Source organism: Girardinichthys multiradiatus, chromosome 10 (assembly GCF_021462225.1).
Source record: "Girardinichthys multiradiatus isolate DD_20200921_A chromosome 10, DD_fGirMul_XY1, whole genome shotgun sequence".
NCBI lineage: Eukaryota > Metazoa > Chordata > Actinopteri > Cyprinodontiformes > Goodeidae > Girardinichthys > Girardinichthys multiradiatus.
Genome location: NC_061803.1, coordinates 4571364 through 4642840, shown reverse-complemented (window position 1 = coordinate 4642840; position 71477 = coordinate 4571364). Strand labels below are relative to the sequence as shown.

The 71477-nt window shown below is 39.8% G+C and overlaps 3 protein-coding genes across 3 annotated transcripts in view; all 3 read left to right on the top strand.

Annotated features, from left to right (window-relative positions):
* The window catches only part of LOC124874805 (integrin alpha-M-like), a 17735-nt gene extending 12501 nt beyond the window's left edge, over window positions 1-5234 (top strand). The window contains exons 20-30 of the mRNA XM_047376345.1: window positions 1195-1336; window positions 1419-1517; window positions 1607-1686; window positions 1767-1853; window positions 1945-2014; window positions 2120-2218; window positions 2299-2379; window positions 3821-3931; window positions 4025-4138; window positions 4222-4332; window positions 4537-5234. Of these exons, the coding sequence (XP_047232301.1) occupies window positions 1195-1336; window positions 1419-1517; window positions 1607-1686; window positions 1767-1853; window positions 1945-2014; window positions 2120-2218; window positions 2299-2379; window positions 3821-3931; window positions 4025-4138; window positions 4222-4332; window positions 4537-4623 (1081 nt within the window). The 3' untranslated portion in view covers window positions 4624-5234. The remainder of the gene's footprint in view (window positions 1-1194; window positions 1337-1418; window positions 1518-1606; window positions 1687-1766; window positions 1854-1944; window positions 2015-2119; window positions 2219-2298; window positions 2380-3820; window positions 3932-4024; window positions 4139-4221; window positions 4333-4536) is intronic.
* An 11765-nt stretch (window positions 5235-16999) lies between these two features.
* LOC124874803 (integrin alpha-M-like) lies at window positions 17000-31825 on the top strand. The gene is made up of 30 exons (XM_047376343.1): window positions 17000-18076; window positions 19761-19863; window positions 20005-20102; window positions 20527-20597; window positions 20699-20813; window positions 20933-21060; window positions 21329-21474; window positions 21985-22135; window positions 22804-22954; window positions 23097-23170; window positions 23270-23393; window positions 23587-23723; window positions 23931-24071; window positions 24188-24409; window positions 24486-24619; window positions 24725-24867; window positions 24942-25096; window positions 25189-25314; window positions 25534-25607; window positions 27865-28006; window positions 28089-28187; window positions 28277-28356; window positions 28437-28523; window positions 28615-28684; window positions 28799-28897; window positions 28978-29058; window positions 30509-30619; window positions 30713-30826; window positions 30910-31020; window positions 31225-31825. The coding sequence occupies exons 1-30, from the start codon at window positions 18040-18042 to the stop codon at window positions 31309-31311; spliced, it is 3411 nt and encodes a 1136-aa protein (XP_047232299.1). The 5' UTR covers window positions 17000-18039; the 3' UTR covers window positions 31312-31825.
* Window positions 31826-37470: 5645 nt separating this feature from the next.
* Window positions 37471-63087, top strand: LOC124874804 (integrin alpha-M-like). The gene is made up of 30 exons (XM_047376344.1): window positions 37471-37600; window positions 47137-47239; window positions 47364-47461; window positions 47891-47961; window positions 48063-48177; window positions 48297-48424; window positions 48693-48838; window positions 49285-49435; window positions 49762-49912; window positions 50053-50126; window positions 50226-50349; window positions 50543-50679; window positions 50887-51027; window positions 51141-51362; window positions 51439-51572; window positions 51678-51820; window positions 51895-52049; window positions 52142-52267; window positions 52487-52560; window positions 55141-55282; window positions 55365-55463; window positions 55553-55632; window positions 55713-55799; window positions 55891-55960; window positions 56075-56173; window positions 56254-56334; window positions 61768-61878; window positions 61972-62085; window positions 62169-62279; window positions 62484-63087. Exons 1-30 carry the CDS (start codon window positions 37564-37566, stop codon window positions 62568-62570), a joined length of 3411 nt encoding a protein of 1136 aa, XP_047232300.1. The 5' UTR covers window positions 37471-37563; the 3' UTR covers window positions 62571-63087.
* The last annotated feature ends 8390 nt before the right edge of the window (window positions 63088-71477 follow it).

Sequence of the window (71477 nt, the reverse complement as noted above, 5' to 3'; positions counted from 1 at the left end):
CTTGATTTCCGAATGACATGCAGAATTTGCTTTCATCCGAAAAAAGTACTTTGGACCACTGAGCAACAGTCCAGTGCTGCTTCTCTGTAGCCCAGGTCAGGCGCTTCTGCCGCTGTTTCTGGTTAAAAAGTGGCTTGACCTGGGGAATGCGGCACCTGTAGCCCATTTCCTGCACACGCCTGTGCACGGTGGCTCTGGATGTTTCTACTCCAGACTCAGTCCACTGCTTCCGCAGGTCCCCCAAGGTCTGGAATCGGCCCTTCTCCACAATCTTCCTCAGGGTCCGGTCACCTCTTCTCGTTGTGCAGCGTTTTCTGCCACACTTTTTCCTTCCCACAGACTTCCCACTGAGGTGCCTTGATACAGCACTCTGGGAACAGCCTATTCGTTCAGAAATTTCTTTCTGTGTCTTACCCTCTTGCTTGAGGGTGTCAATAGCGGCCTTCTGGACAGCAGTCAGGTCGGCAGTCTTACCCATGATTGGGGTTTTGAGTGATGAACCAGGCTGGGAGTTTTAAAGGCCTCAGGAATCTTTTGCAGGTGTTTAGAGTTAACTCGTTGATTCAGATGATTAGGTTCATAGCTCGTTTAGAGACCCTTTTAATGATATGCTAATTTTGTGAGATAGGAATTTTGGGTTTTCATGAGCTGTATGCCAAAATCATCCGTATTAAGACAATAAAAGACCTGAAATATTTCAGTTAGTGTGCAATGAATCTAAAATATATGAATGTTAAATTTTCATCATGACATTATGGAAAATAATGAACTTTATCACAATATGCTAATATTTTGAGAAGGACCTGTATATCAGGGCAGACACAGGTGCTTGGCATTCCACAGATTGCACTACACTGCAGCAGCCACCAGGTGCATCTAATCTGCTGATTGCAGCCAGGGAGACAGGGTAGAGCAGACGTGCCAGAATCATAACAGAAACCTTCAGGCATCTGGACATTGTGGACCTCCACAAGACTGGGTGAACCAGGCTTGTGGAGGTCCACAACTCTTTTCCCATGATGCCACACAAGGAAGCAGTGCGTCTGAGTTGCTGCCTTTAAATACATCCACAGGTGTGCTTCGCTTTATTTCAAATGTTGAGAGTGAGTACGGCGTTACTGGTCTTCTTGCAGAACTGTAGTCTCTCCACTTGGCTTCATCTATATGTTCTTGTCATTCATCATAATCTTTCAGATCCACAGAGGTCAAAGTTGGCATAGACGAACTGTTGAATGTGACTGTCTTTGTGGAGAACAGAGGAGAAAACTCGTACAACAGTCGCATCATCCTCACATACCCTGTTGGCCTCTCCTACAGGAAGCTTGCATCTCTGGAAGTAAGGCACTAGGGTCGAGTTTAAAACGAGTTTATCTTTGAGCAGCTGCTGCACCAAGCTGATGTTCTGTCTGTTATTACAGGGAAGAATTGAGTGCAACTCTTTGGACAGTGAGGACGGTGTAACAAGAGGAAAGACAGATTGTAGCGTTGACAAACCTATATTTAAAAGCACCTCTACGGTTAGTTTGTTGTGCCGCTTCTCACTGTTGAACACATTGTGGAGCCAGAGGAGGGCGTCATCTGATCCCTCTTTTTCATTTCCTCTTAGGCAGTCTTCATTGTCTCCTATGGTCTCAACACCAACAGTGAACTTGATAGGAGGATCTTTGTGACTGCAAACGCCACCAGGTACAACTAATCGGCAGAAAGTGCAACTCTTCAAAGCAGATTTTCTACTTAAAATGTTTTATTTTTTATTTCTCTCTTAGTGGCAATAATCAACACTCCTCGTCCAATGAACTCTACAAGAAGAAAGAGATTGATGTGAAGTACAGCATTTTCATTACAATTGATAGGTTGGTTAATTCAAACAAATAATGTATCATTAAAATATCCATAACATTTTAAAGTTTTCTTATTAAATATATGCATGAATTGTATTCTCAGCTCCCTCAGCTACAACAATTTCACATTTGGAGAAAATGATCTGCAGAAATCTCTCGAGCAAAAAATAAAGGTAAAAGACGACTTCTTTAAGTCGTTTCATTATTATCTTCTACATTGTTGCCTTGAGTTCAGTCATTAATATAATTTGTTTTCTATTTCTTCCCATGTTTCTTAGGTTGCAAACATTATCAGAGCTCTAAATTTCACTGTGGTGATCAGGGTTCCTGTAAAGCTCGGTGACAAAGACATCTGGGCAGACACGAGCAGTTTTCAGGTGGAAGGAATACTACAAACTATAACTAATTAATTAAAGTTAAAGAAGACTAAAACTGACGTGAGGAAGCTCTGTTTTAGATTGCAGACTGTCAGAGAGGCGCAGACGAACCACCTGTTGCCACGGATTTTGCTGCAAAGATAAAAGAAAAGAAAATATTGGTAAGACTTTATAGAGTCCTTCCTAAAAAAACTCATTTGATTTCAGAACTTTTTCCACATAATGTGGCATGTATCCTGTACAATTCAACTGTCAAGAAAACACATTTATAAGAGGAATATATTACAGATTTTGTGATGTGCTCACCACTGAACCAATACTTTGTTAAAGCACCCTTTAATTCAGTTTTTGCCTTCAGTCTTCTTGAATTCACACCTACCGTCAGCTATAGTGAATCTGTCCTGGTGGGATTTCCCTGCTAATGTCCCTAGCTAAAGCCACAGAGGTCACAAAAAATACCTTCTACAAAGGTATCAGTCAGGCGAGGGCGAAGTCAGGGTTTGGACAACTTGTTGCAGCAAAACATAGTGATGGCAACATCAAGCTCTGGGGTTACTTTTCTTTAGATGAAGCTTGACCTTTTGTCGAGGTGGATTCAATCATGCATCGTTCTAAATACCAGTTAGTTTTAGCCCAAAACCATTAGGTGACAGAAAGCTAAAGATGAGGAGGAATTTCATTTTTCACCATTACAGCAAATGATGGTCAAATATGCTTTCAAATCAACAAAATAATGATTTCATCAGAGGAAAATGAATGTTTTGGAATAGATTAGCTAGGATCCAGAATTAAATCTGATAGAAAATCTGTGTGGACACCTGAAGAGGGCAGTGGACCAAGTTGTGCCCTGTTATGATCCTTAGGTTTTGGTTTTTCTGTGGTTGATTATGTTCTATATTCTTGCCATATCATTCAGTCCTTGGTGCTTATTTTGTTCTTGTTGTACTTTTAGTATTTATTCTGTTACATCTCTATTTATCTTTTCCATTGACTGATAATTTATTTGTGTCCCAGCTGGGTTTTATTTGTGTTGATTAGTCTCCCTTTCTCAGTATCCCTGTGGTCCTGCTGACCCAGCTGCTTCACATATTCCTCTGATTGACTCATCGGTTCTCATTGTCCCCGCTGGATCCTCTCGTTATCCCTCTTTCCCATGCTTGTTATCCTCTCCGTGGTCCTGCCTGTGTTTCTGCCCGTGTTTCATGTGGTCACAATGTTCATCCCTCGTTCCTGTCTGCACCAGGGTCCGACTCCACAACCACACTCCATGAAACGTCCTCGCTATCTAGTAGATCTGGTAGAAGTCAGGATGTGGGATGCTGCTACACTCTTACCAAAGCAGAACACATGCTGAACAAAGTATTAGTTACAGGTGTACTTACCTATATGCAACCAAGTTATTACACTTAAAAAAAGCTATTCTAACAGTTTATTTTTTAGTTCAGCTGTTAAGGATAAATGCCACATTAAAGGTGTAAAACGTTTTGAAATTACTTATCATGGTGTAATTTTTTTACATCACAGAAAACTGCCATTTCAACAGGGGTGTGATCACTTTTATAAATACACATTACACTTCACTTTTGATTTTGTTACCTGCAGGATTGCTCGGTAGCGACATGCAGAGTGTTCAGGTGCTCTGCATTCATGGAACAGAACTGGGACAAAACGTATACCATCACTGCAAACATCAGCTCCAGATGGATAGAACAGGTATGTGAAGTTGATGTAGATAAACTGACGACAACTTCATTTAAAAATATAGAATAAAACATTACCATTCCTTGTGATTTTTCTTTCTCTCAGATCGGACTTTCATCTGCCAAATTCCTCTTGACCAGTACAGTCAGTCTAGAGTACGACAAGAACCAGTACATCTTCTTCTCTACAACCTCTAACAATGAGCCTCCTGTTCGCATGGTGATGGCATGTCATGATCAATATCTTAGTACCAAAAAGAGCTTTTAAAGCAGATTTTTTTATTTCTGATCTTGTCTTTTCAGATTGAGGCTGAGGTAGAAGTGTTTCCTAAACCAGATTTCACTAAAGAGATTGTAGGAGGATCTCTGGGAGGGTTGGCCCTTCTGGCTTTAGTTACCGCTGGTCTGTATAAGGTGAGACATCAGAGGTTTTCTATAAAGCTCAAAGATTTCCAGTAGGAAATAATTAACAAAACATGACCAATAATTACTGGCAAGCAGTTCATTTCTTTAAAAAACCTCTAAAACCTTTATTCTGTCATTTGGTTTCATTCCTTAAGCATTAATATCACCGCACTCATGATTTTCATTTCACACTATTTGCTGTTTTTCTGTTAGGCTGGATTTTTTAAGAGCAAATACAAGGAAATGATTAATGCAGAAGAAGCAGCAGGGGCTGAAGGAGACGCACCCACAGAGGGATGAAATTCCCACTTCTCTTCTACCTGACATCACATGTTATGTCCATCCAGTACGTTTAAAATGTTCATTGTTTTTATTAAATGTATCTGATGGACTTTTAATTAGACTGTATCAAACACGATGTGTATTTTTTAAATCATTCCTTGAGTTGTTTCCTACATTGAGCCGTGAACAACTAACTATGTAAGAATTAATGGTAAAAAATTAAGTTTCTCTTTATATTAGTGAACTCCTGACGATACACTGGTTTTATTGAAACTGTGATTGCAGACAATAAATAAACCTTTGCAGGTGATTATAAGGGTAATACAATGATGTACATGTGGAGGCATCTCAAATGCAAAGTGAAGTATCCATAGATGCAAAGTACTGTTATATGTTTGTGTTGCACTTTGAAAGGGGAAATGTTTCTGTTACTTAATGTTTTATCTTGACCAGCTGATTTCATGGTGGAGAAAATAAAACATCATATCGCTGGTCATTGATTTTCCCTTCATATTATTAACATTTTGAAAAAAAGCATGCTTAAAGCTGCTTTTATGCTATAAAGTGTCTGTGCTTGACAAAAGAATGTAAAGTGCTTTGTTTAGAAATAAAATATAATATATATACAACTGAACTGTGTTTCTTGGACAGAGCTAGTTAAATGAACTAGATGTTTTATTAAAAAGTAATGATCAGAACAGGGATTTATTGTCCTCCATCCATCCATTGTCTGTACCAGCGTATCCTTGTAGCATTGCAGGGGGGCTGCTGCCATCACCAGCAGTCATTGGGAGAGAGGCGGGGGACACCTGGACAGGTCACCAGTCCATCACAGGACATGTTTTATATTTATTTGTGATGTGGAGTTTTGATGAACATTCAATCTGGAAGACTCACTTCCTCCTCTTCTTCGTCCAATGACTCCACCATGCGTCCCCGCTCCAACCAATCAGCATCGGGTCCGCATTTCCTCTTCAGCCAATCACCGCCCAAGGCTCCGCTTTAAAGACCTTCACTCACGGACTTCCTCGCTCTTCAAGCTGAGCTTCGACCCTCCTCCTCCCCATCTCCACCATCTGGCTTCCAGCTCCTCCCGATTCTCCTCAGACCTCCACTCCACCACCAGTCAGATCCCAAGAGGGAAAGACATCTCCAATTGTAATCCTAAAATGTTCATTCAAGCTCATGTCATTCTCAGCGTTCGTGTCTTCCTCGTGCCAGAGGAAACAGCCGGAGGGGACACGGACGCCTGGCCAGCCTGGAGACGTTGTCTTCAGTCCACCTCCATTTTACGGATGGGAGTCCTGGTGCCCACCTGCGGCTTCTGGCCGATTGGATCCGAACTGTTTGTCTACAAATATATCTGGGTGAGAAGTTGCTCTGTATGATATAATGTATATTATTATTATTTTGTTTTTTTATTACACATTAACCATCATCTCCTAAAAAATTAAAGGAAAAGGTGGGGATGATTGTGTTAAATGTGCTTTAATTTGGGAAGATAAGTTTGGTTTTTCACAGAGTGGAAGTTTGAGTGTAAATAAGTTAAATAGTTTAAATAGTTTCAAGTAAAACAGTTGATGGATGGAGATGAGAAAAATAAAAAACATAAGAAAAAGATTAAAAGGCACAGAGTGCCTCAATTAAGGTTTGTCTTAAATATTGCGATCAGTCGGAAAAGAAAGGAGTATAGTGCATGTTATGGTGGACAACTGATTGACTGACTGATAATATTTCTGTGTGCAAAATCTGAACTTATACTAAACTTTTCATCTGCCTCTCTCACACACAAATACACACATACATGGGATTTGAGTTCAACATCTGCGTTTTTGAGTCTAGATTTAGAAACCTGCCCTTCCCATGGCTACTCCACCAGAGACGCTTCTTCATCACGGCCTGAAAGAGAGAGAGCCTGTCTGCCTGCTTGCTGCAAATCACAGTGTGAGTTTCCACCAGAACGAAACTCAGAAGAAGTCTGGCCGCAAACCCTCTGAGATGGACAACGATCCATGCTGTTTGCCAGAGCCAGAAGAGCAATACACTGGATTTATATTGAAAGCACATCTTATGCGGGCAGAAGAGAAACAGGCCAGAGCAAAGTTCTTTCTCCCTCCTGGAGAAGTTAAAGTGGACAAAGAAGGAATGATTGAATGTCTCACCAACAGACGTGGAAAGGGCCTGGGTTGTTTTTTGGACTAACAGAGAACTCTGTGCCATGACAGTCTGAATCTGGAGCGATTTAGAAACTGATGGGGGTAACGTACAAACACACACACATTTGCATAAATCTTTTCCTATTTTCTGCAACGAAGAACGCTTATTAACCGCTGCTCATGTGATGCTTGCTTGACGTGGACAGATATAGCGGGTTAAAATATTATTTTAGGGTTAGAAAAGTATCTTCAAAAGGGTGATAACTTAACTCATTTGATACTTTCCAGTTAATTCTTTTAGAGAAACAAGTTCTCTTTTGTCGTGGAATATTCAGGGTCAATTATTCTAGTTATTAAAAGTTATTAAAAGCAGAGGAAGTTACAACATCTCCAAAACTCAGCAGTAACCATGTGTTTCTATGTTATTCTCAGGACAGATCTCATGAAGGAGCATTTTTAAAACCCAATGCATGCGTAAAACCTGATGGGTCTCTTTCAGGTATTATTTTCTGTTGTCAGAGTTTGTATCCCATAAATCTAATGGGTAGAGACCTCATTAAAACAGGCTTAGTTCTACTGCAGATGGTCTTCATACAGTCTCTGACACAGTACTTACAGCGGGGTGCAGTTTTTATCCGCAAGTGCTAACTGACGCTTATGGAAAGTACAAATTCATTGTTTTTCACAGCAGCTGCTGGGATGAGGTTATATTAGGTTTTTTCTTCCTTCTTCTGATTCATGCAGCGTGTTGATTTACACTGTACCTTATATCAAGTCCTGACAAAAACTATGAAAGATTTGGTTCTGCAGTTTCTTTTTTCTCCCTTTGGGGAAGGAAAGAGAAACCTGATCAGTTCTGTGCTGCACAGAAATATTGAAACACTTGTTGTTTTCTAAGATATCAGCAGCTAAAAACTTTTAAAACTTTTGAGAGTAATTGGTTTTGTTAAACACATTTTCCTTGGTAAAACAAACCTTTAAAATGAGAATGAAAAAAACAAATTGGGTTATTTTTGAAGGTAAGAAAGATTCCGATTGGACAGTGGTACCACACAAAATTAAACTAATCTCATGTTCCCTAAAATACTTTTTCTTTATTTTAAAACAGATCTGTGTTTTTGTTTTGTTCTTGGCTTTTTAGCATAATGTTTGTCTGAAGCTTCTTATGAACTGGGTTAGGAGCAAATATGATCTGAGGTAAATTAGGAGCTGTGGACTAGTGATTTTTAAATCTGATTATTGTCCAAGCAGAAATAATACACTAACAGATCTGGGGATATTTAGCCAATCCTTCAAGAAAGTTAACATCATTGTTCAATGCAGTAGTATTCATCCTGTGGTTCCTGGACTCCTGAAGCCCGTAAGACATAGATTTTGGGTCCATAAAATTATAATAATTAAAGGTAGACCGATTACCTATTAAAATAGATCTAAGCCAATGATGCGTTCCAGTCATTTAGAGGCTTTGAAATGCAATAATATTCAAAATTTCAACTCTGGGGAACACAGATTGGGGTTGAAGAGTTTTGTTTTGGAACTAAGGTTAGGATTTTTATAACGGAATAAAGATAAGTAAAATCCTTCATTTTAGGAAAAGAAAAGAAATAAAGGCTCTCAACACTAAAGAGGATGGTCGGCTCAAACTCCAGTCTCCTTGTTTGATTTCTTAGGGTTTAAAGATTAAAAGAATACATAGGAGTAGAAAGGTACACAAGGTAATTTCAGATTATTAAATCAGAAAATATTGGAACATTTATCAGCATTTGGATTACTAAAGAGGGGTTCTAGTAATAATTTTCTCCCCAACTCTCAAAATTTAAATAGTTTGTGATCTCTTTGGACTATGTGCACAGTCATCTTAAAAAGGATCCCGAAGATTGTCATAACAAAATTGATCAATTATAGCATTAAAAGATTTGGCTGAGAAAACATATTCTGACAAGAGATTGTTAAAAATTTCTTTGAATTCTTGAAGCTTCAAATTTGGCCATTTGTTTGTCTTTGATGTTTTGTTGGAATGAATGTTTGTTTATATGTTGCATGAAACAATAATCCATGTTTAGAATAATGTTTCTAAATCCTAGATTGATTAAAACTTTGAGTTTTCAGGAGAGTTAAGAAGCAGCTTGTTTCTGAGGTAGGTGCATGTTAACAGTTTTGTAGTTTAAGGTTCACTAAGATGGGTTGGAATGAAGAAACTGTGGATCCGCTCATAGGCTGCCAATCATAGGTTAGTTCTGCCTGACTTCGCCCACCTACCAGGTTGGTTCATGCCTTTGTTGTCATGGTAACGCTCAGCACCTCCCTTCCTGAGTTTTAACACTGTTTAAGAGACAATAGAATCATAATGCTTGTAGTGATTGTTGCCTTAAAAACATGTTTTTTGTATAATAATTAAGGATGTAGGATGACTTTTAGATTTATGTGTTTTACTATTAAAAGGTTAATGAAATAGTTTAAACTAGTTTGAAGAATTAGTTTTGCATACAGAATCATTGGTGATTTATTAGATTGAAAGTTTTCCCTGGTACCATTAAGCTAGCTGACAGTTCAAGATATGTCAAAAGTAAGGAATATATTTTTGATAAAGAATCAGAGTTATGATTTCATACTTGACAGGAATTATTTATTAAATTAAATTTGTAGAGTGTATGCATCAGAATTACATTAGATTTCCATTAATCTAATACTTATTTTCATACAAGAACAAGGCTTGTTTTAATTCTTTTACTTTTAATATATTTTGTGTTCTTTGATTTATTATATTATTATTGTACTATACCATGGTTGATAGTCGCCTTGGGCGGAGGGGCGTGTGAGTATTTTTCCCACAATATAATCTGTTTACCGTCCGTGGGTTTTTCGCTCACAGTGTTTTCTTTTACATGTATCAAATCATGACTTTATTCGTGATAAAAAAGGAGGGACTGTTAGGGTTTGAAAACTGTTGTATTGTTTATCACTCGTGTCTGCTCTAAGTGCCTTTCCCTCCTACATGCCACAGGAAGGGAGATGGGCGACAGGATTGAGTTATGCTTTTATCAGCAACATCCAAGGGCTGCTCAACCAAGTCCCATTTTCCCTCTCTGTTTAAAATCAAGACACATGAACCCTGACCTTTCTGATGTGAAGAGGAGAATTTTAAATTGAATTCTGGATTTAACAGGGAGCCAATGAAGGGAAGCTAAAATAGGAGAAATATAATCTCTTTTTTAAATTTTCATCAGAACTCTTGCTGCAGCATTTTGAATCAGCTGAAGGCTTTTAACTGCATTTTGTGGACATCCTGATAGTAAAGAATTACAATAGTCCAGCCTTGAAGTAACAAATGCATTGGCTAGTTTTTCAGCGTCACTCCTGGATAGGATATTTCTAATTTTTGTAATGTTCAGAAAATTTAAAGTCATCCAAGTTTTTATGTCTTCAAGACAAGCTTGTAGTCTATCTAACTGGTTTGGCTCATCAGGATTTATAGATAAGTAAAGCTGAGTATCATCAGTGTAACATTTAAAATTTTTTCCATGCTGCCTGATAATTTTACCTATTGGAAGCATATATATAGTAAAGAGAATTGGGCCAAGTACTGAACCCTGTGGTACTCCACAATTAACCCTGGAATTTAAAGATGATTTATCATTTACATGAACAAACTGGAATCTGTCAGACAAATAAGATTTAAACCAGCCTAGCGCTGTTCCCCTGATCCCTACAGCATATTCCAGCCTTTCTAAGAGAACATTGTGATCGATTGTATCAAATGCAGCACTGAGATCTAACAGAACTAGAACAGACACAAGTCCATTATCTGAGGCCATAAGAATATCATTAGTGACTTTCAGCAGATCTGTTTCAGTGCTATGATGAGCTCTGAAACCTGACTGAAACTCTTCAAACAGGTCATTGCTGTGAAAATGCTCACACATTTGATTAGCAACTATTTTCTCAAGAATTTTAGATAAGAACAGAAGATTAAATATATGTCTGTAATTTATTAAATCATCAGTCCTACTGGATGTACATCACACAAGGCCGAAAACTAAGGGTGATAGCTTTTGCAACAGCAGCTCCCCGACTCTGGAACTCTATCCCCTTGTGTATAAGGACTGCGGATTCGGTGGTGTCTTTTAAAAAATAGCTAAAAACTCATCTTTTTAGGCTTGCGTTTGGTTATTTTATTTTTGATTTTATCTTATCTTCTTTTATTTTACATATATAAATATATTATTCCAATTGTAATTTGTTTTAGTGTTGTGAAGAACTTTGTGATCTGTGTCTTGAGAGGTGCTATATAAATAAAATGTTACTTACTTACTTGATTAAGGGAAGGTTTCTTAAGTAAAGGTTTAATTACAGCTACCTTAAAAGCCTGTGGTACATATCTATTTACTAAGGATAGATTCATCATATCTAAAATGGGACTGGTAATCAGAGTGAACACTTCCTTAAATAATTTGGTTGGGATTGGGTCTAACATACAAGTTGAAGGTTTAGATGAAGCTAATATTTCTGATAACTCAGGAAGCTCCACAGGACCAAAACGGTCCAAACACAGATCAGGTTCTACAGTTATTTCCAATGTTGTCTTACTTGCTGAGGATGAAGTAATCATCTTTGGGTGTATGTCAATGAATTTATTTTTAATAGAATCAATTTTATTTAAAAAGAATCCCATAAAGTCATGACTGCTGAGAGCTAAGGGAATGGATGGCTCAACAGAGCTATGACTCTGTGTAAGTTTAGCAACTGTACTAAAGAGAAACCTAGGATTATTCTTGTTCTCTTCTATTAATGATGAGAAATAATCTGTTCTAACTTGGCGAAGTGTGTTTTTATACAACAGTAGGCTATTTTTCCAGATTAAGGTATTGTAAATATGAATCTGAGAATATTATTTAATATTTAATATTAATATTTTAATATTAATATTTTAATATTTTACCAAATAATATTCCGGTCTGTTAAGGATTGTCCTGTGAATACCAGCCACATTAAGGCGATGGTATTTATACCTTGTTTGATAGATTTACAGGGTTGATTCTGGACTGCAACGGCTTGCCAGGTCTTTTAGGAACGCTGTTACCTCAGTTATAACACACCTGCAGATCATCTCAAACTCCTCCTTTGTGATGACATCTTTGGAGTGGCTCCACTCTTTACCACCAACCTTACAGTTCGATGTTGCACAGTAAAAAGGTGTTTGTCTTTTAACTGGTGGCTTGTCTCTTGGCTGACGTCAGTTACCACCTCCCTGGTTCTGTTGCATCACTTGGGGACTTGCTTTGCGCCTCTTCTTAGGCCTGTTCTGAGTTTGAATGTTTAACACTCTAACTTTGCCTTTTCCTGCTCTGTCTGAACGGACACGTGTTTCCCACACAAGCTGAGCATATCTACGAGTCTCCTGCATGGAGAGATTCTCTGTTATGCAATGCATGGTCACGTCATACTGCATGCTAACGTGGAGATTGTGAAGAAACAACGACTTAAACGTGTGGTCTTCTTCAAGACCTGGAGCATAACATCCCTGAAAATAAGCTGTCTTCAAACGGTGGAAATATTCTCTGGGAGGTTCGAACTGTTTTTGCAAAACTGTCAAAGCATTAATAGTGGCAGCGGCTTCATCTCTGTAAACATAGCACTCTTCTCTAAGAGCCCGGCAGAGAGCTGGATAGCTGTCACTAATTTCTGGAGGAAGAGTCTTTATGAACATATGAACCCTCTTAGCTGTTGTTTTCCAAATAAGTCTCAGCTTCTCACGATCAGAAGGAAAACACAAGTCCAGAAGACAATGTTCAACCTCAAACAGGTAAGCATCAATATTTGACTCCTGGCTACCTGGATCAAAAACTTCTATGTCTTTAGCAAGGGATTCAAGCTGTTTGAAACGGACACAATGCTCCCAAGGTGGACCACGTCCATCTGAGAACTCACGTTGGTTAAGTTCATGAAATGGTGGAAGATCATGATAAAACCTCTGGGGAAGGAAACAAGTTTTCTCATGATTTAAATGAGAGCTTTGTAATGAATGGACTCGTGCAAGTGGTGGGGGGTCAGGTTGGATTGAGTCACCTGAGAACCATGTGCTTCTCTCCTGGTCCCTAGGGGTTGACACGGAGTCAGAAAGGAGAGGGGTGCCGATCAGGCTGGAAGGGTGCTCCTCCCACTGAATCGGGCCACTTGTGCACGCTGAGTCCGGCACTTCGTCATCTTGGTGGTTGTTCACTGCAATGGAATTTGGCAGGAAACCACTGGAGACCATCTGACTTCCAACAATTCTGTTAAGGTCTGTGGAAGTAAGTTGGACACTTTGGCTAAATTTAGGAGGGGAAGACTCTGACCTAGGTGCTGGATGCCTGCTGTCTGAGTCTGCCCCCTGCTGTGACTGCTGCAGCTGCTGTGAGTGAAAATGCAAATTGGGTACCTGAGAGGTGGGGGTCTGTCCCCCCTTTTGGGATGAAGCTTCCTTGAGCTCATCTGCCTTCAGGTCCACTAACTTTGCTTCAGCTTTCTTGATCCTCTCCTCGGCTTTTGAGAGTTCAAACTTCACAGCATTCTCTCTTTGAAGGGCCATCTCAAGGTCAGTTTGTAACCGAGAATATCTTTTAGCTTCCAGTTGTGATTTCTGCTGATACAACAAGGTAAGCCTACCAACAACATCTGAAATCAGAGCCTCTCTAGTTGAATTTTCAATTAGGTCAAGTAATTCTTGAATCTTTTTATCACATGCAGCAAGGTCAAACTGATTTAAAACATCCCGCTCATCTGGAGACAAACGGATAAGATCAGCAACCACCACCTTCTGCATCTCCACGTCTGCTGGATTCATAATGGAGTGTGATTCCATCATTCTGGCAGACACTACAAAACAACAACAAAGTTATGAGAATGTTGCTAAAAGCAACAACATCTACCAAATGTATGTCCAGCTATATATGTATATCTGACTATACATATATTGGAAACATTTGATTGTAAAATGGGTGCACCAGTTGATCATTCAACCTGTGACTTATGACACTATGCTCCAAGTGTTATAATGCTACTCCTTTCTCTAAGGATATTTGTGATTTTAGAGTTAATTTTTCACCTTTCTTTGGGAGAACTAGTGATTAGACACTACTCTTAACCTTTAAGGGAATTTTGTTTAAAATGCAAAGGGAAAAGAAAATTGCTACACCTCCTAAGTGTAATAATTGCAATTTGACTTTTGATTCACCCCCCTTTATAGCATGGTGATTAGTTTAAATTTGGGATTTAATCTGGCAAAAGTCCTGTTCTTTCAAACCATAAAACAAACTATAAAGTTTGTGAATGGATACATGCATCAAATTAGGTCAGATACTAAACTAACTGCAAAGTTAATTTAGTTTCAAATTGTGGTCTTACACAAAACACAGCCTCTGGATACAGATGTGCAGCAACTGTCTGGACATTGAGGTTAACTGAAGTTAAACCAAGTCTCAAGTTATTGCTTACACAGAAGAAACCAGACTGAGTCAGAAAATTTAAAATTTTGCTTATGTAGCAGAGTTGATTGTTACTAGCACAGAGACATTGGAGTTATTAATTTTGACGAAAGTCTAAATTTGTGAACTCCTGGAGTGTCATGAGTTATAATGTTCTCTTAAATATAATCAGTGACATCTGATGTTAGAACTCTGATGTTTTGAGTCCTATTGTGACCAGTGACAGCTGGTTTTAAGCTAATCACTTGGTACCTCAATAATGTGCAGTTGTGGTTTTATTCATTCACATTTATGTACAGTGCAAGCTGTTTATGATCATGCCCACCCAGGGACGCCACTATATTGTAAATATGAATCTGAGAATATTATTTAATATTTAATATTAATATTTTAATATTAATATTTTAATATTTTACCAAATAATATTCCGGTCTGTTAAGGATTGTCCTGTGAATACCAGCCCCATTAAGGCGATGGTATTAGGACAGAATAGAAAGGTGTGAGACGAGCTCTGGCATTATTGAGCAGCATAAACTCTGCACACATATGGAATGAATTCACACAATTTCTTAAAATACAAGAATTTATTAACAAAAATAAGTCAACTCAAAGTCAAACATACTTCAATCAACAAACTCTTTACTATGCTAGAACAATCCAACTAAACTACCAAGCAGAATTAAAGAATAATGAAGACTAATGGGCTATGTACAATATAAACAAGTTGATTAAAGATGATTAGAAATCATGACCAAAAAGAGTGATGCAACATTACCATGCAATGTTTATGTTTGAGAACCAAGGATTATCTTGAAGAATCTGGAAGTGAAGTCAAGTTAGTTTTGGAACTAACTTAGAAAATAATCAGCAACATTTAGACAACCCTTCACAATGCAAGATCAGATTAAATATTATTTTAATAAAATAATGTTTTAAATAATGATCTGCTGAATAAAACCAACCTCCTGGATGACTAATTCTCAATGGTGTCTAATTAACTGCCTTTATTTATTAAAATAATATTTGAAGAAATATTATTGAGTATTGGAAAAGAGCCAAATCTTTCTGGAGAAATGGGGCTTAATGGTGTTTACTTAGTTATCAACTCTAGCAAATGATGTTCAGGGACTATTATTCACTAGCTTGAAAACTAACAACCTTTCTGTTGACTAGCCTTAATACCGGCTGGCCGTTGGGCTAACAAAGAAGCTAGCTAAAGTGCTAAGCTAGAAGATAGCTTAGCACCAGAATCAACACATACCTTTAAAATACCAGGGGTAAAATGCTTAAGCACGGACGGCGCGTTATGAGCAATGTTCTGGTTAAAACCACCCTTTAAATAAAGTTTATCTTAGCTTTAAAACATACAAAGAACACGGAACCGGAGCGTGCCGTAGCTAGCCTACTAGCGCTAAAGATCGCCAGGTTCCACAAAACAAACTTCATAGAATGAAAACGTTCAGATTATTTAATCCTAACTGTTAATCTGCCCAAACCCAACCTCTGACCATGGTGAGTAAACATTGTCCAGGGGCGATGAAGTTCGAATAAACGTCCACAGTCAACAAGCGGTTGGTTTTCAGCTAACCTCTGCGTTCGCTCTGCAATAGCGTTAGCTCCGGAGGGCTGGGCGGCTGTGAATGATAGGGTTAGCTTCCCGCTAACTTCCTCAGTTCCTTCCGATCAGAAGGTGCGTTCGTTCTGTGAACAAAGGTTAGCTTCCCGCTAACCTCCAGCTGTGGATGAAGAACAAACGTTGTCCGCTGCGGTCTCTGCCGTCTTCGGGGCTTCTCTCGAACAGTTTTGCTTCTGTGGGGCCTCGAAGAGAAAATGTAAGCAACTCTTACACCTTAATTTCCCCGTTCATGAATGTAAATACCGGATACACAGACAGTATTTCATTCTACTTAACTTTACATATGATCGGTGATCGTATGGCTTCCTTGGATCCAGTTGAATTTATGTCTTTTTGCCAGCAAAAGACATTCGCGCGCTGGGACTCTCCTGAACCGTCCTCCTCGGAGGCCGTGTGGAAAGAGGGCGACTTGTGGAAAGGTGGGGGCTTTTATGCGGGCAGTCCTCTGCTACCCCCCTTTCCCCTTCGGAATTGTGCTTTTATTTGGGTAATGGTGCCACAGGAAGTCCGCAGTTATCCCCTTTTCTGGCTGTGCCGGAAGAAGGTTAATGCACTTTATTTTGAAAAGTTCCAGAAAAGTATGTACCGGAGTTTTGGTGTCAAAATCCATGGCTGTATGTTCCCAGCAAAGGTAAGGTAAGGTAAATTTATTTATATAGCACTTTTCAGTAACGCGACACTCAAAGCGCTGTACATACAGTTACAATACAATCACAAAGAAAATTAACACAGATGCAGATACAGAAAAACTAATCAAATGATTCTACAATCCTTCTAAGAAATCTAAAAATCTCTGGCCAACATTACAATGATACAGATAACATTAATAATCCTTTGGGTTTTACTGATAAGAGCTGGTTCTAAACCCATCTTTCTAAAGAGGTAATTATATCATTAAGTCCTCTATGTAGGGGAAAGCATCTTGTGCTAAGAGAGAATGATCTTTGGGTTCGCTGGTATAATGGAGATGTAGTCCCATAATAATAGTCATTTGCATCCATTGAAATTTAACTAACCAATCATTGAGTTCTGACTAAGGAAGCTGAGTCACTGGTGTAAAAACAGCTTTTGTTCAAATTTTTAAGAAACTAGTATTATTTTCCTTTCACTGGTAAATCTAAAAATCTATGAAAAGGAGAAGAAATTAAGAAATGGAATCCACATTTAGGTAAAAAATAAGGAGCATGGGAAAGCAACACACATAAGCAAAGATTTTGCAGGGGTATGGTGGACTCTTGAGCGTCCCAATATTTAAGTATGATCATGCGTGCAAAGAATTAGACTGTCAACATGACGAAGGTGCCATTGTCTCATATGTTATGAGGAAATGCTATATGTTAGAAATTAGATCAATCGAGAGAGCCTTCACACACCAAACAATCCACCGAGTGCAACAGTGAAAACAGGAAGTGACGATTACCCCTTACCATGCCCCCGTACATTATTTAGTATTTTTTCTCTCTTTGTATTACCCACTTAAAGAGAGGATATTGCATAGGGAAAGTTTCTGCACAAACCCTTCCCTTTTCCCCACACTCTTGCAGACAAACCCATAGTGTCAGAAAGATGCATGCAAACAGCAACATGCTGTTTTACGATCTGTGTATTTCACATTAAAGGGGCACGAAAAAAGTTGTTTCACAAGTAAACAGAGGCTATTACAGATGTTTTGATGTAAATTACCCTGTGTTTCAGTTATTCAGCAAAGTACATTACAAAAGCTTTGCTTAAATAGCTTCAGAACTGTCTGGGTAGGCAGCATCAACACCCACAGAGAGTTTATAGATTAAAGATCGATTCCTTTTAAGGACATGAAATAAATATTTTTAGGTAAAATGTTAAACAACCCAAACACACACACACAAGAGAGTAAGTTTGTCCATGACTAATTAATTAAAGCTGTTAAACTTTATGTTATAATTTTAACAACAGAAAAAAAAAACTACAAAAGAAAATACTTTTATCTGCATAGAAAGTGCCTCTATTGTAACTCCTCCTACGGCAGTGTTCCTCTATTTGTTTTGAGAAGTCCTCTTAAATTTCCTCAGTTTGCCATAAACTTCTTTCCCTGAGATGCTCTCAGGAGTGAAAAAGTAACATTTTCCTTCAGTTTCCAGGTAAATTTTGTTGACCAGAGAGGATATAACACTTTTAGTTTGGTTTCCATGAGAGAAACACAATGGACTGGATAATTGCAGCAACTCTTTTCTGTTCAGGTAAGTTGTGTCTCTTGATTTCATGAAGATGTTTAATGTAGATGTGACAGTTGTTTTAAGTAAGATGATTTGGTGAAAGCTGCAGACTGCTAAGACAGGGTCCTGTTTTACTGGATTATTAATAATTGAATGCCACAAAAAGCCGAAAATTTCTTGAGAGCTAAATACTTGATACAAGACCTAAGAACCTTTAAAATTGAGCATTTCTATCATCTATATGTACAAAAACTAAAATAAATAATGTTTTTTTTATGTCATAATGTGAAATTTAGTAGGTGGAGGAGTCTTTTCAGCTGCTCCCATATTCAGGGGAGCAGACTCCAAGTCATTACAGCTTGCAGACAGACTTGGCAAAGTTTTTACAACAGACATATTTCCTGATGCAATCGGGTCTCAAACCTGGGTCCCCCTTGTCAAAGACGCGGACTTACCCTGGAACACTATTAGGGAACTTATTATGTGACATATATTCTCTAGAGACATTGAACTTCTCTATGTCGCTTTTTTTGGTCACAACAGAGATGTTTTCTACTTGTGATGGTCTTTCCTTGCCTTATCTCTAATGACTGAACATTCAGTACACATGAAAGGGTTTGTCGTTACATTTCATGGTGGACAACTTCTTACAAAATGTTACAATTGCCTAACTGAGCTGGTAGATGAATGACTTTAAATGCAGGTTTCCTTTTAAAAATATTTCAAAACAAAATTAAATCGAATCTTACTTTGAAACAAAGAACAAACCAAGTTGTTCATTTGCAGCCTGCAAAGGCTCCCAGCTAAAGAAAGTGCACCCCAGAGGGTTTCAATTAAAGGGTGGAGAGTGGTGATTCTTTAATTTAAGCTGACGACTTTAATTTCAGCTAAATCTGCACAAAAATCTTTAGCTTCATTTGCCTTCTGCACTCTATAGCACAATATCCGTACGCGAAAACACTGTGAACAACACACTCTATCTCCTCTATTCTCTACTGAACTAACATGCAAAATAAGCCAAATTTGCTTGATACAAATGACGGATGTTTTTATTCTAATTTTTTTTACTGTGTTCCTGTTTGTTGCCCCCAAGGCCACATCAGTCTGGGTGTTGAGCCATATTACCTGTGTCAAAATCTACCACTTTGGATGAGGTTCTGCGAGGTTCTAAAATGATTTAAATCCTACTCCAAGTGTAAAAACACACCACAGATTCAACCATGTAATTATTAATTTGAAGAACATGCATCTTAAAGGGTTTGTAGAAGAATCCATTCCCAAAACTCAAGATTCTTAAAAAATACATAAAATCACGAAAGGCAGAGAAAATATTTGGCTTCTCAGAGAGAAAAATCTATTTAGGTTTTGAGTGTAACAAAAACAAAAAGCCAATTACACGATAGTATCCATTTATCAAAGCTCTACAGAAGGACAAAAACCTAGTTCCGATATTTGAGTTAGTAACTTTACTGACCTTATTGTTGCTTCCTGCTTCTGTTCTTGTGACATTTAAAAGGGTTGGTTATTTAGTGCCTGGCAGTGATAAAAACAGACACTGCGGAAGATGTCAATTCTCCTGCTATATTTACCAATACATAAACGTGCACAAAAATGAAAAAAGAAACAGTGAAAAAACAAACTAACGATAAAAAGCATCAAGTCTTTGAATCAATTGAATTGTGTTGATTTTTTCCTCTTTATTCCTCAGTGTTAAAAGCTGCACTCGGCTTTAATATTGACTCAAGGCCTTGGAAGTCCCTGAGTAATTCTGCTGCAGGATTTGGTTACCAGGTGGTGCAAAGAAGATCAGAGTGAGTCAGATCACACATTATTGTTTTGAATTATTGTCTTGATTTTGGTTTTTTTTTTACATTTTTTTCTTTTGTAAAATGTTTGATAAATGGTTTCTGACCCACCTGCCACTCATAAATGTTTGTCTGTGTTTCTCTCAGTCTGCTTGTCAGCGCCCCACTTGAACAGTATAGCAAGGATAGAAGGGGAAGGATATTTCAGTGCTCCACAGATGTTTGCAAAACTCTGTTATCTGCAGGTAGGAATGATTTTACTAAAGAATCTTATAAGTTGATCTCATTAACAGATATTGTTCTGTTTTTTTTGTTTCTGTTGATAATATGAAACATTTAAGTGTTGCAAAAAGGTAAAAGCAGATTAATGGTGAAATACTTTTTTCATGACACTGCATCAAAGGTCAAGCTTTATTTTTCACTTTTGTTGCCATTTGATTGGAAAAAAGTAATTCAGGCATTTTCCTTTAACAGCTTTTCTTTTTTAAAGCTTGAGGAGCAGCGTTCAGCTCAGTCTGCCTTTCTTCAAACTGGTGTTATAATAGCTTCAGTTATGGGAGATTTAGATAAAACAAATGAAAGGCTGCTAGTAATTACTGTTATATATGGAAGCAATGTTTAATGAGTGATAGCTTTGGAAGTCGTCATCAGAAGTGATTGTTTTCACAGAGCAAAATGCTGCAGTCAACATGTCCCTTGGTTTAACAATGGCAAATGATCCGTCAACACAAATGACCATGGTGAGATGAAGAGCCGCAGATAACATAGAATATATGCAACATACAAATGTAAAGTTGAAAGGACAATCAAAGAATCGACCTCTTAATCAAACATTTTTCAGGTCTGTGGTCCAACTATTCCCAGAGACTGCAAAAGTATCACCATGTACAACGGTTTGTGCTTTGAGATAGATCAAAATGATCGCCTTGGAAAGTCTTACCCAACTGCTACTGAAGGTAGGAACAGAAAATATCATAATTATGTGTTTGTGAACTGTGGGTTAACCATTTCAATAATATACTTGAACAACTGTGCAGGAAACGTTTCTAGATCCCTTTCTAATTTTTGTTCACAGACTGTCGAACCCAAGCTGACATTGCATTTCTCTTGGATGGTTCAGGCAGTGTAGCTGCTAAAGATTTTGACAGAATGAAAGCTTTTGTGAAAAATCTGATCACATCATTTCTGGGAACAGATGTAAAGGTGAGACATTGGTTTTACAGTTAAATGGGTCTCAGAGAAACAGCTTGATAAACATGGCAGCTGTTGGACATAACTAATAGGCCCTACAGATCTTAAAAATGGTCCCAATATGACAGCAAATAGAGATATTTTTCATAAACTGGCCTCACCAAAAAACCTTGATGTTTTATAGCATCTCTTTTAATTTCCACACAGCCTTTAATTTACTTTGTGAATTATTTTATTGATGGTAAAAAGTTTAATTCAATTTCTATTTTCTTTCTTTCAGTTTGCCATCACCCAGTTTTCCTCAAGAACTACAACTCATTTTTACTTTAACCAGTTTAACATTTATTCTAACTGGCAAAATCAAATTGATCAAATCCGTCAATTGACCGGAGGAACAAAAACGGCTGCAGCCATCAGAAATGTTGTGTAAGGACCTCTCTTGTGTTACAAACTGTCTGTTACATGAAAAACCTGTTGGTGTTTATTTATTTTAATAAAACCATCTATAGGACTGCCAAAACAATCTAAGCTAGCTGAAATTACTTAATAAATATTCCTCTTTACAATGTTACAAATAAATATCAAATAGGCTTTATATAGTACTTTTCTGGTGATAATGATAACAAAACATGCAAGCCATATTCAGAGGCTTAAGTCCTCGAAGCAGCACTCATGGGTTCCACTCCTTGACTACGCGACTTTTACTGTTTGGTAAATTTTATAAATCACACTTCTTGGTTGCACGTTTCTTAATACATGTACGGTATTCTTTCTCGTTTTGCTGTGAATTTGTCCTTACTGTACTGTCTCTCTTATTCTTACTTCTGGTTTTTAAATTTTTTTTTTTTTTTTACCTTTTTCTGTGTACCTGCATGCTTCTGTTGAGTGAAAAGAAATCCAAGAACATAAATAAATTAATTTATTTTTGTTTGTCAGGGAAGATGTATTTTCACCACTGAAAGGTTCCAGGGAAAATGTAAACAAGATTTTGACAGTTATTACCGATGGAGAGTCTCAAGATGGATCAAACCTACCATGGACAATAAAATTGGCAGATGATAAAAAAATTGTTCGATTTGCTATTGGGGTAAGCTGCATTTTTATATTATTTTTCAGTCAGTCATTTTCTACCGCTTATTCCATAGTGGGTCGCGGGGAAGCTGGTGCCTATCTCCAGCAGTCTATGGGTACACCCTGGACAAGTCACCAGTCCATCGCAGGGCAACTCAAAAATAACCATGCACACACATAAGGGCAATTTAGAGAGACCAATTAACCTAACAGGGATGTCTTTGGACTGTGGGAGGAAGCCAGAGTTATTGGTGAGAACCCAGGCATGCATGGGAGAACTACAAACTACATGCAGAAAGACTGCAGGACGGGAATTGAACCCAAGAACTTCTTGCTGCAAGGCAACAGTGCTACCAACTGCACCACCGTGCAGCCCATTTTATTTTTCATTCACACATAAATAATTCTGTGTTGAGAGAGTTCGGGGTATTTCTGCAACCTGCATCAACCTAATTTTTAAAATGGAATAATTTGCTTTTGCGTGTCGCAAAAAACACAATTCCTGTATTTTGAGCTCATCAAATTGAAACATGAAACCAAATCCAAACTTTTAAACTAGTTATCTTGTATTTTGACTCTGGCATAAAAGGCATAAAAGGCATAAAAACCTGACCTTGACGATACTTCTGCATACATCTCTCTATTCTGACAAAGACATTACTGACCTTGTATTTACTGCTCTAGGTGGGGAGCGCATTTACAAATCCAAGAGCAAAGCAGGAGCTTGACACTATTGCATCTAAACCGGCTGGAAACTTTGTGTTTCAAGTGGGAAGCTTTGATGCACTTAACAAAATACAAGAGAGTTTGCAGGCCAAAATATTTTCCATTGAAGGTACAAATGTGATTTTTTTTTTCTTTCTTTCAACTGGATTTAAAACAATTATTCATTTTAAGCAACATGAACTGTTTTTCACATCATATGTTGTTTCAAAAGACTGGCTATCTGAGTCCGGCTCTTTTTTGTTTTGTAACAGGATCTCAAACCAGCGGAGAGGCTCTGAAACAGGAAATGTCCCAAGAAGGCTTCAGAGCAGCCTATGTGTCTGGGGTAAATAACGTCACTGTAAATTCTTCTGAGTTACAGTCTTTCAACGTTAAAAACAAAAGTATTTTAAATCAAAGGTGTGCTGTATTCTTGCCATTTCAGGAGATTCAGATGGCTATGGTTGGTGCGAACCAGTGGAAAGGAGGCTACAAGAAATATTCACTTAGTAGTGCCCAAACCACAGGTTCATTTGAGCCGTCATTCATGGAGGCTGACAGTTACCTTGGTAAGAATATGTTAAAAACTGACTTGTAGGACTGTGTATCTGCATTATTTCCCTTTGGTTCTACAAAGAGAATTAGTGGACCCAGAGGGCTGCTATGTTTGTCTGTTAAAAAGACACATGTAGGTATTTCAGTCTGAACATTTTAAAAGACTTTTTCACCAATCTCTCCGACTATTTCATCGTTCTACTCCAGGTTATTCCATGACTATTGCTAATACTGCTTACGGCCCGTTGACAGTTATTGGTGCCCCAAGATATCAACACAAAGGAGTTGTTCTGACTGTTTTCAATCAAATATTGAGAGCTCAAATCAACCCCAACCAACCACAGGTAGGAACAGTTGAAACCAGATATTTAAATGTACTGAATAAAAAACACATCACTCTTGTTTTCTCTAAATCTGACATTAAATCAGGCCAAAAATCTGGTTTTAAGTATATATAATCTAATATTATAGTTGTCTGTGCATATATACGACTTGCAGTCTTAAAAGAGATTAATGATTCTTTCTGATCATTAATTCTCTTGTTTCTTCAGACTGGTGAATATTTTGGGGCGGAGGTTTGTGCCATGGATGTGGATTCTGATGGTCTGACTGATCTAGTCCTCATATCTTCTCCGATGTACAAGGAACTTGACAGAGAGGGACGAGTTTACGTCTGTGAATTAACTCGTTTGGTAAATATCAAATATTTACCTTTATTTCTTTAACCCAATTTGTTGATGTCAGTTTCTCTCATGTTAAGCTTTATTAAAAATATAGCTACGTTTTTCTCATCCCTAAATTTCTCCAGAGTGTGTTATGTTCTTTTGATACTCCATCAAGCATAACAGCTCTAAGAGGAGATGTGTCCGACCGAGGGCGGTTCGGGTTGTCTCTTGCTGTTCTGCCTGATATAAATGCAGACAGATTCAATGATTTGGCTGTTGGAGCTCCTATGGAGAATGACGGCCAAGGCAGCATCTACATATTTCGAGGAGAAGGACGAGGAAGAATAAATCCCACCTACTCACAGGTGAGTAAAACACAAACATGAACCATTCTCCGTTATGTTTTCCACTTGATAAAACAAGATGTTTCTCATAAAACAGAGGATTGCTGCCTCTGAGATCCAATCAGGATTGAAGTTATTTGGCATCTCAATCAGTCAGTCGTCTTATGATCAGAGTGGTGACGGACTTCCTGACTTAGCAGTGGGTTCAAAGGGAAACGTTATCTTACTCAGGTAGTCCCTGTTTATTTAAATAATAAAATGTTTGCTAGTTCCAGAGACAATATGTCGAGTTTTTTATTTGCTTCACAATCTCCAAACAAACATCCTGTTTTCTAGATCCAGACCAGTTGTACTGGTGACAGCCACTGTGTTGTTTAACCCAAATCAAATCCCAACTCAAAACGTAAACTGCTTAAAACCACTGACAAACCAGGCTAAAGTCTGCTTTACTATGAGCAAACTGTCTGATGTGACTGAAGGTACCTGACTTTAGTTTTTTATTTATCCATCTGTTTATTTCAAGAACTTTTATTGAACAAAACAAATCTTTCAGCTTCAGCACAGGTTAATTTCACTTTAACTTTGGACTCAAACCGCAAGATACCAAACAACCGAGCTCGGATCAGTAAGAACGTGAGAGAAAAGACCGGATCTCTTAGCCTTCAGTTGAACAAGGAAACATGTTACAATGTGGACTTTATTATTGACGTAAGTCCAAATGCTACCATTAAAATAACCTTATGCAACCTTTTTTTTTATCAATTATCTTAGTATTTCATAATGTCTCTATCATGTTGCAGGCTTGTCCAGAAGATGCTCTCAATCCAATCAAGAATGAGCTCAGATTCACGTTTGAAGGTTTGCCTTCTGGCACAAAACCCAGACCAAGTCTCTCTCTGCAGGTTCAAACCACAACCTTTCATTCTGTGAGTAACCTTTATACACGCTTTATCCAAACTGCACAGTCTTTGCTCAGCTTTAACCTTTCCACTACTTTTATGGGCTCCTTTCCTGGTTAGAGCAATAACTATTTCATGCTAAACATTTACATTTCAAAGCTATTTCAAAAAAATAGAATAAAACTAAATATTGATATTTAAAATTTGTATGAGCAGACAAGCTTAATGGTTTACTGTCACCCACAGATCGGGTTTGAGATCAGTTGTGGAGCTGATGAACAGTGTGTAGATAATCTGAAGGTGGATTTCAACTTCACCAGGTAAGGGATTAATTTCTGGAAGTAAAGCCTCCATGTGTGCATTGAACTTTTATATATTATATTTGCAAAAACTGCACAGCAACACATTTTTAGCTGAGGGTAGGATCTAGTAGAAATCTCTGAAGTTCAGCAAACTAAAGTTACCGTTTTGTTGAAACCAGGTATTTACACACCATGTTTAAAAACTGATCATTTTTCCTCTGACTATCCCTTTAAATCAGACTCTGGTTCTCCTGTTTTAGGTCCGGTAGGTACCAACATCATTTTGATTTCTTTCTTCAAAGGCATCGGTTTCAATGTATTTTCTTGGTATTTGGTAAAACTGCTTTGGATCAAACATTTTGGGTTTTTCTTCCCCAAGATTCTCAAAACAGTTTACTAGAATTTTGGTCCATTCCTCTGGAGAGAACTGATGTAACTGAGTCAGGTTTGAAGGCTACCTCAGTGAACCATGAACTGAGATCAGGGCTTTCTGATGGTCACCTTAAAACCTTAACTTTGTTGTTTTTGAGCTACTTTGTAACCAGTTTAGTTGGTATGTTTACAATCATTAACCATTTGTAAGACCTAGCTGTGCCCAACCTTTAACTTCCTGTGTGATGGGCTGAGATGTTGCTACAATATTTCCTCATATTGTTCTTTCCTCATGATGCCCTCTATAGACCAGCCTCACCTGCAGAAAAACAGCCCCTAACATGATGCTGCTACTTCCATTCTTGACAGTTGGGTTGGTTGTCAAGTTGTTTAATGACATCCGTATAAATGCAGACTGTAGAAGAACCACAGTGCTGCTAATATTGGATCTTAGTGCCGCATTTGACAATGCTGATCACTCCATTTTATTGGAGCGCCTGGAAAACTGGGTTGGCCTTTCTAAATCGATTTGTTTAAATCCTATTTGAAGGACAGGTACTTTTTTGTGTCAGTAGGTAACTAAAAATCACACGTGTTGTTCCCCAAGGGTCCATCTTAGTTGATCCAGAACGCTGCTGCCAGCGTCCTCACTAAAACGAAGAAATTGGAGCACATCACCCTGTTCTAAAGTCCTTACACTGGCTCCCTGTAGCTCAGAGAATAGACTTTAAAATACTTCTGTTAGTCTATAAATTACTGAATGGCTTAACACCAAAATAAATTTTAGACTTGTTGTCAGTGGATCAACCACCCAGACCTCTCAGGTCTTCTGGCTCAAATCTACTCTGCAGAATCAGAACCAGAGCAAAATATGGAGAAGCAGCTTTTTGTTCTTTTGCACCACTATGTTGCTTTAAATCAAGTTTAAAAACTTATTCATTTAGAATGGCCTTTGACTGTGCCATCTAAACATTATTAGTTAAGTTTTCAGACCAACTTTCCTTTCATTTTCTTATGAATTATTTTATCAATATTAATTTTTTTATCTTTTGTATTATCATCTTATCATTTGTATTATTCATTTTTATTGTCTTTAATTATTTGTGTTCGTTATGCCACTGTAATGAATTTTTTCTTTTATGTCACTTTCATTTTCAGCACTTTGAATCGTCTTACTATTGAAATATGATATATGAATAAACTTGCCTTGCCTGGTCTCTGGCTTGAAAGCTTCACCCTTTTATCTTCAAATCCAAATCCTATTCCAAATCCATTACAGCCAGATATTTACTTAGTTTTATTAGACTACAGTACACGCCCCAAAGAATTAAGGTCTTTGTCCATGACGGCATTTGCAAACTGTAATCTGGCTTTTCATGTAGCTTTTGGAGCAATGGCTTCTTTCTTGCTGAGTGGCCTGTTAAGCCATGTTGTTATATGACTTGTTAAAATGTGGACAATGATCTTCTCTTATGAGCTTCAGCCAGCATCTTCACAAGGTCCTTTGCCTTTGTACGAGGGTTCATTTGCTCATTTTGCTCTATGAGATGTTTGTCTTCATGTCTCTGAAACACAGAACCCTGCCTGAATGCTATGAAGGCTGGTTTTACCCATATTGCATATAATAAACTGAACAGTTGAACCTGCTACCTTCAGGCATCTGGACATTGTGGACCTCCACAAGACTGGGTGAACCAGGCTTGTGGAGGTCACAACTCTTTTCCCATGATGCCACACAAGGAAGCAGCGCATCTGAGTTGCTGCCTTTAAATACATCCACAGATGTACTTCGCTTTATTTCAAATGTTGAGAGTGAGTCCGGCGTTACTGGTCTCCTTGCAGAACTGTAGTTTCTCCACTTGGCTTCATCTATATGTTCTTGTCATTCATCATAATCTTTCAGATCCACAGAGGTCAAAGTTGGCATAGACGAACTGTTGAATGTGACTGTCTTTGTGGAGAACAGAGGAGAAAACTCGTACAACAGTCGCATCATCCTCACATACCCTGTTGGCCTCTCCTACAGGAAGCTTGCATCTCTGGAAGTAAGGCACTAGGGTCGAGTTTAAAAGGAGTTTATCTTTGAGCAGCTGCTGCACCAAGCTGATGTTCTGTCTGTTATTACAGGGAAGAATTGAGTGCAACTCTTTGGACAGTGAGGACGGTGTAACAAGAGGAAAGACAGATTGTAGCGTTGACAAACCTATATTTAAAAGCACCTCTACGGTTAGTTTGTTGTGCCGCTTCTCACTGTTGAACACATTGTGGAGCCAGAGGAGGGCGTCATCTGATCCCTCTTTTTCATTTCCTCTTAGGCAGTCTTCATTGTCTCCTATGGTCTCAACACCAACAGTGAACTTGATAGGAGGATCTTTGTGACTGCAAACGCCACCAGGTACAACTAATCGGCAGAAAGTGCAACTCTTCAAAGCAGATTTTCTACTTAAAATTGTTTATTTTGTCTTTCTCTTCTAGTGGCAATAATCAACACTCCTCGTCCAATGAACTCTACAAGAAGAAAGAGATTGATGTGAAGTACAGCATTTTCATTACAATTGATAGGTTGGTTAATTCAAACAAATAATGTATCATTAAAATATCCATAACATTTTAAAGTTTTCTTATTAAATATATGCATGAATTGTATGCTCAGCTCCCTCAGCTACAACAATTTCACATTTGGAGAAAATGATCTGCAGAAACCTCTTGAGCAAAAAATAAAGGTAAAAGACTACTTCTTTCAGTCGTTTCATTATTATCTTCTACATTGTTGCCTTGAGTTCAGTCATTAATATAATTAATATAATTTGTTTTGTTTTTCTTCCCACGTTTCTTAGGTTGCAAACATTATCAGAGCTCTAAATTTCACTGTGGTGATCAGGGTTCCTGTAAAGCTCGGTGACAAAGACATCTGGGCAGACACGAGCAGTTTTCAGGTGGAAAGAATACTACAAACTATAACTAATTAGTTAAAGTTAAAGAAGACTAAAACTGACGTGAGGAAGCTCTGTTTCAGATTGCAGACTGTCAGAGAGGCGCAGACAAACCACCTGTTGCCACAGATTTTGCTGCAAAGATAAAAGAAAAGAAAATATTAGTAAGTCTTTATAGAGTCCTTCCTAAAAAAACTCATTTGATTTCAGAACTTTTTCCACATAATGTGGCATGTATCCTGTACAATTCAACTGTCAAGAAAACACATTTATAAGAGGAATATATTACAGATTTTGTGATGTGCTCACCACTGAACCAATACTTTGTTAAAGCACCCTTTAATTCAGTTTTTGCCTTCAGTCTTCTTGAATTCACACCTGCTGTCAGCTATAGTGAATCTGTCCTGGTGGGATTTCCCTGCTAATGTCCCTAGCTAAAGCCACAGAGGTTACAAAAAATACCTTCTACAAAGGTATCAGTCAGGCGAGGGCGAAGTCAGGGTTTGGACAACTTGTTGCAGCAAAACATAGTGATGGCAACATTAAGCTCTAAGGTTACTTTTCTTTAGATGAAGCTTGACCTTTTGTCGAGGTGGATTCAATCATGCATCGTTCTAAATACCAGTTAGTTTTAGCCCAAAACCATTAGGTGACAGAAAGCTAAAGATGAGGAGGAATTTTATGTTTCACCATCACAGCAAGTGGCAACTCTGTGGTCAAATATGCTTTCAAATCAACAAAATAATGATTTCATCAGAGGAAAATGAATGTTTTGGAATAGATTAGCTAGGATCCAGAATTAAATCTGATAGAAAATCTGTGTGGACACCTGAAGAGGGCAGTGGACCAAGTTGTGCCCTGTTATGATCCTTAGGTTTTGGTTTTTCTGTGGTTGATTATGTTCTATATTCTTGCCATATCAGTCAGTCCTTGGTGCTTAGTTTATTCTCATTGTACTTTTAGTATTTATTCTGTTACATCTCTATTTCTTGTTTTCCATTGACTGATAATTTATTTGTGTCCCAGCTGGGTTTTATTTGTGTTGATTAGTCTCCCTTTATCAGTATCCCTGTTGTCCTGCTGCCCCAGCTGCTTCACATATTCCTCTGATTGACTCATCGGTTCTCATTGTCCCCGCTGGATCCTCTCGTTATCCCTCTTTCCCATGCTTGTTATCCTCTCCGTTATCCTGCCTGTGTTTCTGCCCGTGTTTCATGTGGTCACAATGTTCATCCCTCGTTCCTGTCTGCACCAGGGTCCGACTCCACAACCACACTCCATGAAACGTCCTCGCTATCTAGTAGATCTGGTAGAAGTCAGGATGTGGGATGCTGCTACACTCTTACCAAAGCAGAACACATGCTGAACAAAGTATTAGTTACAGGTGTACTTACCTATATGCAACCAAGTTATTACACTTAAAAAAAGCTATTCTAACAGTTTATTTTTTAGTTCAGCTGTTAAGGGAAAATGCCACATTAAAGGTGTAAAACGTTTTGAAATTACTTATCATGGTGTAATTTTTTTACATCACAGAAAACTGCCATTTCAACAGGGGTGTGATCACTTTTATAAATACACATTACACTTCACTTTTGATTTTGTTACCTGCAGGATTGCTCGGTAGCGACATGCAGAGTGTTCAGGTGCTCTGCATTCATGGAACAGAACTGGGACAAAACGTATACCATCACTGCAAACATCAGCTCCAGATGGATAGAACAGGTATGTGAAGTTGATGTACATAAACTGACGACAGCGTCATTTAAAAATATAGAATAAAACATTACCATTTCTTGTGTTTTTTCTTTCTCTCAGATCGGACTTTCATCTGCCAAATTCCTCTTGACCAGTACAGTCAGTCTAGAGTACGACAAGAACCAGTACATCTTCTTCTCTACAACCTCTAACAATGAGCCTCCTGTTCGCATGGTGATGGCATGTCATGATCAATATCTTAGTACCAAAAAGAGCTTTTAAAGCAGATTTTTTTATTTCTGATCTTGTCTTTTCAGATTGAGGCTGAGGTAGAAGTGTTTCCTAAACCAGATTTCACTAAAGAGATTGTAGGAGGATCTCTGGGAGGGTTGGCCTTTCTGGCTTTACTTACCGCTGGTCTGTATAAGGTGAGACATCAGAGGTTTTCTATAAAACCCAAAGATTTCCAGTAGGAAATAATTAACAAAACATGACCAATAATTACTGGCAAGCAGTTCATTTCTTTAAAAAACCTCTAAAACCTTTATTCTGTCATTTGGTTTCATTCCTTAAGCATTAATTTCTTTGCACTCATGATTTTCATTTCACACTATTTGCTGTTTTTCTGTTAGGCTGGATTTTTTAAGAGCAAATACAAGGAAATGATTAATGCAGAAGAAGCACCAGGGGCTGAAGGAGACGCACCCACAGAGGGATGAAATTCCCACTTCTCTTCTACCTGACAGACATCACCTGTTATGTCCATCCAGTACGTTTAAAATGTTCATTGTTTTTATGAAATGTATCTGATGGCCTTTTAATTAGACTGTATCAAACACAATGTGTATTTTTTAAATCATTCCTTGAGTTGTTTCCTACATTGAGCCGTGAACAACTAACTATGTCAGAATTAATGGCAAAAAATTAAGTTTCTCTTTATATTAGTGAACTCCTGACGATACACTGATAGACGCAAAGTACTGTTACATGTTTGTGTTGCACTTTGAAAGGGGAAATGTTTCTGTTACTTAATGTTTTATCTTGACCAGCTGATTTCATGGTGGAGAAAATAAAATATCATATCGCTGGTCATTGATTTTCCCTTCATATTATCAGAATCAGAATCAGCTTTATTGCCAAGTTCGTACATACAAACAAGGAATTTGACTCCGGTACACTTTGCTCTTTTGTTCTGTTTTTGCATTACAGAATATACAAATTTACAATTTACAATGTACAATATACACATATCTAATAAAAAGGTGTATTTGCAACATCTGTATGCTGTTGTTCTGTACTCTATTGAATGTTCAACAGAGAAACAGCCTGGGGGAAGAAACTGTCTCTGTGGCGGCTGGTTTTAGTAAACAGTGCTCTGTAGCGGCAGCCTGAAGGTAAAACTCTAAACAGTTTATGTGCAGGGTGTGTGGGGTCTGCAGAGATTTTGGCAGCTCTTTTCTTGACCCTAGACCTGTATAAGTCCTGGATGGAGGGAAGGTCAGCTCTGATGATTCTCTCTGCAGTCCTGATTATTCGTTGCAGTCTGGACCTGTCCTGTTTTGTGGATGAGCCAAACCACACTGAGATGGATGAAGACAGGACAGACTGAATGATGGCAGTGGAGAAGATGACCAGCAGCTCCTGTGGAAGGTTGAACTTCTTGAGTTGCCTCAGGAAGTACAGTCTCTGCTGGGCCTTCTTTCGAACAGTGTCTATGTGTGAAGACCATCTCAGGTCCTCAGAGATGGTGGTTCCTAAGAACCTGAGGTGGTCCACGGCCGATACAGTGTTGTTGAGGATGGTGAGGGGGTGTATGGGGGTGGTGTTCTCCGAAAGTCCACCACCATTTCCACAGTCTTGAGTGGGTTCAGTTCAAGGTAGTTCTGACTGCTCCAGTGAACCAGCCGATCCACCTGCTGTCTGTATGCAGACTCATCACCGTCCTGGATCAGTCCAATGACAGTGGTGTCATCTGCAAACTTCAGGAGTTTCACGGACGAGTCCGATGAGGTGCAGTCATTTGTGTACAGAGAGAAGAGGAGTGGGGATAGAACACACCCCTGGGGGGCACCAGTACTTATTGATCTGGATCGGGAGAAGATGCTCCCCAGTCTCACCTGCTGCTGTCGGTCCATCAGGAAGCTGTTGATCCACTGACAGGTGGAGGCTGGGACGTTGAGCTGTGTGAGCTTCTGGTGGAGGATGTCTGGTATGATGGTGTTGAAGGCCGAGCTGAAGTCTACAAACAGGATCCTGGCGTACGTCACTGGGTGGTCGAGGTGTTGCAGGATGAAGTGTAGACCTAAGTTAACAGCATCATCTGCCGACCTGTTTGCTCGGTAAGCAAATTGCAGGGGGTCCAGCAGGGGGCCTGTGATGTCTTTCAGGTGCTTCAACACCAGCCGCTCAAAGGACTTCATGATCACAGACGTCAGGGCTACAGGCCTGTAGTCATTTAATCCTAGGATGGTGGGTTTCTTGGGAACCGGGATGATGGTGGATCGTTTGAGGCAGGAGGGGACCTCACATTTCTCCAGTGATTTGTTGAAGATCCTTGTGAAGATCGGAGCGAGTTGATGTGCGCAGGCTTTCAGACATGATGGGGAGACGTTATCAGGTCCTCCAGCTTTCTTTGTTTTCATGTGCTGAAAGAGCCTGTTTACATCTTCCTCGGAGATCTTTAGTGCAGGCAGAGGATCTGAAGGCAGGGGGTTGGTAGCTTTATGGGAGGAATTTGTTCCTGAATGGGATGTGGAGGGGATGATTTGAGGTGTGAATGGCTTCTTGTCATGTCTGCAGTAGAAGCCATTCAGACGGTTGGCCAGGAGACGACTCTGTTCAGGATGGGTGGAGGGGCTCTTGTAGGCAGTCAGGTTTCTCAGACCAGTCCATACAGCTGAAGCATCACCAGTAGAAAGGCTGTTCTTCAGCTTCTCACTGTAGCTTCTCTTAGCTGCTTTGATCTCTTTTGTTAGTTTGTTCCTGGCCTGCCTGTACTGCGCCCAATCTCCACTGCTGTGAGCTTCTTCCTTATCCCGGCGCAGATTCCTGAGGTGTGGAGTAAACCATGGCTTGTTGTTCCCAAAGGTGTAGAAGGTCTTGGTCTGCACACACATGTCCTCACAGAAACTGATGTATGATGTCACCACATCAGTTAGTTGGTTTAAGTCAGTGGCTGAGGTTTCAAAAACAGTCCAGTCTGTGCATTCAAAGCAGGCCTGTAGCATCTGCTTTGATTCCTCAGTCCACTTCTTAACAGTGTGAACCTTGGGTTTGGAAGCTCTTAGTCTCTGTCTGTAGGTTGGGATGAGGTGGATTAGATAATGATCCGAAAAACCCAGAGCAGCCCTGGTAACAGCATGATATGAGTCCTTTAAAGCTGTGTAACAATGGTCCAGTGTGTTTTTGTCTCTGGTGGGACACTTAATATGCTGTCTGTATTTGGGGAGTTCATTTGAGAGGTTTGCTCTGTTAAAATCTCCCAGTATTATGATGAAAGAGTCCGTGTGTTTTTTCTCCAAGTCTGTAATCAGCTCAGCAAGATGTTTTTCAGCGGCAGAAGTGCAGCCATGCGGTGGAAAATATGAGCCGATTATTATAAACGAGGAAAACTTTCTCGGTGAATAAAATGGTTTACAGATTATGGAAAATGACTCCAGATCCGGACTACATGTTTTTCCAGCACTTTTACGTCTCTGCACCAACTTTCATTTATATAAAAGCAGATTCCGTCTCCTCGCCTCTTCCCCGATAGCTCCACGCTGCAATCCGCTCTGAGCAGCTGGAAGTCCGGCATCAGCAGTGCGCGGTCCGGGATGTTTTCACTCAGCCATGTTTCGGTGAAGCAAAGAACCGCTGATCCACGGAGGTCTGGGTTTTTACCGGTGAGAAGAAGCAGCTCGTCCATCTTGTTGTTGAGAGAGCGGACATTTGCCAGGTGGATTGAAGGCAGTGGTGTGCGAAGTCCTCTTTTGCGGAGCTTTACCAGTGCGCCAGCACGCTTTCCCCTCCGCCGTTTTCGGCGCAGTATCCCGTATAGCGCCGCATCTCCGCTTGCCAGGAGCTCAGTGAACCTCGGATCGATGAAAGATGGTGGAAAAAACCCCCAGAGAGGACTCTCTGATGTTGAGAAGTTCCTCTCTACTGAATGAGACCACAGGATTGTGGCTCGAAAAACATAAAAACACACAAAATACAAAAACAAAGAGCTCCGAGGCTGCAATCGTCGGCGCCACCAAGCACAATGTCCAAAAACACTCAGTACACCAAGCACACTCCCAAAAGAAAATATAAATGACAAATCAAAACTTTTCAATTCATTTATTTTTTTTTTGTTATTTATTTAAAATAGGACAGCGGAATTTCATAAAACAAAAGACATTTCAGGTTAAAGAAGCCAGAATTAGCCTAATGGCTATTTTTCATCTGAAATCCCCTACAGTTCACATTGTTTTTAAATTATTATTTTTTCATGAGTTAATTACTCAGAATCTTTAATGGGTAACTAAAAACACATATGTAAAATACATAAGTGCTATTATTCACACAACAGGTGCATCACATTCGCAGGGCTTCATTTGGTGCAATAATCACTACTGCCAGTTGATGTCACCCAAGGGAATTGAATGAAGATTCGGGTAGTGAACCACTTTATGACCCAATGGTTCAAAATTATTCTATGTTTCAAAAAGCCTCATTTTGACATCACTACTAAGTCACAGGAGCTTGGAGCCAGGACTTGGAAGTCACCTGAGAAGGAGCACAGGAAGAGGTAAGACAAATTGGAGTCAAAAACTAGAGACAAGCAGAGTTTCTGGCCAGATGACGTTAAAAAGTGCAAGAGTATCCAGAACAGGATGAACATGTTTTCAACGACTAGAATACGTACAACCCCAATTCCAACAAAGTTGGGATGTTGTGTAAAACATAAATAAAACAGAATACAATGACTTGCAAATCCTGTTTAAACTATATGCAATTGAATACACCACAAAGACTAAATATTTAATGTTCAAACTCATACACTTGAAAGTTTTTTGCAAATATTCACTCAGTTTGAATTTGATTCTTGCAACACCTTCCAAAAAAGCTACACAGGGGCATGCTTTGAACTTTACGCTGATAACAATCTGAATAACCCTTTTCCTCCTTGGCCCGGAAGACCTGACGTCTATCATTTTCAAAATTTGAAATGTGGTCTTCTTTAACATCAGCACAGTTTTCCATTTTGTGTCGGTCCGTCTCAGATGAGCTCGGGTCCAGAGAAGTCAGAGCTGTTTCTGGGTGCTGTTGATATCTGGCTTTGGCTTTACGTATTGAGTTTTAACTTGGACTCATAGATGTGGCGATGAACTGTCTTTTCTCAAGTGTTTCTTCTAGTTTTTTGTTGTTTTTTTTCTCTGTTTAGTTTTTGGAAAATAGTAAACAAACAGTGTTTTCAGTTAAGTTATAATGTCTGTGATTTCCAAATGGAAATCTGAAATATACATATAGGCATGTTCAACTATTAACGTCATTGTTTATTAAGGTAGGTGTAAGGAGAACAGTGTTTCAGAGAGCCACCCCTAATATGTCTGTCAATTCATTTAGAGAACTATTCAGTCACTGGCTGTTTAAATCTATTTCCTTTTAAAGTATGGTTTGCAAGGCTCCCTCACCAAATAAAGGCTTTAGCAAAGTTAAGAGGCGTGTGCTGTCCTGTCAGGTCATCCTATTCTCGTTTAAATTGAAATCTGGTGTATACACAGTGTCAGACTAAAGGGAACAAACCAAAAGAAAGGGAACAAAAGAACAGAAATGCATGTCACTCCTCTTAGATTTTTATTTGTTTTTTCTCCACTTCACTATTATTTGCTACTTTTTTGTTCACCTATAACATAATAATCAGAATCAGAAAAGCTTTATTGCCAAGTACATTTTTGGACATACAAGGAATTTGCTTTGGCATAGTCGGTGCAATACAATACAATACAACAATACAACAATACATAATAAATAAACACTGATGTATTTGGTTGTAACATCACCAAATATGGAAAAGTTTAAGGTGGTATGAATATGTTTTGCCAGGGATTGTGTAAACATGACCATGTCATTGTTTCTTCAGAGAAGCTGCAAGAAACTGTGTTCAGAAACCACCTAATATAGCTGCTAATTTATTTATTGTTGCTCTGTAGTGCATTGTTACTCCTGCTCATTTTGTACAAACTTCATTTAGTATTTTTTTTTCTCTTTGTATTACCCACTTAAAGAGAGAATGTTGCAGAGGGAAAGTTTCTGCACAAACCCTTCCCTTCTCCCCACACCTCTTGCAGGCAAACCCATAGTGTCAGAAAGATGCATGCAAACAGCAACATGCTGTTCTAATATCTGTACATTTCACATTAAGAAGAGGCATGAAAACAATTGTTTCACAAGTAAACAGATGCTATTACAGATGTATTGATCTGAATTACCCTGTTTCACATTTAATCAGCAAAGTACATTACAAAAGCTTTGCGTAATTTACTTCAGGATGAAAACTAAAGCAGATCTGTCTGGGTAGGCAGCTTCAACACCCACAGAGATTTCACAAATTGAAGATCGATTCTTTTTAAGAACATGAAATAAATATTTTTAGATAGAATCTTAAACAACCCAAACACACACACACACACACACACACACACACACACACATGAGTAGGTTTGTCCATGACTAATTAATTAAAGCTGTTAAACTTCATGCTATGATTTTAACAGGAAAAAAAACTACAAAACAAAATAGTTTTATCTCTGTTGTAACTCCTCCTACATCAGTGTTCCTCTATTTGCTTTGAGAAGCCCTATTTAATTTCTGCAGTCTGTCATCAACGCCTTCCCCTGAAATGCTCTCAGGAGTGAAAAAGTAACACTTTCCTTCAGTTTCCAGGTAAATTTTGTTGACCAGAGAGGATATAACACGTTTAAGTTGGTCTCCATGAGAGAAACACAATGGACTGGATAATTACAGCGACTCTTTTCTGTTCAGGTATGAAAAGTTTGTGTCTCTTGATTTCATGAAGAAGTTTAATGTAAATGTGACAGTTTGTTTTAACTATGATGATTTAATGGAAGCTGCAGACTGCTATGTTGGGATTATGAATCTGTAAATATTACTTAATATTAATAATTTTATATTTTATCAAATAATATTTCGGTCTGTTAAGGATTGTCCTGTGAATACCAGCCCAATAAGGCGATGGTATTAGGACAAAATAGAAAGGTGTGAGACGAGCTCTGACATTATTGAACAGCATAAACTCTGCACACATATGGAATGAATTCACACAATTTCTTAAAATACAAGAATTTAGTAACAAAAATAAGTCAACTCAAAGTCAAACATATTTCAATCAACAAACTCTTTACTATGCTAAAACAATCCAACTAAACTACCAAGCAGAATTAAAAAATAATGAAGAATAATGGACTATGTACAAGATCAACAAGTTGATTAAAGATGGTTGAAAATCATGACCAAAAGAGTGATGCAACATTACCATGCAATGTTTATGTTTGAGAACCAAGGATTGTCTTGAAGAATCTGGAAGTGAAGTGAAGTTAGTCTTGGAACCAACTTAGACAACAATTCACAATGCAAGATAGGATAAAATATTATTTTAATAAAATAATGTTTTAAGAATGATCTGCTGAATAAAACCAACCTCCTGGATGACTATTTCTCAACGGTGTCTCATTAGCTGCCTTTATTTATTAAAATAATATTTAAAGAAATATTAAGGGGATATTTTGGAAAAGAGCCAAATCTTTCTGGAGAAATGGGGCTTAATGGTGTTTACTTAGTTATCAAATTTAGTAAATGGATGTTAGGGACACATTATTTACTGGATTGAAAACTAACAACCTTTCTGTTAAATACTCTTTAGTAGCAAGCACGTGTTCTCACCGGTTAGCAGTTGAGCTAACAAAGAAGCGGATAGCTTAGCACCAGAAACAAACATACCTTTAAAATACCTCGGTTAATATAAGGGTTAAAATGCATAAGCGCGGACGGCACGTTATGATCAATGTCTGTTTAAAATCACCCTTTAAATAAAGTTTGTCTTAACTTTAAAAACACAGAACACAAACTGAACATGTGTGCTGCAGATAGTCTGCTAGCACCAAGATAGTTGAGTTCAACACAAACAAAACCAAACTTCATAAAATGAAAAACGTTTAGATAATTTCAATCTAAATCACTTCTATATTATTCTGCTCTGCCCAAACCTAACCTCTGACCATGCTGAGGAGTGGTCCGGGTGATGACGAAGTTTGGAGAAAGTATCCACAGTGAACAATGGATAGCTGCAGCTAACTTCCCTAGCTGTGGTGGGGTTTGAAGGTGTGGCTCGTTTTGCAAACAAAAGGGTTAGCTTCCAGCTAACCTCCGTAGCTGTGGGTGAAAGACGGCTCGTTGTGTCCGCCAACCACACTGCACGTTAACACCCAGACTGTGAGACCGCGTCTCTGCAGGGACTTCTCTGGGACACCGTTTGCTTCTGCAGGCCTCAGAGAAGTCAGGCAATGCTTATACCTTAATTTCCCCTTTTTATGAATGAATACTGGGTACACAAACAGTTATTCACTCGTACTTAACTGGTGCATATGATCGCGTGATCTTATGACACTCTTGGATCCAGTTTAAGAGTTATGTCTGTTTGCCAGCAAAGAGACATTAGCGCATGTTGAGGTAAAATAATGCTATCACTGATATCCTTGCGGCCTCAACCTCACCCAGTCTGGATGTCGTGAGAAAGAACAGATGAAGAGCAGGAAATTAAGATTAACGCAAGTTTAATTTGGAAGATAATAAGTCCAATGATTTCTAATGCAAAATGATTACACAAAATACCAGATTGAAGGAAAATTACATATAAAAGAGAGAATTTACATAAGGGCCCTTACAGAGAGAGATGGATTTTCAGCAAAGCATGGCTGTCTTTACCCAGATGTCTCTGTCATTACAAGTTTTCAGTACATCTTTATCATGTGGACTTCAAAGCTTACTGACTGTGCCTTCCCTTTGTAAATCAGCCAAGCTTCCTTGTGGCATCTATACCACGGCCAAAAGTTGACATTTATTGCTTTATTGTCCCTACAGCCAGCTTTTAAGGTTTGCAGCTGCCGAGACCCTTCTAACCCCTGTTTCACCCTGACCCCTGCGTTTACAGACTCTCTCTCCAAGGCTCACTCATGTTAAATCTCAGTTTAATGCTCTCACATGCAAACTAAACTAATAACATGAAATTACATGATTTTAATTCTCAACAATTCCCCCTTTTGATCTCTGCAAAAGAGGTCAATATTCAAAAATGTAGGAATTATAGTAAATGCACACCAAAAGATCAGTACTCTGCGAAATGACAAAGGAAAACCATGAATTACAACTGGGCCATTAATTCCCAACCTTCAGTAACAACATTTCGCATCATATTATATAGAGGTGGCTGATGAGTGAGTGCCCCTTTTTCAATAGTTGACGTTATAAGTCATACTGTAAGGGAGCAAATACATGGCACACAAAAGCATCCACAAGTTACTAGAATACCAACAAATACAGACAATGAAATCAGCAACGAGATGATTATGTTCTTCCACTTACCAAAGATGTTGGTGAACCATGCCACCAGTCCCCCGCCAATTCCTGAATATTCATGCATTTCTTTACTTAATGTACGTAAACCTTCTAAAGCTCGAGTCACTGAACCATCGGGGGCAGTATTATTTGGGATAAACGTGCAGCACATGTCACCAAACATTGTACACACACTCCCTTTTCAGCCAACAACATGTCCAGAGCCAGTCTATTTTGCGTCATAAGAGAAGTAGGCGCCAAGTGTTCTGCCAATCCTTCAACCGCATCTCGTGTCAGATTTGCCAACCTTAAGACATTGTAATGTATGCAATTGATCCTGTCTACATTTTTATTTGGGGTTACAGGAAAAACTGCTGAAATTACCAGTAAATTTTCAAACCCCGCTGCCACTTGGTCAACTAATTTAAATTGTTCTGGAACTCCACGTGGAATACCTATTGCATCAATATAAGTTAATGAGCTGTCCATAAAATCAAAGGATCTGGTCTTCCTCACCATTCCTCCATGTGGTGATTTCTCCCCCACAGCAGTAATGGAGCCACTAGCCGCACCATTGCACAGTTTCCTACTGCCCTAGGGGAAATTTGGGCAAATAAAACACTTCCACCACAATAGTAATATAACCCTTCTCGGGCCCAGTGTCCTACAGTTCCAGCTGGGTAAGTTTTGTTGCACCATGATGTAGAGACAGTTCCCAGTTTTAACTGTGGTTCTTCAGTAACCCCTGTAGAATTGAAACAGGGGTAATCATAACCCTCACTCTGAGGAGAAAAAGGGCCTACCAGTGAGCTATTACTAATAACCGGAAACACCTTTGCTAAGGTATGACATGCAGGGCTTTCTTTACCATGAGTTAACAGAATCATGCATTTAAATCCTAGTGGATCCGCGTTCTCATATATGGGAGCAGGTACGGTGACCAGAGTGGGTCTAGCAGCCGCACATGCTATACAATTGCTCATGGCCAACTCATGCTGTCTGAGCCATCCACGTCAACCACAAATTGGACTCTGAAAATCCCAGAGCCCCTTGGATAACATCTTCCGGGGTTAAGGTGTTATAGTCTATCTGAACCACAGGAGTTTTCACTTCACCACCTTTGGCCATAACAGAAACAAGATTAATTCTAACAATTCTACCCTAATCTCGTGCGAGCCATCCTGGCAAATCTACCCCTAAATACATATAAAATCCAGAACTCATATTTCCACATCTAAGAGTAGGTGGCCTTACTGTAATATTAGGGTTGTGGTAGGGGTTGCTCTGTATTCTTCAAATGCTGAGTAATATTGGATTAATACCTCCAGTTGTCAATTTACCCTTTGCTTGTCCTCTAGCAAAGGTCACCAGAGGCTGAAATGTTTCTGCATATGGATTATCTGACAGTATTCGTCCCTGTTTAGTGTCCCAAATGACAAAACCCTGGGCCGGCATGCCGATGTTCTCCATACCATCCACCGCACCTTTCTGATAGATACTCAGATACACATTATATTTAGTCCAGGCTAGCTCGCTACCCTCACATGTAAACACAGAACAGAGATCAAACTGAAACGTGGTGTCCGAGCCAAGTACATAATCTAGTTCAATATCTCCATGTCTTTTATCGCATGTATCCGATATTTCCGTCATTTTCCGGAGTAGATGACGACGGCTGCAGAAATTGGGACTGGAGGTATGCTCACCACTCTGGAAAACATCACACGTCAAGCACACAATTATTCCCACCAAGGTCATTATTAAACCTCCTCCCCCATATTTCCATTTAAAACTAACATCCCAACCATGCATCACCATTTTTATTTTTTGGATCAGATCAATTCCACTTACCCAGGAGCTTATAACCTTCACACACTGTGGGATTTACTCAAGAAATGTTGATTCAAAGTCATACATCAAGTACATAAAACAACAATAGCATAACCAATGCTCCAAAGATTAATTGACAGAAAACACACCACATTCAATGATCACACAATCAAAATCAAGAGTCACATATGTTCCAATTTCCAATCCTGAATTTATCTGTTAATTAGTTGAATATAATGACTCCTTGTAGTGGATAAATCCTCTTGAAAACTAAAAGAAAAGGTCTCTGGAGTGGATAAATCCTCTTCTTTTAATCTTGAAAACTAAAAAAAAAGTATCTGTAGTGGATACATCCTTTTCAGCTCAGTGCGATTACACCAGTGAGCCTCCAGGGGATTATTATGCCCCTTTATGACACCTCTGTGTGACTTTGTAGGCTCCTCAGCTGGGGCACACTGGCTCCAATGATACCAGATTTCTCCTTTTCCTCTCAGACGAACCACATGAGATGTTCTTTCCAGGACTTGGAACGGGCCTGTGAATCTGGGTTCCTGGCTTGATGATGACTTTGAGCGACACCCAGTTGACTCCTGGTACCACAGGGGAGCCTCTTGTTTCCTCAGGTCCTCTGGAGAATTCTGCTGCTAGGGTCTGCAACTCATTAAAGAACGTGTTAGAAGATAATTGTGCCGATTCACTCGTTTGTCCTGGTATCCGCTGTGCTGGTCCCAGTCTGTAGTTCATGTGGGGTGTAACCTGTGGACTGATTAACAGACATCCTGACAGACATTAAAGCAACTGGCAATGCATCCACCTAATTTAATTTGGTTTGTGCACAGATTTTAGCCAATTTTGTTTTCAATGTTTGGTTCACTCTTTCAACCTTGCCCTGTGACTGAGGATGATATACTGTACCCAAAGCATGTTTCAGTCACAACATTTGCTCCACCTGTTGCAGATCTTTGTGCCTGAAATGAGTTCCATTATCAGATCTTATCTTTTCCGGGAAGCCATGTCTGGGAATGTAATGATTAATTAAACATTTTACCACAGACTTACTGTCTTCCTTTCTTGTGGGCCATGCCTCAGGCCATCCTGAATATCCATCCACACAGACCAACCTGTATCTATATGCTCTCGCTGTGGATACCATGATCTCCTTCGATGTAGTTTTTAAACTTACCTGGAAATGGATGTACAGTAGGTTTTGGATTAAATTGTCCACAAATAGAACAGTTCCTGATCTTCTCTCTCACCATATCTTTTAAATATGGGTGCCACCATTGTTCTGGATTGATCGGCACCTGCAAAATACCTACATGTGATGTTCCATGTGCCTCTTCCGAAATGTGTTCTCTCATTTTTGGTGGCTTCACAACTTTTATCACCAGGGCCTTTTCTCTTCCACACAGTAAATTAGTCAAGTGGAGAACCCCTTTTGTGATGTTGTTTGATTTTTTCCAAGTTTAGATGTTCAAAGGTCTCAGCTTCAACACTTACCAAATTGAAGCTGCGTGCATAACCTGCTACTTTTAGGCAACAACAAGGCTCGAGCCATATATTTCATTTAATTTTCATGTTTGATTGGCTTCTGTGCTGCAGTCACAAATCCACTTCTCAACCATTGTTTCATATCAACATGTCTTTTTCCATATTATCTAGGATACAGCTAACATACTGAATCACCTCTATATCCCCCTTTTTCTGCAACAACATTATTGTTACAGAAACATCTAAATAAAAAGACAGACAGTAATCCTGAAAGAACAATTGTGCAGCAAACTACCGCAGCTGTCATGATTTTTACAGCCGACTTAACCCACATGCAGAGACTCTCAGAGAACTTTTAAAAATAATACGTTTTTATTGAAAGTTGATCAGGAACAACTGAAGCAAGCGGCGGGTCTAATCTTCCTCACTGTAAAACTCAAAGAGAAATGATAAATGGGTGAACCTCAGAAATAAGACCCAACAGAAACGTTATCTTACTGGAGATTCCGGGATAACCCGCCAGGGAGAGAATAAATGTCAGGAAAGGAGGCCAGCTTGCCAGGCACAGTTTAGATCAGGAAGTAGCCGTAGCCACTACGGAGGACTGGAGCAGATCAGGCAGAATTCACACCTGGAACAGGTAACAGAGGAAGTTAGAGTTCGCATAGACAGATCCTTCAAAATATATCCATAGTAAAAATCATGCAGAGTTTTCAGAGCTGGCCAGAAGATTACCACGGAGACAAAACACTCAGGCGGCGAAGTGTTGGCAACCTTCCTCTTTATGATTCCCAGCTGATGAGTAGATGCACAACACCTGTCGCCTCAGGTACTCTCCTACTGGCGGCACCTAGTGTTGGAAAGGTGTAAGCAGCAGGCAGCAGAACTCCAAATTAAACAGCAGCTGTTTAAACTTAATGAATGATTCCTCGCGCTTGTGTTCCAATTCAGTGATGCGTTAAGATTTTTCCAACCCTGATTTTTTACCAAAAGACTCAGTGTGCTGTCAAACCAGTGTGATCAGGGACATAGTTTCAGCTATTGGCAGTCTAGCCCAAAAATGACAACAAATCTTTGTTTGGGATGATGTAAAAATATGGGTTCCTGTTGTTGAAATAACTATTCCTAAAAAGTAACCTGTATTCTTCAATCTGTTTTTCATTTTACTCACTTCGAAACCTTTTTTGCAAGATGTAAAAGAATAGAGTTGGTAGCTTCAATACACGCGGTTGCTGTTCGGGCTGTAATCAGAAACCACCTCCGCTGGCAACATGCAGTCCTGGTGCTGCTGTTTGAGAACCTGATTTGAGAACCTGACCCGGAGATAAGGCAAAATCTTGAGGCAACCTGGTGTCTCTCAGTTGCTGATTCCTATATGTGAACGAGAAGACATCCCTGTAGTGTTCAGCTAGTCAGCTGTCAGAGCTATTAATTTATCTTGAATCATGAGCCATTTTACAGTTACCTATAACTTTCCTTCAGGAGAGTGTGGGTACTGGTTTTGCCAAATGGGGAAGACATGTGGTGGACAACTGGATAAACAGCCTCAGTCAGAGAGTGATCAGTTAATTCTCTGCCATGTTATCTAGATAGCTGATGATGTTCTAAAACAGCAGTAACTTCAACACAGTAAATGTTAGTGGAGGCAGAGAAAGAAAGGGCTGGCAGTAAATTGTGTTACAACTCCTCCCTGTTCTTTAGTCTGATGACTTGAGTGCAAGGGTAGAGATATGTGAGATACAGCTTCATCAGACATTTCATAAATGTTTTAGAGGAAATGGTCCATATTTTCCTTCTAAATAGTCTTCAAACTGTTCCTGAAACCAATCTGTTTGTTTCTCATTTCTGTCATAAAACAAAGTCACACGTGGCAGAGCAGGTATTGGGCCGCAAGGAGCCAGGGCCCGAATCCAGGGTTTCCAGATAAGGAAACTGGACCTCAGCCCAGCACTAGAAGGGGTTTCAGGCTCAATGAATCCCTGATAAATGTCCACACAAGGCTCCTCTACAGAAACACAGCCAGAGTCTGTTTCACCCCATCAGAGAAGACATTTTATTGGATGGAGGAATGTTCAACGTGGAAAATGTGGCTTCAGTGTTCACAAGAAATAGCAATATGTCCCTTTAATTCCACTGGAACAATGGGTTCTGCCTTTTTCCCATTGTCTGGACTTCTCTGTGGGGTGTGTCACTGTGGTATGATTGATGCATTGTGCGGTGACAGGAGCTTGTTGTGTCAGAGGAGGTTGATGCAAGGATGGAGGAGCTCCTTCTGGATGTGCCCCATAACGCTGAGGGCAGCTGCGGTCCATGATCCGTCTGCCCAAATACTAGGTAGGAGGAGGAACCAGCTCCTCCCTGTCCACTCCTTCCAAACGGCCCACCCCTGGCCCGGCCACGAGGACTATATGGGTGTGACTCCCACTAGATAGGTGGAGCCAGTTGATATACATTGGTAGGAGCTAGGAGGTTTTACCACCCCCGAGCTGCTGAAGTGGACGGAGATGTAACAGGAGCCATTATCCAATTTGTTCTACATGTGGTGTACCAAATGTCTGTCCCACCTAGCGTGACCAAACCTTCTTAAATCTAGGTTTCCTTGCATTGTTTTTCTTCAGGTCTTCCATCCATCACAGTTTGTCTAAAATATTGTTCTCCATCGAGTCACTGTCTGTTTGATACAAGTGTCTATCGCCTCATAAAGAAACAACATGTGTTCGCCGGTCTCACAAAAATTAAAGCACGGTGTCTGAATTCTAGATGGGAACATGCCACACAGCGCGTCTCCAGCCACAGAAAATAAGGTGTTGCATTAATGAGAGGTGTGGGCCGCATTCTCAATAACCTAGAGATTACTACGTGTAGTGCTGCGACCCAAAAGTTGTCTGAAATCTCCCAATACTAAAGTTATACCAGCTAATAATCTAACTCTTCTAACCATGGCCTCAGTAAACGGATTATTAGGGTGGATGTACGGTGGTGATCCACCTCGGTGTCTGTGTTTAGTTCCTGACACGCAAGCAGCTGCATTAAACGCTTCCGATTTCTCTTTGCCTTGTCCTCCACATTACGTGCATATTTGCCCTTATTCAACACACCCTCTGACAATTTATAGGTAATTTAACATTAAAATAATATAGGACATATTGTACCAGTTCTCTGTCTCGGCTGGTTTTAGACTGAATTATTGTGAACAAAAAAAGTTTGCAATAATTGTACTGTTTATTTTGGTTAGAAGCTGAATGAAGAACAAGGAGAAACAGAGTTTAGGACTGAAGAAAAACCATTTCGTTGAAGCAAATAATGACACATTTTGAGGTATTTAGAAAATAACCTAATGTGAATTTTGCTGACAAAAGTTTTAGCCCATTCCGAGTTAGCATTCAACACGCGCTGCCTCTCCGATCCCAGTCCCACAAAGAGGAACAGTGGAAGAGGTTGGGTTGTTGGAGAGGGTGTGCTCTTATTCAGACAGTGGCATCATGGGAAGTCTGCTGCTACCCCCCTTTCCTCAGTTGCTGGAAGTCAGTTAAATACAATTTATTTTGAAAGTTCCAGAAAAGTGTGTACCGGAGTTTTAATGTTGTTTCCATGGCTGTGTTGAATTTTTCCTCTTTATTCCTCAGTGTTAAAAGCTGCACTCGGCTTTAATATCGACTCAAGGCCTTGGAAGTCCCTGAGTAATTCTGCTGCAGGATTTGGTTACCAGGTGGTGCAAAGAAGATCAGAGTGAGTCAGATCAGACATCATTTAGAATCTTGATTTAATTAAAAAAATATTTCTTTGTAAAATGTTTGATAAATGGTTTCTGACCCACCTGCCACTCATAAATGTTTGTCTGTGTTTCTCTCAGTCTGCTTGTCAGCGCCCCACTTCAACAGTATAGCAAGGATAGAAGGGGAAGGATATTTCAGTGCTCCACAGATGTTTGCAAAACTCTGTTATTTGCAGGTAGGAATGATTTTACTAAAGAATCTTATAAGTTGATCTCATTAACAGATATTGTTCTGTTTTTTTGTTTTTTGTTTCTGTTGATAATATGAAACATTTAAGTGTTGCAAAAAGGTAAAAGCAGATTAAGGGTGAAATACTTTTTCATGACACTGCATCAAAGGTCAAGCTTTATTTTTCACTTTTGTTGCCATTTGATTGGAAAAAAGTAATTCAGGCATTTTCCTTTAACAGCTTTTCTTTTTTAAAGCTTGAGGAGCAGCGTTCAGCTCAGTCTGCCTTTCTTCAAACTGGTGTTATAATAGCTTCAGTTATGGGAGATTTAGATAAAACAAATGAAAGGCTGCTAGTAATTACTGTTATATATGGAAGCAATGTTTAATGAGTGATAGCTTTGGAAGTCGTCATCAGAAGTGATTGTTTTCACAGAGCAAAATGCTGCAGTCAACATGTCCCTTGGTTTAACAATGGCACATGATCCGTCAACACAAATGACCATGGTGAGATGAAGAGCCGCAGATAACATAGAATATATGCAACATACAAATGTAAAGTTGAAAGGACAATCAAAGAATCGACCTCTTAATCAAACATTTTTCAGGTCTGTGGTCCAACTATTCCCAGAGACTGCAAAAGTATCACCATGTACAACGGTTTGTGCTTTGAGATAGATCAAAATGATCGCCTTGGAAAGTCTTACCCAACTGCTACTGAAGGTAGGAACAGAAAATATCATAATTATGTCTCTGTGAACTGTGGGTTAACCTTTTCAATAATATACTTGAACAACTGTGCAGGAAACGTTTCTAGATCTCTTTCTAATTTTTGTTCACAGACTGTCCAACCCAAGCTGACATTGCATTTCTCTTGGATGGTTCAGGCAGTGTAGCTGCTAAAGATTTTGACAGAATGAAATCTTTTGTGAAAAATCTGATCACATCATTTCTGGGAAGAGATGTAAAGGTGAGACATTGGTTTTACAGTTAAATGGGTCTCAGAGAAACAGCTTGATAAACATGGCAGCTGTTGGACATAACTAATAGGCCCTAAAAATCTTAAAAATGGTCCCAATATGACAGCAAATAGAAATATTTTTCATAAACTGGCCTCACCAAAAAACCTTGATGTTTTATAGCATCTCTTTTAATTTCCTCACAGTCTTTAATTTACTTGGTTAATTATTTTGTTGATTGTAAAAAGTTTAATTCAATTTATGTTTTCTTTCTTTCAGTTTGCCATCACCCAGTTTTCCTGGGAAACTACAACTCATTTTTACTTTAACCAGTTTAACATTTATTCTAACTGGCAAAATCAAATTGATCAAATCCGTCAATTGAACGGAGGAACAAACACGGCTGCAGCCATCAGAAATGTTGTGTAAGGACCTCTCTTGTGTTACAAACTGTCTGTTACATGAAAAACCTGTTGGTGTTTATTTATTTTAATAAAACCATCTTTACGACTACTCATTACGTCTAGAGGAATATATGAAAACATGATATGCAGGCAAAACAATCTAAACCAGCTCAAATCCCTTAATAAAAGTTCATATTTATTCTGTCCTTTTCTACTGATACTGATCATACAAAAGGGTTTTTACACTGGTTGTTTTTCTTTTTCTGATTAAATTACATTTATCTATTCTGTTTTCTCTGTTGGAGACATTTAATTTGAGTTGTTCATTTATGGGTGGCTACAGTGTAATACACCACAAGAAAAAAAAATCAATTTACAGCTGAAACAAACAAATACTTTAGTTTGTTCACACTTGTGTGTAAAAAATGTTGCAAGAACATTAATTAAAGTTTTTGTTTGTTTGACAGGGAAGATGTATTTTCACCACTGAAAGGTTCCAGGAAAAATGTAAACAAGATTTTGATAGTTATTACGGATGGAGAGTCTCATGATCAATCAAACCTACCATGGACAATAAAATTAGCAGATGATAAAAAAATTGTTCGATTTGCTATTGGGGTAAGTTGCATTTTTATATTATTTTTAATTTAAACATAAACATTTCTGTGTTGAGAGAGTGCAGGGTATTTCTACAACCTGCATTAACCTAATTTTTAACATAGAATAATTTGCTTTTGCATGTCGCAAAAATCACAATTCCTGTATTTTGAGCTCATCAAATTGAAACATCAAACAAAACCCAAACTTTTAAACAAGTTATCTTGTATTTTGACTCAACAATGTGTAGGGTTAAGAAAGGCACAAAAACCTGACCTTGATGATACTTCTGCATACATCTCTCTATTCTGACAAAGACATTACTGACCTTGTATTTACTGCTCTAGGTGGGGAGCGCATTTACAAATCAAGGAGCAAAGCAGGAGCTTGAAACTATTGCATCTAAACCGTCTGGAAACTTTGTGTTTCAAGTGGGAAGCTTTGATGCACTTAACAAAATACAAGAGAGTTTGCAGGCCAAAATCTTTTCCATTGAAGGTACAAATGTTTTTTTTTTTCTTTCTTTCAACTGGATTTAAAACAATTATTCATTTTAAGCAACATGAACTGTTTTTCACATCATATGTTGTTTCAAAAGACTGGCTATCTGAGTCCGGCTCTTTTTTGTTTTGTAACAGGATCTCAAACCAGCGGAGAGGCTCTGAAACAGGAAATGTCCCAAGAAGGCTTCAGAGCAGCCTATGTGTCTGGGGTAAATAACGTCACTGTAAATTCTTCTGAGTTACAGTCTTTCAACGTTAAAAACAAAAGTATTTTAAATCAAAGGTGTGCTGTATTCTTGCCATTTCAGGAGATTCAGATGGCTATGGTTGGTGCGAACCAGTGGAAAGGAGGCTACAAGAAATATTCACTTAGTAGTGCCCAAACCACAGGCTCATTTGAGCCGTCATTATTGGAGGCTGACAGTTACCTTGGTAAGAATATGTTAAAAACTGACTTGTAGGACTGTGTATCTGCATTATTTCAGTTTGGTTCTACAAAGAGAATTAGTGGACCCAGAGGGCTGCTATGTTTGTCTGTTAGAAAGACACATGTAGGTATTTCAGTCTGAACATTTTAAAAGACTTTTTCACCAATCTCTCCGACTATTTCATCGTTCTACTCCAGGTTATTCCATGACTATTGCTAATACTGCTTACGGCCCGTTGACAGTTATTGGTGCGCCAAGATATCAACACAAAGGAGTTGTTCTGACTGTTTTCAATCAAATATTGAGAGATCAAATCAACCCCAACCAACCACAGGTAGGAACAGTTGAAACCAGATATTTAAATGTACTGAATAAAAAACACATCACTCTTGTTTTCTCTAAATCTGACATTAAATCAGGCCAAAAATCTGGTTTTAAGTATATATAATCTAATATTATAGTTGTCTGTGCATATATACGACTTGCAGTCTTAAAAGAGATTAATGATTCTTTCTGATCATTAATTCTCTTGTTTCTTCAGACTGGTGAATATTTTGGGGCGGAGGTTTGTGCCATGGATGTGGATTCTGATGGTCTGACTGATCTAGTCCTCATATCTTCTCCGATGTACAAGGAACTTGACAGAGAGGGACGAGTTTACGTCTGTGAATTAACTCGTTTGGTAAATATCAAATATTTACCTTTATTTCTTTAACCCAATTTGTTGTCAGTTTCTCTCATGTTAAGCTTTATTAAAAATATAGCTAAGTTTTTCTCATCCCTAAATTTCTCCAGAGTGTGTTTTGTTATTTTGATACTCCATCAAGCATAACAGCTCTAAGAGGAGATGTGTCCGACCGAGGGCGGTTCGGGTCGTCTCTTGCTGTTCTGCCTGATATAAATGCAGACAGATTCAATGATTTGGCTGTTGGAGCTCCTATGGAGAATGACGGCCAAGGCAGCATCTACATATTTCGAGGAGAAGGACGAGGAAGAATAAATCCCACCTACTCACAGGTGAGTAAAACACAAACATGAACCATTCTCCGTTATGTTTTCCACTTGATAAAACAAGATGTTTCTCATAAAACAGAGGATTGCTGCCTTTGAGATCCAATCAGGATTGAAGTTATTTGGCATCTCAATCAGTCAGTCGTCTTATGATCAGAGTGGTGACGGACTTCCTGACTTAGCAGTGGGTTCAAAGGGAAATGTTATCTTACTCAGGTAGTCCCTGTTTATTTAAATAATAAAATGTTTGCTAGTTCCAGAGACAATATGTCGAGTTTTTTATTTGCTTCACAATCTCCAAACAAACATCCTGTTTTCTAGATCCAGACCAGTTGTACTGGTGACGGCCACTGTGTTGTTTAACCCAAATCAAATCCCAACTCAATACGTAAACTGCTTAAAACCACTGACAAACCAGGCTAAAGTCTGCTTTACTATGAGCAAACTGTCTGATGTGACTGAAGGTACCTGACTTTAGCTTTTTATTTATCCATCTGTTTATTTCAAGAACTTTTATTGAACAAAACAAATCTTTCAGCTTCAGCACAGGTTAATTTCACTTTAACTTTGGACGCAAACCGCAAGATACCAAACAACCGAGCTCGGATCAGTAAGAACCTGAGAGAAAAGACCGGATCTCTTAGCCTTCAGTTGAACAAGGAAACATGTTACAATGTGGACTTTATTATTGACGTAAGTCCAAATGCTACCATTAAAATAACCTTATGCAACCTTTTTTTTTATCAATTATCTTAGTATTTCATAATGTCTCTATCATGTTGCAGGCTTGTCCAGAAGATGCTCTCAATCCAATCAAGAATGAGCTCAGATTCACGTTTGAAGGTTTGCCTTCTGGCACAAAACCCAGACCAAGTCTCTCTCCGCAGGTTCAAACCACAACCTTTCATTCTGTGAGTAACCTTTATACACGCTTTATCCAAACTGCACAATCTTTGCTCAGCTTTAACCTTTCCACTACTTTTATGGGCTCCTTTCCTGGTTAGAGCAATAACTATTTCATGCTAAACATTTACATTTCAAAGCTATTTCAAAAAAATAGAATAAAACTAAATATTGATATTTAAAATTTGTATGAGCAGACAAGCTTAATGGTTTACTGTCACCCACAGATCGGGTTTGAGATCAGTTGTGGAGCTGATGAACAGTGTGTAGATAATCTGAAGGTGGATTTCAACTTCACCAGGTAAGGGATTAATTTCTGGAAGTAAAGCCTCCATGTGTGCATTGAACTTTTATATATTATGTCTGCAAAAACTGCACAGCAACACATTTTTAGCTGAGGGTAGGATCTAGTAGAAATCTCTGAAGTTCAGCAAACTAAAGTTACCGTTTTGTTGAAACCAGGTATTTACACACCATGTTTAAAAACTGATCATTTTTCCTCTGACAATCACTTTAAATCAGACTCTGGTTCTCCTGTTTTAGGTCCGGTAGGTACCAACATCATTTTGATTTCTTTCTTCAAAGGCATCGGTTTCAATGTATTTTCTTGGTATTTGGTAAAACTGCTTTGGATCAAACATTTTGGGTTTTTCTTCCCCAAGATTCTCAAAACAGTTTGCTAGAATTTTGTCCCATTCCTCTGGAGAGAACTAGTGTAACTGAGTCAGGTTTGAAGGCTACCTCAGTGAACCATGAACTGAGATCAGGGCTTTCTGATGGTCACCTTAAAACCTTAACTTTGTTGTTTTTGAGCTACTTTGTAACCAGTTTAGTTGGTATGTTTACAATCATTAACCATTTGTAAGCCTCAGCTCTGTCCAGACTTTAACTTCCTGTGTGATGGGCTGAGATGTTGCTATAATATTTCCACAGATTGTTCTTTCCTCATGATGCCCTCTATAGACCAGCCTCACCTGCAGAAAAACAGCCCCTAACATGATGCTGCTACTTCCATTCTTCACAGTTGGGTTGGTTGTCAAGGTGTTTAATGACATCCGTATAAATGCAGACTGTGGAAGAACCACAGTGCTGCTAATATTGGACCTTAGTGCCGCATTTGACAATGTTGATCAGTCCATTTTATTAGAGCACCTGGAAAAGTCGGTTGGCCTTTCTAAATCGATTGGTTTAAATCCTATTTGAAGGACAGGTACTTTTTTGTGTCAGTAGGTAACAAAAAATCACACGTGTTGTTCCCCAAGGGTCCATCTAAGGGGCCCTCCTACTAACCATCTACATGCTTCAGTTAATACAGCTAGAAACCACCAATCAGGCTCAAAACCTGGGTGTAGTGATGGACTCAGACCTGAACCTTCAGAGGGACATAGACAGTAACAAGGTCGGCCTTCTATCACCTAAAGAACATCTCCAGGATTAAAGAACTAATGTCTCAGCAGGACCTTGAAAAACTAATTTATGCGTTCATCTTTAGTAGAATTGATTACTGCAACGGTGTCTTCACAGGTCTGCCTAAAAAGTGGATCAGACAGCTGCAGTTTATCCAGAACACTGCTGCCAGCGTCCTCACTAAAACTAAGAAAGTGGAGCACATCGGCCCGGTTCTAAAGTCCCTGCACTGGTTCGCCGTATCTCAAAGAACAGACTTTAAAATACTTCTGTTAGTCTATAAATCACTGAATGGCTTAGCACCAAAATACATTTTAGACTTGTTGTCAATGTATCAACCACCCAGACCTCTCAGGTTTTCTGGCTCAAATCTACTCTGCATACCCAGAACCAGAACCAAACAACTTTTAGTTCTTATGCTCCACTAATCTTAAATAAACTCCCAGAAAAATGTAAAAGTGCTGAAACTCCAAGTTGCTTTAAATCAAGTTAAAAAACTTATTAACTTAGAATGGCCTTTGACTGTGCCATCTAAACATTATTAGTTAAGTTTTCAGACCAACTTTACTTTCATTTTCCTATGAATCATTTTATCATTATTTTTTTTTAAATCTTTTGTATTATCATCTTATCATTTGTATTATTCATTTTTATTCTCTTTAATTATTTGTGTTCGTTATGCCACTGTAATGTATTTTTTTCTTTTTTTCACTTTCATTTTCAGCACTTTGAATCGTCTTACTATTGAAATGTGATATATGAATAAACTTGCCTTGCCTGGTCTCTGGCTTGAAAGTTTCACCCTTTTATCTTCAAATCCAAATCCTATTCCAAATCCATTACAGCCAGATATTTACTTAGTTTTATTAGACTACAGTACACGCCCCAAAGAATTAAGGTCTTTGTCCATGACATTTGGCATTTGCAAACTGTAATCTGACTTTTCATGTAGCTTTTGGAGCAATAGCTTATTTCTTGCTGAGTGGCCTGTTAAGCCATGTTGTTATATGACTTGTTAAAAAGTGGACAATGATCTTCTCTTATGAGCTTCAGCCAGCATCTTCACAAGGTCCTTTGCCTTTGTACGAGGGTTGATTTACTCATTTTGCTCTATGAGATGTTTGTCTTCATGTCTCTGAAACACAGAACCCTGCCTGAATGCTATGAAGGCTGGTTTTACCCATATTGCATATAATAAACTGAACAGTTGAACCTGGTACCTTCAGGCATCTGGACATTGTGGACCTCCACAAGCCTGGTTCACCCAGTCTTGTGGAGGTCCACAACTCTTTTCCCATGATGCCACACAAGGAAGCAGTGCGTCTGAGTTGCTCCCTTTAAATACATCCACAGGTGTGCTTCGCTTTATTTCAAATGTTGAGAGTGAGTACGGCGTTACTGGTCTCCTTGCAGAACTGTAGTCTCTCCACTTGGCTTCATCTATACGTTCTTGTCGTTCATCATAATCTTTCAGATCCACAGAGGTCAAAGTTGGCATAGACGAACTGTTGAATGTGACTGTCTTTGTGGAGAACAGAGGAGAAAACTCATACAACAGTCGCATCATCCTCACATACCCTGTTGGGCTCTCCTACAGGAAGCTTGCATCTCTGGAAGTAAGGCACTAGGGTCGAGTTTAAAACGAGTTTATCTTTGAGCAGCTGCTGCACCAAGCTGATGTTCTGTCTGTTATTACAGGGAAGAATTGAGTGCAACTCTTTGGACAGTGAGGATGGTGTAACAAGAGGAAAGACAGACTGTAGCGTTGACACTCCTATATTTAAAAGCACCTCTACGGTTAGTTTGTTGTGCCGCTTCTCACTGTTGAAGACATTGTGGAGCCAGAGGAGGGCGTCATCTGATCCCTCTTTTTCATTTCCTCTTAGGCAGTCTTCATTGTCTCCTATGGTCTCAACACCAACAGTGAACTTGATAGGAGGATCTTTGTGACTGCAAACGCCACCAGGTACAACTAATCGGCAGAAAGTACAGCTCTTCAAAGCAGATTTTCTACTTTTAATTTTTTATTTTGTCTTTCTCTTCTAGTGGCAATAATCTAAACTCCTCGTCCAATGAACTCTACAAGAAGAAAGAGATTGATGTGAAGTACAGCATTTTCATTACAATTGATAGGTTGGTTAATTCAAACAAATAATGTATCATTAAAATATCCATAACATTTTAAATTTGTCTTATTAAATATATGCATGAATTGTATGCTCAGCTCCCTCAGCTACAACAATTTCACATTTGGAGAAAATGATCTGCAGAAACCTCTTGAGCAAAAAATAAAGGTAAAAGACTACTTCTTTCAGTTGTTTCAATATTATCTTCTACATTGTTGCCTTGAGTTCAGTCACTAATGAAATTAATGTAATTTGTTTTGTTTTTCTTCCCACGTTTCTTAGGTTGCAAACATTATCAGAGCTCTAAATTTCACTGTGGTGATCAGGGTTCCTGTAAAGCTCGGTGACAAAGACATCTGGGCAGACACGAGCAGTTTTCAGGTGGAAAAAATACTACAAACTATAACTAACTAATTAAAGTTAAAGAAGACTAAAACTGACGTGAGGAAGCTCTTTTTTAGATTGCAGACTGTCAGAGAGGCGCAGACGAACTACCTGTTGCCACGGATTTTGCTGCAAAGATAAAAGAAAAGAAAATATTAGTAAGTCTTTATAGAGTCCTTCCTAAAAAAACTCTCATTTGATAAATTATTTCAGAACTTTTTCCGCATAATGTGGCATGTATCCTGTACAATTCAACTGTCAAGAAAACACATTTATAAGAGGAATATATTACAGATTTTGTGATGTGCTCACCACTGAACCAATACTTTGTTAAAGCACCCTTTAATTCAGTTTTTGCCTTCAGTCTTCTTGAATTCACACCTGCTGTCAGCTATAGTGAATCTGTCCTGGTGGGATTTCCCTGCTAATGTCCCTAGCTAAAGCCACAGAGGTCACAAAAAATACCTTCTACAAAGGTATCAGTCAGGCGAGGGTGAAATCAGGGTTTGGACGCCATCTTGGAGCAAAACATAGTGATGGCAATATCAAGCTCTGGGGTTACTTTTCTTTAGATGAAGCTTGACCTTTTGTCAAGGTGGATTAAATCATGCATAGTTCTAAATACCAGTTAGTGTTAGCCCGGAACCATTAGTTGACAGAAAGCTAAAGATGAGGAGGAATTTCGTTTTTCACCATCACAGCAAATGATGGTCAAATATGCTTTCAAATCCACAAAATAATGATTTCATCAGAGGAAAATGATTGTTTTTGAATGGATTAGCTAGGATCCAAATTAAATCTGACAGAAAATCTGTGTGGACACTGGAAGAGGGCAGTATGTTATGTTCCTTGGGTGTTAGGTTTTGGTTTTTCTGTGCTTGATTATGTTCTATATTCTTGCCACATCAGTCAGTCCTTGTTGCTTATTTTATTCTTGTTATACTTTTAGTATTTATTCTGTACTCGTACTCATCATCTTCCACTTTATTCGGGACCGGGTCGTGGGGCCAGTAGACTCAGTAGAGACACCCACACGTCCCTCTCCCCAGATACCTTTTTCAGCTCCTCCGGGGGGAACCCAAGGCATTCCCAGGCCAGCAGAGAGACATAGTCCCTCCAGCATGTCCTGGGCCTTCCCCTTGGTTCTCCTCCCGGTGGGACCTGCCTGGAACTCCTCCCGAGAAAGGCGTACAGGAGTCGTCCGGTTTAGATGCCCGAGCCACTTCAACTGGCTCCTCTCGATGTGGAGGAGCAGCGGCTCTATACCGAGCCCCTGCCAGATGGCCGAGCTCCTCACCCTATCTCAAAGGGAGTGCCAGGCCACCCTACGGAGGAAGCTCATTTCAGCTACTTGTATCCGGGATCTCGTTCTTTCGGTCATGACCCTAAGTTCATGGTCATGGGTGAGGATAGGAACGTTAATGGAGAGCTTCGCTTTTCGGCTCAGCTCTCTCTTTACCACAACGGAACGGCACAGTGTCCCCATTACTGCAGCAGCCGCACCGATCCGTCTGTCAATCTCCCGCTCCATAATCCCCTCACTCGTGAACAAGAACCCAAGATACTTGTAACTCCTTCACTTGAGGCAGGAATTCCCCTCCAACCTGAAGAGGACAAGCCACCCTTTTCCGGTCGAGAACCATGGCCTCGGACTTGAAGGAGCTGATCTTCATCCCAGCCGCTTCACACTCGGCTGCGAACTGCCCCAGCGCATGCTGTAGGTCTTGGCCACAGGGGTCCAGCAGGACCACGTCATCCGCAAAAAGAAGAGACAAAATCCACTGGTCCCCAAACCAGCCCCCGTCAAGCCCTTGGCTGTGCCTAGAAATCCTGTCCATAAAGTTATGAACAGGACCAGTGACAAAGGGCATCCCTGCCAGAGTCCAAAACGCACCAGAAACAGGTCCAACTTAATGCCGGCAATGCGGACCAAAGTCCTGCTCCGCTTGTACAGAGACCGGATGGCCCCTAAAAAAGCGCCCCCAATTCCATACTCCTGGACCACCCCCACAGGGCACCACGAGGGGCACAGTTGAATGCCTGCTCCAGGTCCACAAAACACAGGTGGACCGGTTGGGCAAACTCCCATGAACCCTCCAGTACCCTGCAGAGGGTGTAGAGCTGATCAAATGTTCCACGGCCGGGATGAAAACCACACCAATCCTCTTAAAGCCGAGGTTCGACTATCGGCCGGACTCTCCTCTCCAATACCCTGGCGTAGGGAGGCTGAGGAGTGTGATTCAGGGAGGCTGAGGAGTGTGATCCCCCTATACAGTACAGACCAAAAGTTGGGACACACCTTTTCATTCACAGAATTATATTTATTTTCATAACTATGAATATTGTAGCTTCACACTGAAGGCATCGAAACTATGAATTAACACATGTGGAATTATATACTGAACAAAAAAGTGTGAAACAACTGAAAATATGTTTTATATTCTAGGTTCTTCAAAGTAGCCACCTTTTGCTTTGATTACTGCTCCACACACTCTTGACATTCTGTTGATGAGCTTCAAGAGGTAGTCACCTGAAATGGTTTTCACTTCCCAGGTGTGCCCTATCAGGTTTAATAAGTGGGATTTCAAGCCTTATAACTGGGGTTGGGTCCATCAGTTGTGTTGTGCAGGAGGTGGATACAGTACACAGCTGATAGTCCTACTGAATAGACTGTTAGAATTTGTATTATGGCAAGAAAAAAGCAGCTAAGTAAAGAAAAACGAGTGGCCATCATTACTTTAAGAAATGAAGGTCAGTCAGTTCGAACAATTGGGAAAACTGTGTCCCCAAGTGCAGTCGCAAAAACCATCAAGCGCTACAAAGAAACTAGCTCACATGAGGACCGCCCCAGGAAAGGAAGACCAAGAGTCACCTCTGCTGTGGACGATAAGTTCATCCGAATCACCAGCCTCAGAAATCGCAGGTTAACAGCAGCTCAGATTAGAGAACAGGTCAATGTCACACAGAGTTCTAGCAGCAAACACATCTCTAGAACAACTGTTAAGAGGAAACTGTGTGAATCAGGCCTTCATGGTAAAATAGCTGCTAGGACACCACTGCTGTGGACAGGCAACAAGCAGAAGAGACTTGTTTGGGCTAAAGAACACAAGGAATGGACATTAGACCAGTGGAAATCTGTGCTTTGGTCTGATGAGTCCAAGTTTGAGATCTTTTGGTTCCATTGCGTGCCCGACCGGCACACAATGTTGAAGAGGCGCGTCAACTATGACAGCCCCACAACATCCAGAGACTTGAGGTACTCAGGGCGGATCTCATCCACCCCCGAAGCCCTTCCACCATGGAGCTTTCTAACCACCTCGGTGACTTCAACCTGGGTGATGAAAGAGTCCAACCCCGAGTCCCCAGCCTCTGCTTCCACCAGGGAATATGTGACGGCAGGATTGAGGAGATCCTCGAAGTACTCCTTCCACAGTTTTGATAATGTCGCTAGTCGAAGTCAGCAGTTCCCCACCCACACTGTAAACGGTGTTGGCGAAGCACTGCTTCCTATTCCTGAGGCGGCGGACCGTTTGCCAGAATCGCTTTGAGGCCAACCAGTCTCAATGATCCTCAATGAACTCCTTCCAGGCCCGGGTTTTTGCCTCTGCCACAGCCCGTGCCGCGGCACGTTTGGCTTCTTGGTACCCGGCAGCCGCCTCAGGAATCCCACAAGCCAACCACAGCTGATAGGACACCTTCTTCAGCTTGACAGCGTCCCTTACTGCCGGTGTCCGCCACCGGGTTCGGAGATTGCCGCCACAACAGGCACCCAAGACCTTACAGCCACAGCTACAGGCAGCAGCATCGACAATAGATGGGAGAACATGGTGCACTCAGACTCTTATGTCTCCAACATTCCCCCAAAAACTGGTAAAAGCTCTCGTAGAGGTGGGAGTTGAATACGTCCCTGGCTGAGGGCTCTGCCAGGCGTTCCCAGCAGACCCTCACTAAGCGCTTGGGCCTGCCAAGTCTGTCCGGCTTTCTCCTATTTCAGCGGATCCAACTCACCACCAGGTGGTGATCAGTGGACAGCTCAGCCCCTCCCTTCACACAAGTGTCCAAAACGGTCGGCCGAAGGTCGGATGACACGACAACAAAGTCAATCATTGACATACTGCCTAGGGTGTCCTGATGCCCATTGCACTGATGAACACCCTTATGCTTGAACATGGTGTGCATTATGGACAATCCGTGACTAGCACAGAAGTCCTATAACAAAACACAGCTCGGATTCAGATCGGGGAAGCCAATCCTCCCGATCACGCCTCTCCAGGTGTCACTGTCGTTTACTACGTGGGCGTTGAAGTACCCCGGCTGAATAATTTAGTCCCGCGAGGGGCACTATCCAGCACCCCCGACAGGGACGCCAAGAAGGCCGGGTACTCCGCACTACCGCTCGGCCCGTAGGCCGAAACGGCAGTCAGAGACCTGTCCCCAACCCGAAGGCGCAGGGATGCGACCCTCTCATCCACTGGGGTAAACCCCAACATGAGACCGCTAAGCTGGGGGGCAACAAGCAAACCAACCCCAGCCTGCCACCTCTCCCCTTGGGCCACTCCAGAGTAGAAGAGACTCCAGCCCCTCTCGAGGAGAGGGGTTCCAGAGCCCACGCTGTGCGTGAAGGTGAGCCCGACTATTTCTAGTCGATATCTCTCGACCTCCAGCAAGCTCAGGCTCCTTCCCCCCCAGCAAGGTGACATCCCATGTTCGTAGAGCCAGCCTACGCATCTGGAGATTGGGCAGCCGAAGTCTCCACCTTCCTCCACTGTCCAATCCTTTTTGCACCGGTCCCTCATGGTTCCCCCTGCAGATGGTGGGCCCACTGGGAAATGGCCTCGTGTCTCTCGTTCGGGCTTGGCCTGGCCGGGTCCTGTGAGGGGTAACCCAGCCACCAGGCGCTCTCGGACAGTCTTGACCCCCGGCCTGACTCCAGGGTGGAACCCTGGTTCCGCATTACAGGGCGAAGTCACGTGCCTCGATTTTGTGGTTCTCATGAAGGTGTCTTGAATTTATTCTGTTACATCTCTATTTCTTGTTTTCCATTGACTGATAATTTATTTGTGTCCCAGCTGGGTTCTATTTGTGTTGATTAGTCTCCCTTTATCAGTATCCCTGTTGTCCTGCTGCCCCAGCTGCTTCACATATTCCCCTGATTGACTCATCGGTTCTCATTGTCCCCGCTGGATCCTCTCGTTATCCCTCTTTCCCATGCTTGTTATCCTCTCCGTTATCCTGCCTGTGTTTCTGCCCGTGTTTCATGTGCTCCCAGTATTCATCCCTCGTTCCTGTCTGCACCAGGGTCTGACTCCAAAACCACACTCAATGAAACATATCTGGTAGAAGTCAGGATGTGGGATGCTGCTACACTCTTACCAAAGCAGAACACATGCTGAACAAAGTATTAGTTACAGGTGTACTTACCTATATGCAACCAAGTTATTACACTTAAAAAAAGCTATTCTAACAGTTTATTTTTTAGTTCAGCTGTTAAGGCAAAATGCCACATTAAAGGTGGAAAACGTTTTTCAACAGGGGTGTGATCACTTTTATAAATACACATTACACTTCACCTTTGATTTTGTTACCTGCAGGATTGCTCGGTAGCGACATGCAGAGTGTTCAGGTGCTCTGCATTCATGGAACGGAACTGGGACAAAACGTATACCATCACTGCAAACATCAGCTCCAGATGGATAGAACAGGTATGTGAAGTTGATGTACATAAACTGACGACAGCGTCATTTAAAAATATAGAATAAAAGATTACCATTCCTCGTGTTTTTTCTTTCTCTCAGATCGGACTTTCATCTGCCAAATTCCTCTTGACCAGTGCAGCCAGTCTAGAGTACGACAAGAACCAGTACATCTTCTTCTCTACAACCTTTAACAATGAGCCTCCTGTTCGCATGGTGATGGCATGTCATGATCAATATCTTAGTACCAAAAAGAGCTTTTAAAGCAGATTTTTTTATTTCTGATCTTGTCTTTTCAGATTGAGGCTGAGGTAGAAGTGTTTCCTAAACCAGATTTCACTACAGAGATTGTAGGAGGATCTCTGGGAGGGTTGGCCTTTCTGGCTTTACTTACCGCTGGTCTGTATAAGGTGAGACATCAGAGGTTTTCTATAAAGCTCAAAGATTTCCAGTAGGAAATAATTAACAAAACATGACCAATAATTACTGGCAAGCAGTTCATTTCTTTAAAAAACCTCTAAAACCTTTATTCTGTCATTTGGTTTCATTCCTTAAGCATTAATATCGCCGCACTCATGATTTTCATTTCACACTATTTGCTGTTTTTCTGTTAGGCTGGATTTTTTAAGAGCAAATACAAGGAAATGATTAATGCAGAAGAAGCAGCAGGGGCTGAAGGAGACGCACCCACAGAGGGATGAAATTCCCACTTCTCTTCTACCTGACAGACATCACCTGTTATGTTCATCCAGCACATTTAAAATGTTCATTGTTTTTATGAAATGTATCTGATGGCCTTTTAATTAGACTGTATCAAACACAATGTGTATTTTTTAAATCATTCCTTGAGTTGTTTCCTACATTGAGCCGTGAACAACTAACTATGTAAGAATTAATGGTAAAAAATTAAGTTTCTCTTTATATTAGTGAACTCCTGACGATACACTGGTTTTATTAAAACTTTGATTGCAGACAATAAATAAACCTTTGCAGGTGATTATAAGGGTAATACAATGATGTACATGTGGAGGCATCTCAAATGCAAAGTGAAGTATCCATAGATGCAAAGTACTGTTATATGTTTGTGTTGTACTTTGAAAGGGGAAATGTTTCTGTTACTTAATGTTTTATCTTGACCAGCTGATTTCATGGTGGAGAAAATAAAACATCATATCGCTGGTCATTGATTTTCCCTTCATATTATTAAAATTTTGAAACACAACATGCTTAAAGCTGCTTTTATGCTAAAAAATGTCTTGACAAAAGAATGTAAAGTGCTTTGTTTAGAAATAAAATATAATATATATACAACTGAACTGTGTTTCTTGGACAGAGCTAGTTAAATGAACTAGATGTTTTATTAAAAAGTAATGATCAGAACAGGGATTTATTGTCCTCCATCCATCCATTGTCTGTACCAGCGTATCCTTGTAGCATTGCAGGGGGGCTGCTGCCATCACCAGCAGTCATTGGGAGAGAGGCGGGGGACACCTGGACAGGTCACCAGTCCATCACAGGACATGTTTTATATTTATTTGTGATGTGGAGTTTTGATGAAAATTCAATCTGGAAGACTCACTTCCTCCTCTTCTCCGTCCAATGACTTCACCATGCGTCCCCGCTCCAACCAATCAGCATGGAGTCCGCATTCCTCTTCAGCCAATCACCGTCTAAGGCTCCGCTTTAAAGACCTTCACTCATGGACTTCCTCGCTCTTCAAGCTGAGCTTCGACCCTCCTCCTCCCCATCTCCACCATCTGGCTTCCAGCTCCTCCCGATTCTCCTCAGACCTCCACTCCACCACCAGTCAGATCCCAAGAGGGAAAGACATCTCTAATTCTAATCCTAAAATGTTCATTCAAGCTCATGTCATTCTCAGCGTTCGTGTCATCCTCCAGGGTCTGAGCACCAAAGAAATAAATATCTGCAAATAAACTTCTCTAATCGCCACCTATGTGTTTTCTCATTGTGAGTCTTACAGGATTGAATTAACTGTAATGTGGAAAAGCCAAACAAATACTCAGGCAAATACGGGAAAATAAATATATGTTGTGTTATTTTTCTATGAACAATTTTAGAAAGATTAAGTTTTTTTGTTTTGCCTCTTTTTTGTTTCCCAGTGTTTATTACAATTATTTATATATTTTCAGAATCTACCAATACACTGCACAAAGAAAAAACAATCAAATTAGGGGATTGTTGGGATTGAAAATTTTTATGTCAAATATAAAGTGCACTAAATGTTTGTTTACGTGTAGTTATTTTTTAAAATGAAACTCCTGTGAACCAGAAACTGTAAACTCTTTAGACTCCAGGGACTCCTAGACAATTTCCTTCAATTGCTGAATGTGATTCAAGATAACGATAAAATTATTTTGTGATTTATGAGTATTACATATGGATGGATTGAACGTAATGCATTCCATGATACTAAAAAATGTACAGTAACAAGAGGATATGAAAATCAATTCTGTTCATTTATTCAGGACTAATTTATAACATATAATTCAGCAAATTGTACAAAAATGATCAGATACATTACAACCAGTGGTGAAGTCAAGGCAGGTTCTTCTGAGACCAAGACCTGATATCCAAAGCTACATTTTAAAAGCTAGAATATGGAGACCCGTATTTTTCACCGTAAAGACCATTCTACACATGTCAAAATAAGGTGAGATCTTTCCATGTAATCCATGCAACATTTAGTAACTGCTCACAGTTAACTCCATAAAAGTTACAATAAATATCCTTATATCCTTATGTGTAATCCATGCAATAATTATTAAAACACACAGTAGAAGCAGTGGGGAGTGAAACAAGCATGTTCTCATATTCTGGAGCTGAGAGACTGGAGAGGCCTGTGTGGCGCCACATATTATCTGCCACATGTTATCTGTCTTATCTTTTGCAAAAATATAAACAAGTATATCCAAAGAAATGATGTATGATGATTTTACATTCTTTCACATGTATTGAATAAAATTAGTAATCTTTAATTATCAAGTTAAAAGATGTATGATTGAAATGTGGTTAAGAACTGAGAATTAAAGTAAAAAACATTAAGGTTTGACATTCTCAATCAGCTATATATGAAAGAAATATAACATTAATCATTTGTGAAGCATGAATAAAAAGAATGAAGTGATGGTTTTGCAATTGTGTTTTAAAGTAAATGCTGAAAGCTGAAGAATGAAATGTGTAATACTGTGTAAAGTTTAAAACTGAGCAGATTAGGGAAAGAACTGTAGGATGACTGGGAGTGACGAGAGCCGGCTGCATGATGACAGTGACGGGAGGATGCGACTACAGACCAGCTTAGCTATTATCGGCATCTCCAAGGCTGAGAAACAGAATCAGTAGGTCACAATGACCATGACTAAAGTATTGAGCAATAACCAAGAAGCTGAGCTGCATAGGTTGCGCAATAACTGAGAAGCCTAATAAGGACCTGACCGGTGAATGCATCAAGCGCTATAAAAACAATGATGAGAGCAGAAACGGGGTTGTTTCCTCACAGAAGACCAGCGAACAAGATCAGACGGAGAAAAGAAGCTTAGATGGAAAAGGAACAGAGACACAGCCCAACTGATCGACTGCATTAAAGAAGAGGATCAACCCGTGGGCCCAGAAAGGGCTGTGCCTCAAGATTAAGAATCTGATTTCATCTAAAGCCTTTTTATCCAGACAACAGAAGTGAACTTGATCGGTGAACAGCTGATTGCTCTAAGTTTCAGGCTTCTGGAAGTCCTGATTCAACTTCATTTATGTCTCCGGGTTTCCTTCAACTCTTCAGCCTCTGGAAACTACTGTCTTCAGAGACAAATAACAACAAAGATCCTGTTTAACCATCAACGTCTGGAGCATCAGTACCTGTCCACTTAAAGGAAGAAACCTGAAGATTAAGTCGTATTCCCTTCAAGAAATCACTCGTTGTTACCAGAAGAAACATCTCCATCAGGTGCATGGATGAGCCTCCGTCTTCAAAGCCTCTCCAAACTCACTAGTTTCAGCATCAGGGAAAGACAGGTTGAGTTGATTCATTCATTTCTATTATTGAAATTATTTTGTGTTGCCAAATTTAAGCTGTTACTGACCCCTGCAAAAGCGTTACTAATTAAAGAAAGCAGATAAAATTCTAGTTAAATCGTGGAAATTCAATTATTTGAGTCACCGTATTGTTGGTTTTTCATTGGTGGTAAAAAGTCTTGTTGCCTGGTTCTAAGATATTTTAGGAGGTTTTTATAGGTTGTCTTAACCAAGTTTGTTAAAACAGCGCCGTTGGGGCTCGTGCCGAGCTACTAAAATTAACCTAGCCCATATACCAAGAGCCAGTTGTAAAATTAGGGAATGAGCAGCCGTGAACAAAAGTGACTGTTGAAAGTGTGGATGACTTCGATAGGCTACTCAGTCGTCCAGACCTCCAGTTGAAGAAGGTCGAGACTTTTGTATGAAGGCTGTCAGAGGCTAGGCGAGTTATTTCCCGACACCAGCTTAAACAGAACTTTCAGTAAACCTGCTTAGTAAGATCTTTCAGGTTTTAGGGAAGTCCGGACCGGTTGGAATCCCTTTAGACATGGGGAAGTAGGAGGGAGGGGTTAGCTCATCGGACAACGAGGGCTTTTTATGTTAAAAAAACTTCAATTTATTTAAATATGGGCTTCATCTAGATCTAATGTGATAAGGTTACTCTGTGAGGTTGCTTGGATGAACACTACATTGCAAGAGACTTAAAGCCAGCTTTCCATTTTTTTCTTCAGTGCAAAGTTTATACATGTTTCTGTTTGCTGTGAGCGATTAAAAATCAAGTCAACTCATTGTCTGTGCATACAGTCATGGCCAACAAACCTGCAATGGAAAGGGACGAAAAGATAACATTTTCACCAAGTATTGTTTTGTGTTTTCATATTCTTTACAATGAACAAATACAAAAGAAGCATAAGATATTATCATTGTCAAGTAAAAATGTTTTTGACAACAACTCATTTAGTATGGCCAAAAACTCTTACAGTAGAACTTTATTCACATCCACCTAATGTAGTATTTAAATATACAGGTCCTTCTCAAAATATTAGCATATTGTGATAAAGTTCATTATTTTCCATAATGTCATGATGAAAATTTAACATTCATATATTTTAGATTCATTGCACATTAACTGAAATATTTCAGGTCTTTTATTGTCTTAATACGGATGATTTTGGCATACAGCTCATGAAAACCCAAAATTCCTATCTCACAAAATTAGCATATCATTAAAAGGGTCTCTAAACGAGCTATGAACCTAATCATCTGAATCAACGAGTTAACTCTAAACACCTGCAAAAGATTCCTGAGGCCTTTAAAACTCCCAGCCTGGTTCATCACTCAAAACCCCAATCATGGGTAAGACTGCCGACCTGACTGCTGTCCAGAAGGCCACTATTGACACCCTCAAGCAAGAGGGTAAGACACAGAAAGAAATTTCTGAATGAATAAGCTGTTCCCAGAGTGCTGTATCAAGGCACCTCAGTGGGAAGTCTGTGGGAAGGAAAAAGTGTGAGAGAATTTAAGTACACCCTTTCATCAAACTTTTTGACAGGTGGGTGGGACTTCCGGTGAGGGCGGGATTTCCGGTGGGCGCCATATGGGCGCCATGTGGTTGCCATGTGGGCAGGAGGTCACGTGGTCAAGCAGGTGGTGTGTCCAAGGGGGGCGTAACAGTGGATGCTGATTGGTTGTCATCATTAGGGGCAATACCTTAAATGAGTCAATTAAAACACAGGGGTGTGTTTGTTATAAATAGAACAAGACAAATATGGTATTATCGGAAACTGTTTGGCATCAGCACCAATTAAAAATAGAGGGGGTGTGTTTGTAAGCATCGTTAAACCTTGAATAACCCAATGAAAACAATAGGGCGTGCCTTAGTGTTTACTTTAAATACAGAGATAAAACTCTGCACTTTACATGCAGCATTCGTTGGAAAAAAAGAACACCCGTTCAACAATGGCTAGAGTTAAGAGAGTTTATCGTCAAGCGGAGGAGAAACGCAACGCGTGCCAAGATGATGATGATGAACAAGCAACTGCATCATATACTTCCTCAACGGAGATACCTATCGGAATTCCCGTCGTGACATACTCTACCGATGATGAGGATCCAACATCAACTTCAACAACCATGGTTGAAAATCAGACCTCGGTTCGGCCAAGAGGTATGTCAGTTCTGTGCGAAACCCCAGTGACCGTCTACCAGTATTCATCCCGTGAATTGAATGCTCCTAAGAAATCAACATACTACATCTGCAGGGTACAAAGACCCCCGTTCAACACTCTGCAGGAAGAATGGTCTTTGGAGCCATATGGCCTGGTTGGCAGCTGGGGTTATATTTTCATGTATGAAATAGGAGAGCTTTGCCTGTATCAATTGGATCAAGACGAGGTATTTAATGGATCACTGGCTCTGTGTACACTCACCCACAGCGACTGGGCTGTGTTAAAGCTTGCAATCCCGCACCTTAATGATAGCCCTGAAACAGTCTCAAGGCAGGAGAGGGAGGAAGAAGAAGAAGAAGAAAATGAACTGTCTCCTCGACCTGTAAAACGGGCGAGAATGTTTCATATACCATCCGATGTTGAAATAGCTGAGAGAGAACCTCTCTTTAGCGCAGTGTGGGGGTCAAAAACCACAGCAAATGGCCGCTGGTCTTTTCGGGCAAGCAGACGCAGGAACAACCGGACGAGTCCCTCAGATCTGTTTGTGTTGGAGGCTTTCAATCAAGACTGCGGCGTATTCAAGACAATGCTGGCTCTGCCGTTTGAAGCTTGGGCAGAGAAGATGAGTGAAATTGGACATCGTCTTTCCGACCTTTTCCAAAAGTCACGAAGTTGGATCGATGTCATGTCAGTGAAAAAAACGCTGACGTTTCCTGTTTTACATGTAGAACGAACCCTCTTCTGAGGACACGCCCCTTCCTATGATATATATACGGGGGATAACTGCAAGCTCACAGACACTGAGAATCGTATCATGAGAATGAGTGGACCGACACCATACAGGGATCTCTACAACCACCGAGCAGAGATCCACTTCTCTCCTGAGCACGATGAAAGCTTCAACATTGGACCATATCATCCGCCTTCCCCTGACCTCTTCTCACCATCCACCTCAACATCCTCATTCTCAGAGAACCACTTCAGTCCTGCATCACCTACAGGATACAACATGAAATATCTACCGCTTTCTCCAGACCTCTGCTCACCATCACCGCTATTCATGGCTGAGTCTGTAGACGCGAATGTCCTGCCTGAAGACATGAAGGTGGTCGTGGAGGAGGAGGTAGCCACCGGCTACTCACCCTCTACCGAAGCCCCTACACAAACCCTGGGACCGATGGAGGACCCTCAGCCTTCAGCAGAGGATGAGAGTAACCAGGAGGACGAAATTGACGGTTGGTTCTCAACCACCCTCATCAATACGGTGAAAACAGCGATACTTCATTTATTCAACATAACCTCTTTGAACTATCTCAGAGAAACCTGCTATGGATGTATAACAAACCACCCAAGCCAGCATCAACACCATTGCCTGGAGGTACTGGGGGAGGATTATTACCAAGTCAACTTTCAACGCATCGTACGACGACTCGTAACCCCCAAACTCATTCCTGCTATTCAGAATCTTCTGGTACTTCGAAGCATACAAGCGGATGACTTCAGAGTGAAGACGATTGCCAAGACGGTTTTATATGAACTGAAATCGGTACAAGGCATCCACAGTGCAATAGCGCACGTTTATGATCGCATGGTCGATGAGAGACATCTCAAACAACTTAACTCTGTTTCAGAGTGCTATGGACTGACAAACTGATCTCACATGTTTGATGACTTGTTGTATCATTTTTTTTTAGTATTCCAGTACTTTAGTTAATCTGCATTATATGATTTTTCTTCTTTTTTCTTTTTACTATTAAATACAATTAAAGTAGGAACATAGTAACCTTTCCCAAAAGTGTTGTTTAAAAGCTAGTAGTGTTTGAATTCATCTGCATTTTATCTGATTTTGATTTCTGGTTGTTTTTTGTTTATATTAAATACAAAAATAAAATAAAATAAAAATAAGGATAAATCTACCCTCCTGTGTGTTTTTTCTCATTATTTAACAAGTAATCGGCAGAGTGAGCATAAGGCAGAGATGGCAGGAAGACGGCTGATGAAGAAAGTATATTATAGCCCTTCAAATCCGGGAAGTTTTGGGGGTGTAGATAGGCTGAGGAGGGTTATGCAAGATGAAACAGGAAAGAAGGTTGCGGTTGAAAAAGTTAAAGATTTTTTATCAGGAGAAGATACCTATACTCTACATAAACCTGCAAGAATAAAGTTCCCGAGAAACAGAGTTTTTGTCACCAGACCATTGAGGCAGTTCCAGGCTGATCTCTGTGACATGCAAGCTCTGGCCATGGAAAATGATGGTTATAATTATTTATTAACAGTCATTGACATCTTTTCAAAAAGGGCGTATGTACGAGTTTTGAAGAGGAAAACAGCCGCTGAGGTGGTAAAGGCATTTGAATCAGTTTTTACAGAAAGTCAGATCCCCAAAAAACTTCAGACTGATGCCGGTAAAGAATTTTTTAACAAGAAATTTAAGGTTTTAATGGAGAAACACGGTATTGAACATTTTGCCACAGCGAGTGAAGCAAAAGCTTCAGTGGTCGAGAGATTTAACCGCACATTAAAAACAAGGATGTGGAGATATTTTACAGCTAACAATACCCGGCGGTACGTCGATGTACTGCAAAACCTAGCTAGAAGCTACAACCATTCCTACCACTCCAGCATTAAAATGAGCCCTATGGAAGTGACCCCAGAAAATGCCTTTCAAGTGTTTCAGAATCTGTATGATGTCAAGTCCAACAGATATTGCAAGGACTCAGTGACAACGTTTAAACAAGGGGATCTTGTCAGAATATCCAAGGTCCGTGGAGTGTTTGACAAAAAATACGAACAGAGTTTTACGGATGAAGTGTTTACAGTGTATGACCGGATACCCCGTTCTCCTCCTGTATACAAACTCAAAGATTTGGATGGAGAACCTATCAAGGGTTCCTTTCACGCTGAGGAACTTCAAAAGGTAAAAATATTTAACGACAAGATGTATCAAGTGGAAAAAATATTAAAACGACGTACGGTCAAGGGAGTCAAACAGGTTTTTGTAAGCTGGAAAAACTGGCCTGAGAAATTTAACAGTTGGATCAAGTTTGATGAACTTCGAAACGTATAAAAAAGGTTTGCACTAAACCTCACAGTTGACACAGCATCATGAACCGTCAGGTAGAGGATGATGGCTTTTACGTTACTCTTCCATCTAATGCTAGCATGGAAGTGTTTAAAAATAATACCAGTTCAAGTTTCCGTGTAAATTTAGCTCAACATATTGATTTAGAAGGCCAATGGATGGTTGCATTAGCCGAGATTTCATATCCTCATACATGGCATAATTTACCGGATTATGATGCCTACTTTGAATGGAGGAAGGTTGGTGATGTGGAGATCAATACGCAAAGGATCAGAAGTGGCTACTATAACAGCGTTATTCAACTCGAGACAGAGATGGAAATGTTTTTCAAA

Coding starts and splice junctions, on each gene's coding strand:
- LOC124874803 (XM_047376343.1), top strand. CDS start 18,040: ATGGACTGGATAATTGCAGCAACTCTTTTCTGTTCAG. Junction 18,077..19,760: donor AGCAACTCTTTTCTGTTCAG/GTAAGTTGTGTC, acceptor TTTATTCCTCAG/TGTTAAAAGCTGCACTCGGC. Junction 28,685..28,798: donor CTCTTGAGCAAAAAATAAAG/GTAAAAGACTAC, acceptor CACGTTTCTTAG/GTTGCAAACATTATCAGAGC.
- LOC124874804 (XM_047376344.1), top strand. CDS start 37,564: ATGGACTGGATAATTACAGCGACTCTTTTCTGTTCAG. Junction 47,240..47,363: donor GTGGTGCAAAGAAGATCAGA/GTGAGTCAGATC, acceptor TGTTTCTCTCAG/TCTGCTTGTCAGCGCCCCAC. Junction 55,464..55,552: donor TATTTAAAAGCACCTCTACG/GTTAGTTTGTTG, acceptor ATTTCCTCTTAG/GCAGTCTTCATTGTCTCCTA.